This window comes from Neoarius graeffei, chromosome 13 (assembly GCF_027579695.1).
Source record: "Neoarius graeffei isolate fNeoGra1 chromosome 13, fNeoGra1.pri, whole genome shotgun sequence".
NCBI lineage: Eukaryota > Metazoa > Chordata > Actinopteri > Siluriformes > Ariidae > Neoarius > Neoarius graeffei.
This window is the reverse complement of record NC_083581.1, coordinates 64,612,422-64,684,510: the sequence shown is the minus strand read 5'-3', so window position 1 is coordinate 64,684,510 and position 72,089 is coordinate 64,612,422. Positions and strand designations below refer to the sequence as shown.

Below are 72,089 nucleotides of genomic sequence, written 5' to 3'. Positions count from 1 at the left end.
GCCAGGAGGAAACTTCAATCATTCGTAATGATGTGGATAATATAGTAGTAGTAGTTTTTCTAAGCATCTTGGAGAACCTGCCACAAACCTTCCAGAGACTATGGACTCATAATTGCTTCTGTTTTAGCAGGTAATCCCTCATTCAGTTATTATCTCATCCGGTTGACAGGCGATGAGCTTATGCCATCATGTGTTGTCCATTGTCCGTCCGGTGTCGTCCTCATTTCATGAAATTTGCTTCTTTTCTCTCAATTCTTCTCAGATTTTGATTCTTTCTAGCATGAAGGTAGGGGTACCTAGGGTGCATATAAATTCTCCCCAGATTTGCTTAATTACAATTATTAATGACGTTATGGACTAATTAAGCTTTAATGAGCAGTTCAACAAAAATTGCTTCTTCTCTGTCGATTCCTCGCTGTTTTGGATTCTTTCTGGCAAATAGGTCGGTATTCCTAGGGTGTATATAGCTTCGATATATACGGTAGCTTGTATGTAGTGTATATAGCTTGCAAGATTTATTGCACAAGGTGGCCCACTTTAGATCGTTCCTTCTGGACTAGACGGGGCCGGAGTGAGCTACGCCCTCATTGATGGTCTCATTCGTTGTTTTTGTCTGAAAATTGATAGGTAATATGTCTTTACTGACATACAAACATTTTCCTGTAGCATTGAATTTTTGTGGGAAAAGTAATTTTTGGAAATCTAAAATGTTGAAACTGACCCAGTAATGCAGAATAAATAATAAAATAAACATGTAAGATGTATTTTGTATAGAATTTTGCACAGTACTATATCTGAAAAATTACAAATAAAGCTATGCTATTGTTTGGTGATTATGATCTAAAATGATTCTGCTTAATTAACAGACTCGGGGGAAGCGGAACTCGGAGTCACACTTTACTCAGAAATAATAGAAAATTAAATCAATAAGCTCATTAATAAGCTTTAAGGCTAAAAGCTGCTCCTTTGTTTTTAATTTACAAAGTGTGCAAACAGGAGCAGAATGAGAAGTAGGGGCAAAAGATAGATTCCTGCATTTTCTTTCTTTCTTTTTTTTTTGCATAAAAAATTGTTAGGCTCTGAGAGTTTGCCAGAGCACTATGCTGTAACTCATGTTGATATACTGAGAGCATGGCCCCTTGACAAAAAAGTCCTGTCTTTATTTATATTTCTCTTAATGGTTTGGTTAAACAAAGCATACGCAAAGCCTGCAAGCCATTTTGGCTTTTAAAGTCATAAATTGACTTTTTTTTTCCACAATATCTTTCTCCAGCTTAGTTTCGATCTGGTTTTGGTTTTCTCATCCCTTAGAGTCTGTGACAGTCTTTTCAAACTTTATCACTTCTCTTCTGGCAATCTGCAGTGGTTCCCATTCTTTCTTTCTTTCTTTCTTTCTTTCTTTCTTGCTGTCTACATGTGTTTCGGAGGCCATTAATCGCTCCTGCCTTTGCAACGTGAACCCCAGCAGATAATTACGGTAATTAAACCAATTAGGCAGCATATGGAAAGAGAGTTTTGTCTGCCCCTGAGGCTACTGAGGTCTGCTATTCATCCTGTGTATGGGTTGCAGCTGAGGTGGTCCCATCTCTGGTACTGCTTTAAGAAAGGACCAGGGAAGTCGCTGTTTCAGATTATTGCAATTTCCTTTTAGTTGAGCCTTGAATAACTATGCATCCTGCAGGCAACAAATAGCAGTCGAAGTGGTGTGGACAGCGATAATATGTGGTGCTCATGTCATCATATGGTGCTGGATGGCCAGAGGGTGTTCAGCCTAGTGAACAAATAACCAAAAAAAAAGAGGAAATGAAATGAATGAAGGGGGAAAGGGTGTAAAACACATGCAGACATGAACCACTGCACAAGGTTTTGTTTTGGGTTTTTTTTTAAACTATTTTTAACTATTACATTTACAGACTATAACATTTACCTCATGCTGTGTCCACAAAAGTGCGGATGACATTCAGCGGCCCCTTATTATTATCACTTTAAAGGTTTTCGAGCACTTTAAGTTTTATAGTCTTAAATGTATTGAAAACACTGAAAAAAATATGTGGATGGTACAGAAAAACAATACTGTAGTGAAAATTTGGCATGTAGCTTGCTAAATAATTACTTTAAAAGTGAAAAGTGAAAATTAAACATGTACTAAAGGAAATTAACAGTAAAAAGTAAATTATTTAAACTGAACATGAGAAGCTTTACACCATCACATGATCCCCATAGCAACGGTAACTACGTCACCATAACAGGAGGCAAGCTTGTATTGCTTCATGCAGATGAGTTAGTTATTACTTATCAGTATGGGAAGGTTTTGCTGTGGTTTTGGATGTGCAAATCATTCTGAATGAAACAAAGACATCAGATTTTTTTCATTTACCAAAAGTGATTCATCATCGGGGGAAAAAACTAGAGAGATTTCTCAACGTAGAAGATGAAAATGGCTCACAAACATACAAAGTGCAGCAAGATGCTCATCCTTATACAGAGACATGAATATGAGCGTAAGATACAAAGTGCAGTGATGTGCTCATTGTTATACAGTGAATGCTCAAGCTCATGTTCATTTCACTGTATAACAATGAGCACCTCGCTGCACTTTGTCTCTTACACTCATGTTCACTTCACTGGATAAGAATGAGCACCTTGCTGCAGTTCCGAAATTAAAATTTTTTTGAATTCTTACCTTCGTGGAAGGCGGCATGGTGGTGTAGTGGTTAGCGCTGTCGCCTCACAGCAAGAAGGTCCGGGTTCGAGCCCCGTGACCGGTGAGGGCCTTTCTGTGCGGAGTTTGCATGTTCTCCCTGTGTCCGCGTGGGTTTCCTCCGGGTGCTCCGGTTTCCCCCACAGTCCAAAGACATGCAGGTTAGGTTAACTGGTGACTCTAAATTGACCGTAGGTGTGAATGTGAGTGTGAATGGTTATCTGTGTCTATGTGTCAGCCCTGTGATGACCTGGCGACTTGTCCAGGGTGTACCCCGCCTTTCGCCCGTAGTCAGCTGGGATAGGCTCCAGCTTGCCTGCGACCCTGTAGAACAGGATAAAGCAGCTAGAGATAATGAGATTAGATGAGACCTTCATGGAAATGAAGTGAGCATACTATAGGGTTTTCGACCTCTCTGTTCGACACCGAGTCCTGCTGAATGTTTGCGAGCCATTTTTCCCTTCTACATTTAGAAATCTCTTGAGTTTTTTCCACCTGATGATGAATTACTTTTGGTAAATTTACAACCCCGATTCCAAAAAAGTTGGGACAAAGTACAAATTGTAAATAAAAACGGAATGCAATGATGTGGAAGTTTCAAAATTCCATAGTTTATTCAGAATAGAACATAGATGACATATCAAATGTTTAAACTGAGAAAATGTATCATTTAAAGAGAAAAATTAGGTGAGTTTAAATTTCATGACAACAACACATCTCAAAAAAGTTGGGACAAGGCCATGTTTACCACTGTGAGACATCCCCTTTTCTCTTTACAACAGTCTGTAAACGTCTGGGGACTGAGGAGACAAGTTTCTTAAGCTTAGGGATAGGAATGTTAACCCATTCTTGTCTAATGTAGGATTCTAGTTGCTCAACTGTCTTAGGTCTTTTTTGTCGTATCTTCCGTTTTATGATGCACCAAATATTTTCTATGGGTGAAAGATCTGGATTGCAGGCTGGTCAGTTCAGTACCCGGACCCTTCTTCTACGCAGCCATGATGCTGTAATTGATGCAGTATGTGGTTTGGCATTATCATATTGGAAAATGCAAGGTCTTCCCTGAAAGAGACGTCATCTGGATGGGAGCATATGTTGCTCTTGAACCTGGATATACCTTTCAGCATTGATGGTGTCTTTCCAGATGTGTAAGCTGCCCATGCCACACACACTAATGCAACCCCATACCATCAGAGATGCAGGCTTCTGAACTGAGCGCTGATAACAACTTGGGTCGTCCTTTTCCTCTTTAGTCCGAATGACACGGTGTCCCTGATTTCCATAAAGAACTTCAAATTTTGATTTGTCTCACCACAGAACAGTTTTCCACTTTGCCACAGTCCATTTTAAATGAGCCTTGGCCCAGAGAAGACGTCTGCGCTTCTGGATCATGTTTAGATACGGCTTCTTCTTTGAACTATAGAGTTTTAGCTGGCAACGGCGGATGGCACGGTGAATTGTGTTCACAGATAATGTTCTCTGGAAATATTCCTGAGCCCATTTTGTGATTTCCAATACAGAAGCATGCCTGTATGTGATGCAGTGCCGTCTAAGGGCCCGAAGATCACGGGCACCCAGTATGGTTTTCCGGCCTTGACCCTTACGCACAGAGATTCTTCCAGATTCTCTGAATCTTTTGATGATATTATGCACTGTAGATGATGATATGTTCAAACTCTTTGCAATTTTACACTGTCGAACTCCTTTCTGATATTGCTCCACTATTTGTCGGCGCAGAATTAGGGGGATTGGTGATCCTCTTCCCAGCTTTACTTCTGAGAGCCGCTGCCACTCCAAGATGCTCTTTTTATACCCAGTCATGTTAATGACCTATTGCCAATTGACCTAATGAGTTGCAATTTGGTCCTCCAGCCGTTCCTTTTTTTGTACCATTAACTTTTCCAGCCTCTTATTGCCCCTGTCCCAACTTTTTTGAGATGTGTTGCTGTCATGAAATTTCAAATGAGCCAATATTTGGCATGAAATTTCAAAATGTCTCACTTTCGACATTTGATATGTTGTCTATGTTCTATTGTGAATACAATATCAGTTTTTGAGATTTGTAAATTATTGCATTCCATTTTTATTTACAATTTGTACTTTGTCCCAACTTTTTTGGAATCGGGGTTGTAAAAAAAAAAAATCTGATGTCTTTGTTTTGTTCAAAACAATTCGCACATCCAAAACCACAGCAAAACCTTTCCATATCGATCAGTAACAACTAACTGGTCTGAATGAAGCACTATAAGCTGTCTTCTGTCATGGCGGCATAGCTACCATTGCTGTGGGGGTCAGGTGACAGTGCAAAGCCTCTATTCATGAAGTTGCAATAGTTGAGGTAGGGGTTGGATTGCAGACCTATTCTTACAACTTTATTCACATGAAATTGGAAGAAAGTTAAGCACATTCATGCTTGTTTGCTTGCTTAAATTTGTAACAAGCTCAGATTTTCGGATTCTTTTCCCCCCCTGATTAAAGTAACTTCAGTTTAAAAAGAACAACTGAGACTAATAGAAAAATCATCCTTTCTCAAAGATAACTGGTTGTGGCATCATTGTTGATAAGTATAAACTAGATTGGATGAGTCTAAAACCTACTATTCAACAGTCTGAGCTTTACTGTTTTAAAAAGACAATAGAGAACATTGAATAATAACATTAGTCAGTAATAACATTTAAATATTCAGAGGTTCAAGAGCCACGATGATCATTTTCACCTCTAAAAATCATCATCATATAGTTTTCACATCCTCAGGGCCAGAAGTAAGAAATTTCACATATTGCATTTGAAGTTCTGATTTTACAGGATACACAGGATAGAAATGCTGAAAGTACTGCAACAACAAGTATAAGTTTAAATTTATTTGATTTGTCACATAGTTCTCAGAGGTTTGGACAGTGGAGGGATACAGGGAAAAGCCCCAACTGATTTTCAACTCCTCTGATTTGGCATAGATTTTTTTTTTTACACCGGATGCCCTTCCTAACACAACCCTCCCTAATGTATCCAGGCTTGGGACCGGCACTAAGTATGTACTGACTTGTGCAACCCCAGTGGCTGGATATTTTACGTAATCTGCACGTACTGTTGGCTCTAGGAATAATGTATGATTATTAAATCAGTTAAAAAAAAAAAACCTGTTCCCATGACAGTTTCTGAAAAACTCATCTCATTATCTCTAGCCGCTTTATCCTGTTCTACAGGGTCATAGGCAAGCTGGAGCCCATCCTAGCTGACTACAGGCAAAAGGCGGGGTACACCCTGGACAAGTCGCCAGGTCATCACAGGGCTGACATAGGTGGTGTTTACATTAGACCGTATCCGTATCGTTGTCGTTGCGGATGCACTGTCCGTGCACATTAAAACGCCGGGAAACGACTCCACAGGCGGAACAGTTTGAATCCGCCAGGGCCCACGTATTCAACCCAGTATGGATCTGATCCGGTGCTGTGTAAACATTGAGGAACGAGGATACGCAGTGCTGAGCTCTAGCTGACGTCGTCATTGGACAACGTCACTGTGACATCCACCTTCCTGATTCGCTGGCGTTGGTCATGCCACGTTGGTCATGTGACGCGACTGCTGAAAAACCTTCTCCTCTTTAGTCCCAATGACACGGCGTCCCTGATTTCCCTAAAGAACTTCAAATTTTGATTCTTATGCTCTCTCACTCTCTCTCGCTCGCTTGCTCTCTCTTTCTCTGTCTCTCCTCTCTCTCACACTCTCTTGCTCACTCTCTCTCTCACTCGCTCACTCAATCTCTCACACACTTTATGTGCTTGCAAGTGGTGAGTGACTTGCGCATGCCCGATATGCACTGGGATCATGTGACGTGCCGTCTAATTAGTCATGTGATTAGCGTATCCGTGTATTGGCGTTGCTGTGTGCACGGGGAACGGTTTTGTTGCGGGCACAGAAATTTTGTGTGTGTACGCGAATCGTTTTAAAAACGTTAATCTGATGATCCGCTGATTCAAAATAATGTAAACAGGGCCATAGACACAGACAACCATTCACACTCGCATTCACACCTACAGTCAATTTAGAGTCACCAGTTAACCTAACCTGCATGTCTTTGGACTGTGGGGGAAACCGGAGCACCCGGAGGAAACCCACGCGGACACCATGCAAACTCTGTTAGGGTTTTGCTGGGATTCGAACCTGGTTCGTTGGTGTGATAATCCAGCAAACCCCCACTAGGCCACCAGGGGGATGACTCAAATGCAGAGGCGTGAGGCGGAAGTAGAAAAAGAATCAAAAGGTTTATTTAAACTATATACACTATATACAGGGCAAAACAAAAGACAAAAAAAACCAAAGAGTATAATCCAAAAGAAAAGCAAAGTGCAAAAATTCAAAAGCTAAGAAGATCAAAAAACACAGTACAAAGGAAACTGGAGATAAACATAACAGCACAAAGACTCCGTGACAAGAGGACTGAACTCAGGGGTATAAATAGACAAACTAATTAAGGACACAGGTGAAGATAATTAGGCAATTAACACAAACACAAAACACAGGAACAATGGCGGCCTCTAGAGGCCAAAATAAACACGACATGAAAAGGAAATAACAGCGGCCTCTAGAGGCCAAAACAGTCCTAGTCCTAACAGGACCCCCCCCTCTAGGAGCGTCTCCTGACGTTCCCAGGGCGATCCGGATGGGCCGAATGGAAGTCCCGACATAGTTCTTTATCAAGGACATCCCGAGCAGGAACCCAGCAGCGCTCCTCAGGACCATAGCCCTCCCAGTCCACCAGATATTGCAACCCGCCGCGGACCCGGCGGGAGTCAAGCAGGCGATTCACAGTGAACACAGTCTGCCCCTGGAAGATGCGGGGGGGTGGGGGGTTCCTAGGGGCAGGGGCATACGTAGACGTCAGTATGGGCCGTAACAGGGAAACATGGAAAGTGGGGTTGATCCTCAGAGTCCGGGGCAACTGGAGCCGGTAGGAGACAGGGTTCACCCTGCGCACCACCTTGAAGGGGCCAATGTAGCGAGGAGCAAGCTTGCGGTTCTCCACCCGCAGTGGAAGGTCCTTAGTGGACAGCCAAACACGCTGCCCAGGGCGGAAAGCGTGTGCAGGTCTTCTATGGCGGTTGGCCTGAGTCTGGTTGGTTCTGGAGGTCTGTATGAGGGTCTTCCTGACCTTGCTCCAGGTCTTGCGACACCGTCTCACATATTGGTTGACCGAGGGCACCCCCGCGTCCTCCTCCTGGTCCGGGAACAGAGGTGGCTGGAACCCGAATTGGCACTGGAATGGCGACAGCTTGGTGGCCGATGACTGCAGGGTGTTGTGGGCGTACTCCGCCCATGGCAGCCAGGTGCTCCACGATGTCGGGTTATCCATAGCCAGGCCTCGCAGGGTGGTTTCCAGGTCCTGGTTGAGCCTCTCCGTCTGACCATTGGACTGTGGGTGAAACCCAGAGGAGAGGCTGGCAGTGGCTCCGATGACCTTGCAGAACCCGTGCCACACTCGGGAGGAGAACTGGGGCCCTCGGTCTGAGACGATGTCCTGTGGAAGACCAAAGACTCGGAAGACATGATTAAACAAAAGTTTCGCAGTTTCAAGAGCAGAGGGGAGTTTGCACAGTGGTATGAAGCGGCAGGCCTTGGAGAATCTGTCAACTAAGACCAAAATGACCGTGTTACCTTGTGACTCAGGGAGACCCGTGATAAAGTCGACTGCCACGTGGGACCAGGGACGCCGGGGAATGGTCAGAGGATGCAGGAGACCCTGGGGACGCTGTCGTGGGTTCTTGGTTCTGGTGCAAACCTCACAGGACAGGACAAATGACCTTACTTCCTTCTCCATGTTAGGCCACCAGAAGCGTCTTTTCAGGAAGTCCAGGGTCCTCCGAGCTCCCGGGTGGGCGGTGAGAGGGGAAGAGTGACCCCACTGGAGAACCTTGGCCCGGGCTTGATGTGGGACGTACAAGAGGCCTGGTGGCCCCGTCCCAGGACCGGGGTCCTGGCGTTGGGCTCGTCGGACAGCCTCCTCAATACCCCAGCGGACAGGGGCCACAATCCGGGACACAGGGATAATAGGCCCGACTTCATTCTCCCTGTTAGTGGCAGAGAACAGTCTGGACAGTGCGTCAGGTTTGGTGTTCTTGGAGCCGGGGCGGTATGAGAGGGTGAAGTCAAACCGACTGAAAAACAGGGCCCACCTAGCCTGTCGAGGGTTCAGTCTCTTGGCTTGCTGGAGGTACTCCAGGTTCTTGTGGTCAGTCCAAACCAGGAATGGATGTTGTGCTCCCTCCAGCCAGTGCCTCCACTCCTCAAGGGCCAGTTTGACCGCTAGCAGTTCTCGATCCCCCACATCGTACCGGGACTCAGCAGGACTCAGGCGGTGGGAGAAGTAAGCGCAGGGGTGCAGCTTTCCTTCCGAACGTTGAGAGAGCACCGCGCCGACACCACTGTCCGAGGCGTCCACCTCCACGATGAATGGTTGGGAGGTGTCCGGGAGAACCAGAATAGGTGCCGTGCAGAAGCGGTCCTTGAGGTCTTTGAACGCCTTTTCTGCCTGAGGAGACCAGCCATAAGATCCACCTGTCCCTTTGGTGAGGTCTGACATGGGTAAGGAACTCTCGGCACTCACTGTGCTTGCCGTCATACCTCTGTGGTGCAGGAAGGCTGGGTTCGCGAGGTGAAGAAGGCAGCATTGCAGGAGGCACTGGAGCAGGAGTGGGAGCTGGATCAGGAGCAGGAGATGCAGGCAGAGATGTCAGCTGTGCCAGGGTTTTCCCAATTTGCTGAAGCAGTTCCTCGTGGCGAGCGAGGGCCTCACGTTGGCTGGTGAGCGTACGTCCATGAGCGTCCATGGTCGCTCCGAAGCGTGTCAAAGCTGCCATAATTCCCTGAAGGTTGGCCGGGTAGACAGTTGAAGCAGCCTCTGCTGAGTCGGTCATGACGGAGTCTTTCTGTTAGGGTTTTGCTGGGATTCGAACCTGGTTCGTTGGTGTGATAATCCAGCAAACCCCCACTAGGCCACCAGGGGGATGACTCAAATGCAGAGGCGTGAGGCGGAAGTAGAAAAAGAATCAAAAGGTTTATTTAAACTATATACACTATATACAGGGCAAAACAAAAGACAAAAAAAAACCAAAGAGTATAATCCAAAAGAAAAGCAAAGTGCAAAAATTCAAAAGCTAAGAAGATCAAAAAACACAGTACAAAGGAAACTGGAGATAAACATAACAGCACAAAGACTCCGTGACAAGAGGACTGAACTCAGGGGTATAAATAGACAAACTAATTAAGGACACAGGTGAAGATAATTAGGCAATTAACACAAACACAAAACACAGGAACAATGGCGGCCTCTAGAGGCCAAAATAAACACGACATGAAAAGGAAATAACAGCGGCCTCTAGAGGCCAAAACAGTCCTAGTCCTAACAAACTCCACACAGAAAGGCCCTCGCCGGCAAAAAAATGAATGAATGAATGAATGAATGAGCTTTTTGATCATGTATTATTTGCAAGCACATTGTCCTAATTCCAAATTACAGTCTAATTCCTTTCTGTGTCATGTAATTATCAGGTGATATAATGACTTTATCTGAATAGGTGTGGCTTCAAGTATTCAGGTGTGTACAAATTTTTTACTGGTAAAATTGGCCAAAATAGAGATTTATCTGATACAGAACAGACAAAATTGTTAAATGCTTATTGAAATTTAAATAACTGAAAAATGACTGAAATTGCCAAGTTATTAAGGTATGATCACAGCACAGTCAAAGCCTTTGTTAATAATCATCAGAAAAACATTTTCAGAAGAAACGGTGTAAATTAACAGCTTTGTGCTGAATTAGGAACCCTTTAGCCTTCAGTCCCAGCATGTCCTGTAATTACAGTATTTCTAGATTCTCCTGAAGTACAAGATGTACATGCTGAAACACGATGTCCACAATCATGGGAGTCAAGATTGGGTAAAGAAATATCTTAAAGCTGATTTTTTGAAGGTCTTATGAACAAATGAGATAAGACCATTCTTGATGGAGCAAACGGCTGAGCTCATGGCTGAATCACTGATGGACACTTTGAGTGAGGAGCCTGGAAGGTGGAGGAGGGGTAATAGGGTGAGCTGCCATCATTAACAGTGAGCTAGCTCGACCTATTCAGGTTGCAGAGGGACTGAAAATCAACTCTTCAAACAGTGGTATGAGAAGAGGTCAGCAACATTCAAGTGGATCATTATATTTATGCAAGACAGTGCCCCATTGCATGCATCGAAGTGCTCCACTGCCTGGCGAGCCAGAAAGGTTTCACTGATGACTGATTAAAGAACTGGGCCTGTTCCTCATCTGATTTAAACCTGATTGAGAACTGCTATCAAGCATGAGGTTTACACACATGCGTGTGCACACACACACACACACACACACACACACACACACACCCATGTCTTTATGGAGGCTTCACCAAAAATTGGTCATGTAAAAATCAAACTCACAGATTCTCTAATTGGAGACTCATGAAAGTTATTGGAGGGTGATTACATAAGCACTATTGAACACCCTATATATATATATATATATATATATATATATATATATATATATATATATATATATATATATATATATATGAGTGATTCCATGCTTATGGGTACTGAAATGGGGACATGAACTTATTTTTAAAAATTCACCTAAAACCATTTCTTTTTTTTACCATCAGGTCACAAAACATGTAATCTTTAATGAATGATATGTTAAAAGATAACTTTAATTTTCTGAGATGTAATAAAAACATATTTATATGCCAAAGTCAGAACGTAACAGAAGTGTTGTGGACATATATATTCTCAATTTTAACAATGTAGAATTACTTTTTGAAACATAGGAAGGTGATGTTTTAGCAAATATAATTAATAAACATGTGTAGTAGAATAAACATACACATTCTTTCAATAAGATTAACATGGTATATAGCTAGATTGTAATTAATTTGTAACAGACGCGAGATGGACAATCGTAACAGAAGTAATGTAACAGACATCATTTTGGAAGTCATAGGCTTGACTTTGGCATATAAATATGCCTTGACCTTCTCTGGGATCTTCTCTGAGGGTGTCTAAGAATAAAAGATGAAGTAACAATTCTGGAAAATTATTGAGTTTGGTTCTGAGGAACCTGAGTTTGTGGTGAGTCTGTGTGTGAGTAAGCTGGGACAATAAAGGCACATCTCACATGCGTCATCAGTGAACCAGATCAGGCAGCTCTGAAAGGAAATGCATTTAACAGTTGAATAAACGAAGTTATGACAGATAAGGAGGCAGGAATATGAAGGAATAAATGTACAGTGAATCAATGATCATGAGTAATCTATTGTCTTTTGTTGGGGGAAGTGCATTAGCAGCCAATTTGCCAGTTGAAAAATCTCTGCAGAACTGGAGATGGATTGGGTGTGATGTAAGAGACATGTGGGAATATGCTCATGGCGTGAATAAAATGGAGTTGACATAAACGTGATTTCTCAGTAGATTAGTATAGCCCATGTCAATAACCTCTCTCTCTCTCTCTCTCTCTCTCTCTCTCTCTCTCTCTGGCATGACCACAAACCACAATTTTCTTCTTCTGAATCATACAGCAGAAGCGAACTAAACATATCACAATGCACAAAACCTGCAGTTATTAATTCGTCACCTGTTTCCCATTTTACAAGCTTATGGCTTTGGTTTTCTTTCCCACCAGTTCTAATTTGTCCCAGCTAGGTTAACTAATTTCACCAGAACCTTTGAAGTTTGATCCATTCTTCATGCATTCTTTCAGAAATATACATTGCTCCATCACCTCTAATCTTCTAAGACAGAAATGCAGCCATGAAACAGTAAAAGACTTTTCCAATGCTTAAAGACAAAGAATTATTTTGACAGGGAACCATTACTTAAACAAAAAGTTCACTGTACAGATTTCATCTTATGCTGTGAGGGAGTTAACCTTCTGCCTTTCACATGGCTCTTGGCTGCCGAGTTGTGTATATAACAGCCTCTCCGGAGTAATAACCACTGACACAGCCTTTAAAATGGATTATTGCTTCAGTTGTGTTATTTTTGGTGTCAGAAGTATGTAAACCAAGCGGAGACACAGAGGAAAGGGACTCTCCAATCCAGACGTGTCCAACGTGACTACTGAGCATACCCTCAAACGCAATCCCATTTTAGCTGTGTGGAAATGTTGATTAGGTATTGCGGGTTAGAAACCCAGCTGTGAAGCTTGATGGCTTCATGTCAGAAGGAGAAGTTATTTCTATAGAGCTATTTATTTGTTCTAATGATCCACAAACCAGGGAAAACGACCGAATATATGCTTGCAGGAACATGTGCGGAATAGTTGTTTCTGTATAGTTGCCTATAATAACAATCACGACTGGTCAGATGCTCATATTCCTTCACAAAAGCAGTGTTTCTTGGTCTCAGTGCTGAGCACAGCTGAGATGTATAATTGAAGAGTTTATCTGAATTAGTTGTTTACACCAGAAAAACCCAAAACTATGGATTGCAGGTGGAGTGAACATGTTCAGACTAATGCCTGTGCACAGTCGCAATTTAGGCAATATTTACTACACCATAGATTTAGTTACATATCCCCCAGTTATGTGAAGTCATCTGCAGGAAATAGAAAATCTGCTTTATCCGGCAAATGAATACCTTGGTGGGTTTTATGTGGCGCTCATTTGTAAGCCGAACCCTCATGGTTGCCCACTTTTTTTTTTTAAACGGCTCCCGAAAGAACAGCTATGTATATAATGTGGGTTTCTCATGTTCAGACCTCTGGAACAGAATTAACCACTTAATATGCTGCTACTAAAGTTAAACAATAAGGAATGCACCACGTATTAATCATTTTACCCATGGTATACTGCTGTAAGCTAAAAAAAAGAAGACATAGGATTACTCAGTCACTATATTCAAATGTAAATCTATTGCAAAAAAAAAGTAAATGGAAAATTAGGGTTTCTTTTATTATTTGAGTATCAATGATCGTTTCTAAATGTTATACCATATTTCAGCACATATTATGCCAAAATGTTCACGCAAACATTACTTTACAAAACTGTATCTTGTTATTTATTATATTTTCTAGTTATTACATTGCTGCATCAAGTGACAGACGATGAGTGAGATAAAGGTAGCATCCTTTCAAGCTTCTGTGCAATCATGCAAACACCATTTCCCTTTCATCTCTATTTATCTATATTTTATGCCAGCATGCCTTGTGTAGGAGGGTTTTTCTTTTTTAATGGTAGATGATTACATGTATTCCGTGCCTGCTTGTGATTTCTTGCATTGCCCTGGGGATTACTACTCATACTGATACTGACTTTCAAAGCCAGAAATTTTTGTGGTGTTACTGTATCTGTTGAGGTGGATTACTTTTAATTTCTGTTTTGGCTCTGCTTTTTTAAAGTTAGGTCTTTTCTGGGTGGAAAGCTCCAATGTGTCATCCTGACAGATTCAGAAGACTTCTTCTAACTACAATGTTTAAATTGGTTCCTGATGTTCCAGATGCCTTTCTTAAAGTTATTTCTTTAGTATTTTATCTTCGACACATTCTGTTATGGATAAATGGATGGATAAATTATGTGAGATGGGAACAATAAGAGAGTGCATTAGCAGAATCAAAGGCATATCCAAAAAAAAAAAGAGAGAGACGATATTAAGAACGTCTTCTAAATTGCAGGGAGTACTTGCTTATTTTGCCCACAATTTATCCTGCTTTCTTCCAGATATAATAACCTTCTCTCACCTCACTCATATGAATAGATTCTAAATCTAGATGTCGCTTATAGCTAAGTTTGATGCATCTGTGGTGCTGCTTTCCAGAGGTGGACAAAGTACCCAACTTCATTACTTAAGTCAAAGTACAGATCCCACTGGTCAAGTGTTACCCCAATAGAAGTGAAAGTTGTACAGTCAAATTTTTACTTAAGTTAAAGTATTGAAGTAAATTTTAAAAATACTTAAGTATTAAAAGTACATTTTCTGTCAACGCATTGTTGTATTATTGACTCAACCCTTATAATACCTCATGCCTCTGAAGCAACCAACTGGATTCATTGACTAACTTGTAGAACCTGTAGAATAAACACCTGGTAGAACAAAATGAAACACAACTGATTTTTAAATTAAAAAAAAAAAATTGTAACACTCACCCTGTGATTACCTGGCGACTTGTCCAGGGTGTACCCCACCTTTCGCCCATAGTCAGCTGGGATAGGCTCCAGCTTGCCTGCAACCCTGTAGAACAGGATAAAGCGGCTAGAGATAATGAGATGAGATGAGAATTGTAACATTCCTCCCCACCCCCACAAAGCAGCATGGTAGTGTTCTGACCCAGCTATGGCAGTGTGTGTACACATGCATGTGTATATTAATCAGAAAGTGGAATAGCTGTAAATGCAGCTTGCTCAGAAAATAAAAATAACAATCCAACCTGCTTAAAACCCAGGTCCACACCTCGAGCTTAATAACTGCCCAACAGCAACACTACTTTAAGCGAGATAAAAAAAATGCAAGACCATCATCTGACATTAAAACAAAAAATTCCAACAATTTGTTGTGACTGACTAGTACAATACTGTCCATCTCACAGGTCTCGTGTGTGTGTGTGTGGGGTGGGGGGGTGGGGGGGGGGGTTGGGGTGTGTGTGTGCATGGTCGTAGCGGACGCGAGGTACGCGGGGGACATGTCCCCCGCACTTCCCGTATTTGTGCTCTCTGTCCCCCGCACTTTTTATAGCCATTACAACCATTCAATTCATTTTTAGCATGTGGAAACGCGTTTTTCCAAGCTGCCTTTAAACGCATCATGAGCAGGCGGAGCTAAGGTGGCAAACAAACAAACACCGCTGTTGTGTGTGATCAGAGACGCTTTAGAAAATATTGTATGAGTATCTTTGGTGTGATTCAGATCTGGGCAGTGCTTCTGTATGTTCAGCAAACCAGCCAAGAGGCTAAAGACTTTAGACAGTTTTTTTCCAAACAAACCGTGTAAGTTGAGTAATACTGTTGAATGTAGATAATGTTTAGCTAAAAGATGACAAATAGATGTTAATTTAGTTAGTTAAGCTAGCTAGCTAACCTAGAGGCGGTAGTAACTAGTTACATTTACTCCGTTACATTTACTTGAGTAACTTTTTGGATAAATTGTACTCTTAAGAGTTGTTTTGTTGCAAAATACATTTTAGTTTTACTTGAGTAATATTATTCTAAAGTAACAATACTCTTACTTGAGTAACGTTACTATTTTGGCTACTCTAAGATTGCTCACTTCTGGGTAGAAAATGAGAATATAAGTGTATTTGTGTTCCTTTGACTGTTATTTTTGTAAAGATTTAATTTATTTTTGTGGTAGTTAAAGTTTAAAGTACATGAATTTGCTGATTATTATTACTGTATTCCTAATTCTATTTCAAAATGTTGCTTTCCACATATTTTTTAATCTTTATTGCCACAATAGAAAGAGCAGGGTGAGAGAGGAGACAGTGGACCAGAGGCCAACAGGGATGATTATGCAGGGTCACAGGTGAGAAGAGAATATAAGCTATGTCACTACTACTATTCTTAATTCTATTTATAAATTTTACTTTATAGATTTTGACTTTAGATTTTGATAGTATATCATTTTAAAGAACCAAAGTCGGTTCCCTGGTGCTGTGCTGTTTGTGGTTATGTGGTTCTTTAGCTGCTAAGGAGAGGTGCAATTGAATGTGAGAGGATGATAAATCACTCAATAGACCTCTGAACAATTTGTACCCCTCACTTCTAAAATGATGGCTACGCCCCTGGGTGTGTGCACGCGTAAGTGTATGCATTCATGCACATATGAATCTGCCTGTGCCATCATGGTGGTTAAATGTTAAGTTAGCTAGTCAGTGAAGCTCCACCTTACATACTAGCAAAATCTTTTCAAACTCAAAATCATACTGGGTAGCTAATGTTACTAGAAAAGAAAAATTTTTACATTTTGTTTATTTGGCAAGATTATGCTAAAACATTTCTGAAAGGACTTCAGATAAGTTAATGTTATTCATGTGAGCGTAGCTCCGTTTTTACATGCTACCTAACAGTGTCCAAGTTAACTAGCTATGTGTTAATGTTAGCCGTGGACAAGGCGATGGCAACTTGGTGGGCAAATCCATATATAGAAAGTCATTTGGCTAACCAGACTGCATAGCTATTGCAATGTTATCGCTAGCTCTAAAAGCACAGACAACTTCATTGCAGGCTTTCTCTTGGAATAAAACATTTACAGACCTCAATATGCTTCCACGGGTTGGACGGCGATTTTTTGTAGGCTGTGATGTGCTCCATTTTAAGCAAACAAAGCAAACATTTAAAACAAAACGAATCTTTATTCCTTTCAGAAAATTGAAACATGGGTTCGAGGTATGGCCAGAAGAACCGCCTCCTTCCATTCTGCCATCAACTGATCGTGTTAAATAACGTTGCTGAGAAATCACTGAACTTGATTTTATACAGTCTATGGATGTGACGTGACCCTAGTGATTACTGATCGGCTGTCTCAGTGTCACCTGAAAAAAAACCAATCACGTTTTAGAAAAGAAAAGAAAAAACATCCACTTTCAAAGCTGCTTCATAGTAGCGAGTGCCGAGGACCTTGATAGAAATGTAGTGGAGTGAAAAGTATGATATTTGCCTTTCAAATGTAGTGAAATTAAAGTCATAAGTTGCCAAAAAAATAATACTCAAGTAAAGTACAGATACTCAGAAAGTGTACTTGAGTACAATACTTCGTTACTGTCCACCTCTGCTGCTTTCTTTGTGAGAGCAACATTTTAGATTGCCCCTGCTGACTGAGTTGAACTGATTTCAGAGCATTCATAATGAATTTTTTGGAAGAAAAAAAAAAGTAGCATTTGGACAGAAGAATCATTAGCAATTCAAAACAAAATAATAAGGAATTACTTTAAACAGGAGAAAGTTGTTACTGTTTAATTCCAGTTAGCTTCTCTTTATCTCATCTCTTTGTTAATGTCCTTATTTATTATTTTTTTTATTTTTCTTAAATACTTGGTTTGTGAGTTTGTATTGTTGACTTAATTTGTCAGTTAGGCTGTGTTTAACTTTTTTTCTCATTAGATTTAGGTGGGGTTTTCTCACATTTAGTTTTTTGCTGATTTTTTTAATTTAAATAAACGATAACGCTATGTTTTATATATCTAACCTGATTTACTATTATTAGCTACTTACTATAATAGTAGATTTAAAGTATCAGTAAAGGTTTCTCATAAAACAAGGTTACAGCTTGAGCGTACTTCCATACTTTCACTGTTGTAAAAAAAAAAAGTAAATGTACAGTATTGATGTTACAGCAAAAACACTGTTTAATTATTTTACAGGATTGATTGGAACAGAGCAATAGTTTACCTTAAAATACCAGAAAATGTAATGCATAGGCAGATAACTTTTTTTAAAGCAGGGGTGAGAATGGCAAAAAAAAAAAGTCTTTGTGTCTATAGCTACAAATTAGTGGAGCAGTTTTGTGCCCAGTATTTCAGTGATTACAGTGGATATAAAAAGTGTACACACCCCGTTAAAATGATAGGGTTTTCTGATGTAAAAAAAATGAGACCACGATAAATAATTTAAAAACTTTCCCCACCTTTAATGTGACCTATAACCTGTACAATTCAATTGAAAAACAAACAAATCTGTTAGGGGGAAAAACATAAAAAAATAAACGTACAATAAGCTGGTTGCATAAGTGTGCACACCCTTAAACTAATACTTTGTTGAAGCACCTTTTGATTTAATCACAGCGTTCAGTCTTTTTGGGTCGGAGTCTATCAGCCTGCCACATCTAGACTTGGCAATATTTGCTCACTCTTCCTTGCAAAAGCGCTCCAAATCTGTCAGATTGCGAGGGCATCTCTTGTGCACAGCCCTCTTCAGGTCACCCCACAGATTTTCAATTGGATTTAGGTCTGGGCTCTGGCTGGGCCATTCCAAAACTTTTTTGGGGTCATTGTCATGCTGAAAGATGAAATTCCTCTTCAGCTTCAGCTTTCTAGCAGACACCTGAATTTTTTGGGACAAAATTGACTGGTATTTAGAGCTGTTCATAATTCCCTCCACCTTGACTAAAGCCCCTGTTCCAGCTGAAGAAAAACAACCCCAAAACATGATGCTGCCACCACCATGCTTCACCGTGGGTATGGGGTTCTTTTGGTGATGCGCAGTGGTGTTTTTGCGCCAAACATACCTTTTGGAATTGTGGCCAAAAAGTTCAACCTTGGTTTCATCAGACCATAACACATTTTCCCACACGCTTTTGGGAGAGTTGATGTATTTTTTTTTCCCAAAATTTAGCTGGGCCTGGATGTTTTTCTTTGACCCTACCTCATAGTCCAGACATATGGAGAATACGGGAGATTGTTGTCACATGTAGTACACAACCAATACTTGCCAGAAATTCCTGCAGCTCCTTCAGTGTTGCTGTCGGCCTCTTGGCAGTCTCCCCGACCAGTTTTCGTCTTGTCTTTTCATCAGTTTTGGAGGGACGTCCAGTTCTCGGTAATGTCACTGTTGTCCCAAATCTTCTCCACTTCTTGATGACTGTCTTCACTGTGCTCCATGGTATATCTAATGCCGTGGAGATGTTTTTGCACCCTTCTCCTGACTGATACCTTTCAACACTGAGATCCCTTTGACGCTTTGTAAGCTCTCTGTGAACCCTGGCTTTTGCTGGAGGATGCAACTGAGTAAATGTCTGAACTTTATTTGGGGTTAATCAGTCATTTTAATTGAAGGCAGGTGTGAACCTAAAAAGACTGAATGCTGTAATTAAATCAAAAGGTGCTTCAACAAAGTATTAGTTTAAAGGTGTGCACACTTATGCAACCAGCTTATTATATGTTTTTTTTTTAATTTTTCATGTTTTTTCCCCTAACAGATTTGTTTGTTTTCCAGTTGAATTGCACAGGTTATAGGTCACATTAAAGGTGGGGAAAGTTTTGAAATTATTTATCGTGGTCTCATTTTTTTTTTTACATCAGAAAAACCTATCATTTTGACGGGGTGTGTTCACTTTTTATATCCACTGTATTTTACGTGACTACAAATCCTGTTTGGGTTTAACTTTATATAGTAGTAGAACATTTGGCTATGTAAAGCACTGAAATTCATATTTTAGTGTGCATTAATTCAGTGGTGGAGGTGAATTAATCAATATATCAATGAATTAAATAATGAGCTACAGATCAGAAGGTCATGTGTTCGCAGCACTGCTAAGCTGCCATGGCTGGGTCCTTGAGCAAGACCCTTAACCTTCTGTTTCATTGTATGGTATTGTGCCTCAATTGTTAGTTGTCTTTTTTTAAAAGCATCTGCCACATAATCAAATGTAATCAAATGAAAGCTCTGCTACCAGAAAGTTACAGGAAATGTATTAGAGTGTTGACAAAATAAGGATCTAAAATATCTAACACAATTTATAACACAAGCAGCATTGTTAGCATTGTTAGCACTGCAACAAGGGGCATTATTTACAATGTGCTTTTATATGGTGCACTTACAGGAAAACTGAACTAACTGCGAAGCTAATGTCAGCTTAATGAGCTAGCTAACCACGAGCTAATCACCACCAGTGCTGCTGGGTTAGGCTCTAGATCCACCAAGACTCTGACCAGGACAAAGTGGTTTCTGATGAATTAATGCATTATAGCATGTGTTTTATAGATGATATCTAAGCGATCCTATATTATCTCCCCCCAAGGCTAATGTTAATCATCAGGACATTTCCACCCCTTCTTCATCATTCTGATAAATTTAAAATTTATCATTTACTCATAACTCAGTCCAACATTGGACTTCTGCTCAACAGAGAATTTTTTATAAACACTTCATGATTGTACATTAATCAGTATATTCTCTCTCACACACACTCTTGCTCCTCTCCCTCCTCACAAATCAAGAAGAAGAATAGCCATAAGTCGCAGGGTGGTTGCTATGACAACGTAAGCGGTTAAGCCCTGTCTGTGTTATGCCAAAAGGACTGTACAGTCTTCTTTTTCATCTTTCTTTCCTTTCCTGTTATTGTTACTGTTATATTCTGTAGAATAACATTAATAATGGTTAATTATTAATGCAAATTATTGCTTCATACAGTCAATCGTTAGGCTTGAGTTAGCAAGAGGAAATGTGACAATGTCATTTTGAAATCTCAAGTTCAAGCAAGTGGTCAGGAATTTACACCGCTACTGAGCCTTTCCTCTCAGCACGACAGTCAGCTGTAAATAAACAGCTGCTCTTCTTTTCTTTTCTATCATGTTTCTAATTTTTGTGCTGTTTCCTGTTTCTTTTGCTGTATAAAGCTTCCCGATGATCATAAACTTCAGCTCAGCGTACTTCTCCACTTCTTCAGATGTACAACCCCAGTTCCAAAAATGTTGGGATGCTGTGTAAACTGTAAATAAAAACATCCATCCATCCATCCATCCATCCATCCATCCATCCATTATCTGTAGCTGCTTTATCCTGTTCTACAGGGTCGCAGGCAAGCTAGAGCAGGCTATGGGCGAGAGGCGGGGTACACCCTGGACAAGTCAGCCAGGTCATCACAGGGCCGACACATAGAGACAAACAACCATTCACACGTAAATAAAAACAGAATGTGATAATTTGCAAATCATGGAAACCCTATATTTCATTGAAAATGGTACAAAGACAACATATTAAATGTTGAAACTGAGAAATGTTATTGTTTTTTGAAAAATGTATTTTGAATTTGATGTCAGCAACACGTTTCAGAAAAGTTGGGACAGGTGCATGTTTACCACTGTGTTGCATCACCGCTACTTTTAACAACATTCTGTAAAGACTTGGGAACCGAGGAGACCAACTGCTGTAGTTTTGAAAGAGAAATGTTGTCCCATTCTTGCCTAATATACGACTTCAGTTGCTCAACAGTTCAGGGTTTCCTTTGTCGTATTTTGTGCTTCATAATGTGGCAAAGGTTTTAAATGGGAGACAGCTCTGGACTGCAGGCAGGCCAGTTTAGCACCCGGACTATTTTACTACAGAGCCAAAGTTTTACAGTTTTAATATGTGCAAAAAGTAGTCTGGTATTGTCTTGCTGAAAGAAGGAAGGCCTTCCCTGAAAAAGATTTTGTCTGGATGGCAGCATATTGCTGTGAAACGTGTACATATCATTCAGCATTAATGATGCCGTCCCAGATGTACAAGCTACCCATGTCATGTGCACTAATGCACCCGCATACCATCACAGATGCTGGCTTTTAAACTGTGTACTGATAACAAGCCGGATAGTCCCTCTCCTCTTTAGCCTGGAGGACGTGGTGTCCATGATTTCTAAAATGAATTTCTACTTTTGAGTCGTCAGACTTCTGGACAATTTTCCACTTCGCCTCAGTCCATCGTAAAAGAGCTCGGGCCCAGAGAAGGTGGCGGTGTTTCCGGATATTGTTTATATCTGGTTTTAACTTGCATTTGTGGATGCAGTAATGAACTGTTTTCACAGACGAAGGTTTTCTGAGGTATTCCTGAGCCCATACAGTGATTTCCACTACAGACACGTGTCTGCTTTTAATGCAGTATCTCCTGAGGGCCTGAAGATCACAGGCATCCAATGTCAGTTTTCAGCCTTGTCTCTTGCATACAGAGATTTCTCCAGATTCTCTGAATCTTTTAATGATGTTATGTACCATAGATGATGTGATCTTCAGATTCTTTGCAGTTTTACATTCAGGAACATTATTCTTAAATTGTTGCACTTTTTGCCCACACAGTCTTTCACAGAGTGGTGAGTCCCGCCCCATCTTTACTTCTGAGAGACTCCGCCTCTCTGGGATGCTTTTCTTATACCCGATCATGTTACTGACCTGTTAACTGAATTAGGTTTTGTTGTTGTTGTTGTTGTTGTTTTAGCATTACACAACTTTTTCAGTCTTTTGTTGCCCTGTCTCAAATTTTCTGAAACTTGTTGCTGACATCAAATTGAAAATAAGGATATATTTTTCAAAAAACAATAAAAATTCTCAGTTTCAACATGTTGTATTTGTACTATTTTCAATGAAATGTAGGGTTTCCATGATTTGCAGATCGTCACATTCTGTTTTTATTTATGTTTTACACAGTGTGCCAACTTTTTTTTGGAATTAGGGTTGTACACTCATTGGTCATTTTCTCACTCATTTGATCATTTTATCATTTTATTGGTCATTTTATCAATGACGCATTGATTATATTATTGATCATTTTATCCACCTATCATTGGAGCCTATATAGTGCTCTTTGTCGTACAGTTAATACTAATACTACACACACAGCTGTGGTAGCATCTTTGCTGCACAATCAATGATCCACTAACCAAATCACATGCGCTCAGTGGTCCAGTGGTGTTTCTGTCCCACTGATGGACAGGGAAGTGGGGAATTAAGAGACTGTGCCTAGCAGCAAACTACAGTGTGCAGCCAGTATCAGGACCTTTTAACCAGAACTGGAAGTATACAGATGTATGCAGGGTCAAATGATTTCTGGTAAACCTTACCACCACATTCACTTGCAGTGAAAATACTTCCACTTCATCTTTGTCCATACTACTGAGAATAAACTTGTCTAGAATTGTTGAACACTTAGCAATGAAGGCTTCCAGACTGAATAAAGAATATAAAATCTTTTGTGAAGGATTCCCAGCTATCAGGACAAGACGTCATTTCATATTTGTCATATTTCGGTTCATTTGTCGGAGGCCTCATTTTTCAACATTGCACAGAAAAGGTTCTCAAAAGGTAATAAAGTGTTTTAAAACATTTTTAAAAGGTAAGAATTGTGCAAAGTGACCTTGTGAATGCATGCTATTGCTTACTTAGATTCAAATTCACTCATAATTGACCAAATATGGTATATAAGCATAGGGTCAAAAGTTACCCCAAAAAGGACATTTTTTGATAGTGACAAACGCACAACCAAAAACTTCTTTTCTTAAGGAGATAATATTTGAATCACAGAAATTGAGAGTCATCAAGCTGTGCTGTCTAATATGTTTGTGTATATGTGGAATTTCTAATGTAATGCTTTAATGTTTAACAAATGCGCATTGAAAATCAGCTGCACATGCATGAAATGGAAACTCCGTACAATTTACATAATTCATTTCCTGACCAGGGCGGCACGGTGGTGTAGTGGTTAGTGCTGTCACCTCACAGCAAGAAGGTCCGGGTTCGAGCCCCGTGGCCAGCGAGGGCCTTTCTGTGTGGAGTTTGCATGTTCTCCCCGTGTCCGCGTGGGTTTCCTCCGGGTGCTCCGGTTTCCCCCACAGTCCAAAGACATGCAGGTTAGGTTAACTGGTGACTCTAAATTGACCGTAGGTGTGAATGTGAGTGTGAATGGTTGTCTGTGTCTATGTGTTGGCCCTGTGATGACCTGGCGACTTGTCCAGGGTGTACCCTGCCTTTCGCCCATAGTCAGCTGGGACAGGCTCCAGCTTGCCTGCGACCCTGTAGAACAGGATAAAGTGGCTAGAGATAATGAGATGAGATGAGATTTCCTGACCGAGCTTTAATTACAGCTTTAGTGTAATCAGTGTCTCCACTGATTGCATAGAAATCCTGTTTCACATGTAGTGCCTGTTGCTCATTGCTGGAGGGGATCTGGACATGTTGGGCCAAGAAAAAAGTTGAAAATCCTTTCAATGATTATCCTGAATTTCGGGCGGCACGGTGGTGTAGTGGTTAGCGCTGTCGCCTCACAGCAAGAAGGTCCGGGTTTGAGCCCCGTGGCCGGTGAGGGCCTTTCTGTGCAGAGTTTGCATGTTCTCCCCGTGTCCGCGTGGGTTTCCTCTGGGTGCTCCGGTTTCCCCCACAGTCCAAAGACATGCAGGTTAGGTTAACTGGTGACTCTAAATTGACCGTAGGTGTGAATGTGAGTGTGAATGGTTGTCTGTGTCTATGTGTCAGCCCTGTGATGACCTGGTGACTTGTCCAGGGTGTACCCCGCCTTTCGCCCGTAGTCAGCTGGGATAGGCTCCAGCTTGCCTGCGACCCTGTAGAACAGGATAAAGCAGCTAGAGATAATGAGATGAGATGAGGTGTTGAAAGGGTGGAACATGCACACAGGTATTATACAGGTATTACATTTGTGCTCCTCACCGTGTTGTAGTCAAGTCACTAAACCTCAAGTCCAAGTCCAGTCTCGAGTCCCCAGTGTTCAAGTCCCAGTCAAGTCCAAGTCATTAAAGAAAATTTCGAGTCGAGTCCGAGTTGAGTCCACTACTGATCTGAGTCGAGTCTGAAAACAAGACTCCAAGTGCACCATTTGATGATGGCTGTTTCAGCGCCATTAACATTAGTTTGTTCCTGAACATGACGTATGAACAGGTGAATGTGCTTCTCTTTGTCAGGGAGTGCGAAGTATTCTGTCAGAGATGGTTGAGAGACAGATGTAAGTGCAGAAGGTGTGTTTATTAATACAAGTGAAGACAAGTAAACAATCCAGAACTGCAGGCAAAATCGTAAAACAATGAAACAGGCCGAGCGAGGCACAAAAAGGCTATCGTAGACTTGGCAGAATCAAAGACAAGGAACAGGAACTCAGCGATCAGGAAACCAAACAAGGAAATAAGGCTCAGTAATGTGTCAGCAATGCAACTCAATACTTTGCAAAGTAAGCGTGTTTTCACAGTTTTTATATAGATGCCCCGATTGCACCTTAATCCTGTGCATGTGCGAGTCATTTACGGCGCACACATGAGAGTCCGCTTGGCGCGCGCGCTGTCCGGAGCGCACCCAAGAGTCTATCTGATGCACGCACCAAGGCGCACAGGTGTGACACTCTTGAACGAAATTAGTACAAAAATTAATGTAGATATAAATATCTCATGCCAAATTATTATGGCATGTTACAAAAAATAAAGAAAAAATCCAAGTCCTCGTCTCCAATTTACGAGTCCGAATGCAGTTAACGCATGAGTCTGAGTCCAAGTCCGAGTCATCAGTGCTCAAGTCCAAGTCACATCACGAGTCTTTAAAATTAGGCCATGAGCCGGACTCGAGTACTACAAGTCTGGCTCCTCATTTCACTTTCCAACATAGACCCTTGGCGGCACGGTGGTGTAGTGGTTAGCGCTGTCGCCTCACAGCAAGAAGGTCCGGGTTCGAGCCCTGTGGCCGGCGAGGGCCTTTCTGTGCGGAGTTTGCATGTTCTCCCCGTGTCCGCATGGGTTTCCTCCGGGTGCTCCGGTTTCCCCCACAGTCCAAAGACACGCAGGTTAGGTTAACTGGTGACTCTAAATTGACCGTAGGTGTGAATGTGAGTGTGAATGGTTGTCTGTGTCTATGTGTCAGCCCTGTGATGACCTGGCGACTTGTCCAGGGTGTACCCCGCCTCTCGCCCGTAGTCAGCTGGGATAGGCTCCAGCTCGCCTGCGACCCTGTAGAACAGGATAAAGCGGCTACAGATAATGAGATGAGATGAGACAGACCCTTGTCCAAACATCTGAACAGCCAAAGATCCTTGCTGGCACTAGAGAGCAGCAGAGAGCTATTGATCAGTTCACCAAGGTTTTTAATCATAAGCATGTTTAGTGTTCAGAGTGTTCATTTTTAAAAATCTATTAATCTCAGAAATCTTTTATTTGTCTTGTTTATATTATAATGTTATTGGTCCAAGTCAAGTTTTAGGAGTATGCAGTATCTGACTGTACTCGACATGCTTTCTTTTCCAAGAGAATCTGCTCTGTCTTCATCTTTTTTGGTTTAGTAAATGTGTGTGGATTGTAATTTTCAGCATGGAAAGGGTGAAAGTGAGAGTGAGAGTACAGACAGGGTGGGAGGAGAGGGGACGCTGAACAAGCAGGCAGGTTTTTCCTCTTTTACTCTCTCTCTCTCTCTCTCTCTCTCTCTCTCTCTGGTCCCCCTGGTTTTTCAGCTCCACAGATGGCAGGAAGTGCTTTCCTCTATCGGACTGACATCAAGTTCTTTTTTGACCTTTTCATATCTCAATCTGTGAAGCTTTCTGTCTTGGCCCTAATCTTTCCCTAGTCATCCTTCCTTCATTCAGCATGGTGAACAGATAATTACCTGACTGAGGGTCACCATGGGCGCCTGCCTTTGCAAAGGTCATCAAGGTCAGTTTTGGTCTATATGTATGTTTATCTGTTTGCTGTGGTTTTGTTATGTTTATTATTTATTAATCTATTCATTTTTTGCATTATCTCAAAGGTATAGATCATACAGCGGATGTGCGTCTACTTGTTGTTTTGATGAGTTGGTCTCACGGTCCTGTGTGTATCCTGAGAACCACAGACGATCACTATGGACACTTTCTTACTGCTTCTTTTTTCATATTTTAGAATTAGGATTAATTATCTATCCAAAAATCTTTGAAATTATATCTCCAGTAGCCTATATATCATTGTAAGATATGAAGCTTTACAAAAACCACCACTGCAGCTGGCATCATTTATGTCATCCTGAGCGAAAGTGACTGGAAAAGAGAAACAGCAGGGCAGGAGTGAAGATGTTGCCTCATGTTAATGAGGAATGTTGCAGCACTGTTACTCTCCGACACTACAGTGTAAGACAAGTGTGTATGTGCTTGTCTGATGAAGGATTATTGCCTGTAATTAAACTTGCAGAGCTGATCACCTTGTTTTGTATGGATAACAGCAGTGTGTGTTGTGTTAACAGAGCTCCCAGGGCAGCTACTCACTGGCTGAGATAAAGGTGAAATCTCTTACGGCTTTCGACTCTATCAGGATCATCAGAGGATGGAAGCCTTCTCTGTTCATCCGTCTCTGTGCACTAGATGGAAATCCTTTGAAAAAAAAAAGAAGGGAGGTTCAAAATGGCAATGCATCTATTAGCATTTGCATATGCAGTGTGACACGGTCAGCTGTCCTGTTGTTAAGTATCTTCAGAGTAAATGGTACAGAGCTAAATTTCTGTTCATTTGACTCTCAAAAGGTCTGCCTTGTGAATGTTTTTATGTATCTGCTTATGTTATGGTTGAAACAGAGTGCAGCATGTTAAATGCCAGGGTCACCAGTGATGCATAATGCATGAAAAAGGTGGTCAGAGTGTCACACTGACTTCACAGGCCACACATTGTGTCTATCAAGGCACGCCAGGTAGCACCAGGAGTCCGGGGAGACCCACGGGACTGAAATAAGATGTCCTCGATAAGGTCGTAAGTGAATGAAGTAGGGCTAGTGATTAGAATCAACCCTGCACACCAGGGGATCCCCGGGGTGGGTTGTCAAGACACTTGCCTGTTACTATGGCAACATGGAAGCAACAGGAACGGGTCCTATCCATCCGCTTCAGTTTGAACTCAAACAGGCGATGAGTTGTGCACACGATCAGTGCATACAAACAGATTAGCGGGAACTAACAACAACATGTTTGCTCTTTTGCAGAGATTCAAAATAGCCAGCAGCAGCATCCCATAGGAGAGCTCCAGCCTTGGACAGAAGGGCAACCCATTGTCAAGGTCCGTCCATGTTTCAGCGTCAAAACCAGTCTCAATTGGTTAGGACACAAATTCAGAGGATCACATAATATATATTTTACAGTTATATCTTCAATGTGCAGCTTGGCTCATCTTATTTAAATTTCTCCTTTAGATTTAATACAATTTCCTCGCATCCAAATACTTTCATTTGCACTCTAGAAAGAGTGTCTCATTATCACCTGTGATATGCTGCTTGAGTGGGTCTGTTGTTTTGTGCACTTTTGGCTTGATACCACTTTAGTATCTGTGTTTATGGCTGTGTGGTTTAGAGGGACGTGTGCACTCATTTCCAGAATTAGTGACACTAAAAGAATGACTGAAATATAGCCAAAATAAAATATCAAAAATATTTGAGGTGCAAAATAAAAAAATAATGCATAATATATTTCCTCAAGCAAACATTTTTAAAGAACATACTTTTATTATTATTATTATTAATAATAATAATAATAATAATAATAATAATAATAATAATAGCTTTAATATTTATAACATGCATATTCCATACACATACGCTTACATGCATGGAAAAGGTACTTTTCTTAAATAACAGTGTTTTTTTTTGTTTTTTTTTTTGTTTTTTTGCCAAAGCATATGACAAAATTATTGACGCCCCTAAAGATTTCTATGTAAATGTCATGAGAGCAGCAAATATTTATTTATTTATTTATTTATTTACACGGAGTGCAGAATTATTAGGCAAGTTGTATTTTTGAGGATTAGTTTTATTACTGAACAACAACTATGTTCTCAATCAAACAAAAAGACTCATAAATATCAAAGCTGAATATGTATGGAAGTTAGAGTGGGGTGTTTTTAGTTTTGGCCATTTTAGGAGAATATGTATGTGTTCAGGTAACTTTCACTGTGCAGAATTATTAGGCAACTTAATAAAAACCAAATATATAGCCATTTCACTTATTTATTTTCACCAGGTACACTGATATGACAACTCCAGATTTGCAAATAAACATATCTGACATTCAAACACAAAACAAAAACAAATCAGTGACCAATATAGCCACCCTTCTTCATGAGGACGCTCAAAAGCCTTCCATCCATAGATTCCGTCAATTTCTTTATCTGTTCACGACCAACATTGTGTGCAGCAGCAACCACGGCCTCCCAGACGCTGTTCAGAGAGGTGTACTGTTTTCCCTCTTTGTAGACCTCACGTTTTATAATGGACCACAGGTTCTCTATGGGGTTTAGGTCAGGTGAACAAGGGGGCCATGTCATTATTTTTTTCACCTTTCAGACCTTTACTGGCTAGCCACGCAGTGGAGTATTTGGACGCATGAGATGGAGCATTATCCTGCATGAAAATCATGTTCTTCTTGAAAGATGCTGACTTTTTCCTATACCACTGCTTGAAGGTTTCTTCCAGGAACTGGCAGTAGGTCTGGGAGTTGAGTTTGAGTCCATCCTCAACTCGAAAAGGTCCAACAAGCTCGTCTTTGATGATACCAGCCCATAGCAGTACTCCACCTCCACCTTGCTGGCGTCCGAGTCGGAGTGGAGCTCTGTGCCCATTACTGATCCAGCCACAGGCCCATCAAGAGTCACTCTCATCTCATCAGACCACAGCACCTTAGAAAAATCAGTCTTAAGATATTTCTTGGCCCAGTCTTGACGTTTTATCTTGTGTGCCTTACTCAGTGGTGGTCGTTTTTCAGCCTTCCTTACCTTGGCCATGTCCCTCAGTATTGCACACCTTGTACTCTTTGACACTCCAGGAATGTTGCAACTCTGGAATATGGCAGAACTGGATGCTAATGGCTGCTTGTTAGCTTCACGCTTGATTTTCCGCAGATCATGTGCAGTTATTTTGCGCCTTTTTTTCCCCCACACGCTTCTTTCGACCCTGTTGACTATTTGCAATGAAACGCTTGATTGTTCGGTGATCACGTTTCAACATCTTCACAATTTCAAGAGTGCTGCATCCGTCTGCAAGACATCTCACAATTTTAGACTTTTCAAAGTCTGTCAGATCTCTCTTCTGACCCATTTTGCCAGAGGAAAAGAGGTTGCCTAATAATTATGCACACCTGATATAGGGTGTTGATGTCATTAGACCACACCCCCTCTCATTACACAGATGCACAGCACCTGATATACTTAATTGGTAGTAGGCTTTCAAGCCTAAACAGCTTGGAGTGGGACAACATGCATTAAAAGGATGTTGTGGTCAAAATACTCACTTGCCTAATAATTCTGCACTCAGTGTATATGTTACTCTTAATATCCAGGAACTGTTGCTGCCCTTGACCAAATGCAGTGTTCGGCACTGTTCATCTCAATCTCTGGATTTATTAATTAACCTTGTTAAAACCCTGCAGTCTGAATTGAAGAGGGAAGCTCACATGCACTAATCTAAGAATATAAAGGTGCTTCATGTCTTCTGCATGAAGGAGTGTCTGAGATCTCTCGACAAGGTATTATCAAAAAAAGAGGAAGAGACTTACTCCTAATGTTTGAAGAAGCACGGCGTTAAACTAAAATAAAATTGCAGCATCCCAACATGTTTATGTTACTCATTACTTTTTGTACATGTGATTGATTTTCTTTCTTCTTTTTATGCTTTCATTTTCATGAAGAATAATGCCAGTAATTCCAGACTTGATTGAATGATGTGTAATGAACAATATACACTACTGTGCGGGTTTTTTTTTAAATCGATTTAGGGGAATCATCAGCCGTACAATGGCTCAGTGACAGATAAGAAGAATGGCAATGGCTATAACATTGGGGAGCTAGCTACATCTTCGCTGATGGGTGAGAAACACATGATGCACAGAGATTGAATCTGCTCATGGCACAGCTTCCCTCTTTCATCTCTTCATCCTTCCTTCATTTCATTCATATACAGACGTGGACAAATTTGTTGGTACCCTTCCACGACCCCCCCCCCCCCCCCCCCCCAAAAAAAAAAAACAACTCACAACTATCTTTGAAATAACTTGAAACTGACAAACATTAATGACATCCCATTATTGTTTATTTCATGTTGAACACCAATCAGAGTTTGATTTTGATTTTTGATTCAACTGAATATTTTACATAAAACAAATGAAAATGGCATGGACAAAAATGATGGTACCTTTAATTTAATATTTTGTTGCACAACCTTTAGCAGCAATCACTGCTAACAAGCGATCTCTGTAGCATCACTGAGACTTCTGCATCTGCCAACAGGTAGTCTGGCCCACTCTTCCTGAGCAAACTGCTCTATCTGTTTCAGGTTTGAAGGATGCTTTCTCCACACTGCATGCTTCAGCTCTTCCAGAGATGTTCGATCAGATCAGGATTCAGATCAGGGCTTATAGAAGGCCACTTCAGAACAACCCAATGTTTTGTTCTTTGCCATTCTTGGGTGCTTTTAGCTGTGTGTTTTGGGTCTTTATCCTGTTGGTAGACCCATGACTGAAACAGAGCTTTCTGACATTGGGTAGTACGTTTTGCTCCAGAAAGCCTTGATAGTCTTGAGATTTCATTGTGCCCTGCACAGATTCAAGGCACCCCATGCCAGATGCAGCAAAGCAGCCCCAAATCATAACCAAGCCTCCTCCATGTTTCATAGTAGGTACGGTGTTCTTTTCTTTGAAAGCTTCATTTTTTCTTCTGTGGATATAGTAACATGCTAGTAAGCTTGAATTTTGTCTCATCCATCCAAAGGACATGCTCCCAGAAGCACTGTGGCTTGTCAATGTTCATTTTAGGAAATTCCAGTCTGGCTTTTTGAAAAACTTTTCCTTCAAAAATGGAGTCCTCCTGGGTCTTCTTCCATTGAGTCTACTGTCACTCAAAAAATGATGAATGGTACAAACTAGTGTTGTAGTCGAGTCACTAAACCTCAAGTCTGAGTCCAGTCTCAAGTCCCCAGTGTTCAAGTCCGAGTCAAGTCCAAGTCATAAAGAAAATTTCAAGTCGAGTCAAGTCCACTATTGATCCGAGTCGAGTCAGAGAACAAGACTCCAACCGCACCATTTGACAGCAAAGGCTGTTGCTGCCTTTATGTGAAACCGTCTCTGCTGCTGTGTTGGACTAATGTTACTGCTTGACTGCCCTATTTTAGTTAATAGGCTACAGATACTGTAAAAAGCTTGTTCATTGCTCAGCAAGCCCCGCCCACTATCAACAGGGTAAATAAAATGAGAGAGGGTTAACACTAGCTAGTTCAGTGGCCAGCAAGCAAGCCCCGCTATCAACAGAGCAATGAACATAGCACATCACTTACTTCTCTGGGTGGAGTCTTGCCAAATGACGATTGAAATTCGAGGTTGTCCCCGTCATCTCCTCGATAGTTCTTCTACATATGGAACACATAGCAGTGCATTTTTCCCACTGCACGAGAAGTGTGTATAAGCAAAGCGGACAATCCTAAGGGCGTTCTCTCCAGGCATTTTAGGGTGATTAACGTTAGCTTGTTCCTGAACATGACGTATGAACAGGTGAATGTGCATTCTCTTCCTCAAAATTAGTATAAAATTAATGTAGGTATAAATATCTTATCTGTGATGATCTGGCAACTTGTCCAGGGTGTACCCTGCTTCTCGCCCATAGTCAGCTGGGATAGGCTCCAGCTTACCCATGACCCTGCACAGGATAAGCAGTTACAGATAATGGATGGCTGCATGGATAAATATCTTATGCCAAATTATTATGGCATGTTACAAAAAAATAAAGAAAAAATCAGAGTCCTCGTCTCCAATTTACGAGTCCGAATGTGGTTAAGGCACGAGTCCAAGTCCGAGTATGAGTCATCAGTGCTCAAGTCCAAGCCAAGTCACGAGTCTTTAAAATTAGGGCACGAGTCAGACTCAAGTACTACAAGCCTGGTACAAAGAGACATTAATGTACAGTACCTTGACCTTGGAGTTCAACTTTTATGCCTTTGGAAGTTGTCCTTTGCTCTTTTTCTACCATTGGCACTATCCTTCTGTTCAATCTGGGGTTGATTTTCCTCTAGCAGTCACATCCAGGAAGGTTGGTTACAGTCCTATGGAGCTAAACCTTCTTTATAACATTTGCAACTGTAGTCACAGGAACATCACGCTGCTTGGAGATGGACTTATAGCCTTTGCCTTTAGCATGCTTGTCTATAATTTTCATTCTGATCTCCTCAAACAGCTCTCTCCTTTGATTTCTCTGGTCCATGTTCAATGTGGTGCACACGACGATACCAAACAGCAGAATGATGACTTTTCTCCATTTAAATAGACTGAATGACTGATTACAATATTAAAGACACCTGTGATACTAATTAAGGTTGAACAATTAGTTCGAAATATCACGATAATCCAATTATTTATAATCTTTTCTAGGGGTATCAACAAATCTGTCCAGGCTATTTTAGAATATCTTTGTAAAATAAATAATAAATCATTTCTTTTCTTTTTCTTTTTTTGCTTTACTCCATGATGTACCAAAGGCATGCAAGTATGCATGAGAAAATTGATTTTAATTTCAGTACTTTTCAGGAGGAATAAAGCCTTGTTTCAATGAGCTGTAAGGGTACAAACAAATTTGTCCATGTCTGTAAATTGGAAAACCAGTCAGTCTTGACCACAGGCTCTGAATATAACCTTCCCAACAATGGCACATCTTATTCATGAGCACAAACTAGCTGTTTTATTTTTTTAATCTTTCTCTTTGACTACTGTTTTGCTTGGATTTTCTCTCCTGGCAGTGAATTACTTCCAGAATGTCTTGTGAGTTTTTGAATGTTTTACCATTAAAGGCTCTTTTAATTCTGTTTAATTATTGAGTTGAAGTCAATCAATATTTCAGAGGAAAGGGCAGTAAATGAGAAATATGCTGTCTGAATTATGGTGGAATAAATTACTCATAAGAATTAACTGGATTTCTAAATAAGTTTATTTAGAAAGTGGCACTTAAATAAAAGGAATCCGGAACAGTGAATTGAAAGGGCTGATAAAGACTTGTTTTCATTTTCCACACTCCTTCTTCACATTTCCTTTCGCAATTCTCCATTTATTTTATTTGGTCTTTGTCTCCATCCCATTTCCTTCTACTCTGCTAAGGTCTGGTTGCTACAATAAAGGAGCACATAACCAAGCCAACAGCAATGGCACAGGGACGGGTCGCCCACCTGATCGAGTGGAAAGGTTGGGGTGGGGAGACAACGACTGGAGGAGGCTGGTGTGGCTGGAGCAGGGATGGTGGAGGCTGGGGAGGAGCAGGGGCCTCACTGCAGGAGGACGAGCAGCTCTACTCCCATCTGACCGACGAGCTCAAGGAGGCACGCTTTGCTGCAGGTTAGCACATTATACAACCCCGATTCCAAAAAAGTTGGGACAAAGTACAAATTGTAAATAAAAATGGAATGCAATGATGTGGAAGTTTCAAAATTCCATATTTTATTCAGAATAGAACATAGATTGAATGAATGAATGAATGAATGAATTTTATTTGAATGAATGAATTTATTTATTTCGAACATGTATAAAAATGTATGTAACTATTTGTACATACAAAAGAAAGAAAATGAAAAAAGTGGCAAAAAAAGAATAAATAAAATAACATAAAAAGCTAAGACATTACAGTACACCGCACATTGTTCGAAAAAGGAGTGGGAAGAAGTACAATACTTTTTTTTTATTTCCCACCCTGTTTTAACTACCCCGAAATCCAAACTACATTAATACACCTATAAAAATATATACCATATATACACTTCATGATTATCCATATAAATATATAATTACAAAAATAAATATATACTACATACCATATATATATATATATATATATATATATATACACACACACATATATATACACAAATATACATTTACACACATACACATACACATATACATACACTTCATAAATATCTATATAAATATTTAGTTACAAAATTAAATATATACTTCATTCCATATATACACTTCATAAATATCTATATAAATATATAATTACAAAAATAAATATCTACTACATACCTATCCCTGTAAATATGAAGATATCTATCCCATAAATAAATATATACCATATACTAAGTTAGTTCTAATATAACAATCAACCCTATTCTATTTATCCCTCATCATCCTCCATTAACATACTTCCTCTTCAATATACTTATTTAAAAATATTTTTTTGTACCTTTTTTTAAACAGATTTATATTTGCACTTTGTTTTATTTCTGTCTCCAGTCTGTTCCATAAAGTCACCCCACAGCTCGATACGCACATGCTTTTCATATTTGTTCTAACCTTTGGTTTTTTAAAATTTAGGTCTCCCCTTAGATTATATCCCCCCTCTCTCTCACTAAACATTCCTTGTATATTTTTCGGCAATAGATTATTTCTTGCTTTGTACATTATTTGTGCTGTTCTGAATTTGACCAGATCCATAAATTTCAACATGTGTGATTTTATGAATTGTGAGTTTGTATGTTCTCTGTATCCTGTTTTGTTTATTGTCCTTATTGCTCTTTTCTGTATTGTACATATCGGCTGCAGAGTGGTTTTGTAGGTGTTTCCCCAGACTTCGACACAATAAGTCAGATATGGCAAAAATAATGAGTAATATAGAGTATGCAAAGATTTACAATCAAGAATATATTTTGTTTTCCACAGAATTGCCGAGCACTTTGCCAGTTTTGCTCGTACATATCCTACATGAGATTTCCAGCAGACTTTAGGATCCAAAATCACACCAAGAAATTTAATTTCCTGTACCATTTCTATCTTAGTATTGTCTATTATCAATTCTACATTACAATCTATTTTGTGTCTCCCAAACAACATAATCTTTGTTTTGCTTAGATTTAATGATAATTTATTTTTGTCAAACCATAGTTTTAGTTTATTTATTTCAGTTGTGATTATCTCTAAAGTCTGCTGCAAATTCTCACCGGAACAAAAAATATTGGTGTCATCTGCAAACAAAACAAATTTCAGTACTTGCGAAATTGTACATATGTCATTGATATATACACTGTGTGCACAATTATTAGGCAAGTGAGTACTCTGACCCTACCATTATTTCTATGCATGTTTTCCAACCGCAAGCTAGATACACTTGAATGCTAATTGGATTTAAGCATTCTCAGGTGGTATTTATTTGTGTAATGAGGGAGGGTGTGACCTAAAGTCATTAATACCCTATAATAATTATGCACACCTTAGTGTGCATAATTATTAGGCAGCTTCTTTATCTCAGGCAAAATGGGCCAAAAAAGAGATTTAACAGACACTGAAAAGACAAAAATTGTAAAATGCCTATCAGAGGGATGCAGCACTCTTGAAATAGCTAAGCTATAGAAATGTGAGCACAGAACAATCAAACGTTTTGTTGCAAATAGTCAACAGGCTCGCAAAAAATGTGTGGAGAAGAAAAGACACAAATTAACCGCAAAAGACTTGAGAAGGATTAAACATGAAGCTACCAGGAACCCATTATCCTCCAGTGCCACAATATTCTAGAACTGCAACCGACCTGGAGTGTCCAGAAGGACGAGGTGTTCGGTGCTCAGAGACATGGCCAAGGTAAGGAAGGCCGAAACACGACCACCACTAAACATGACTCACAAGTTGAAATGTCAAGATTGGGCCAAGAAATATCTGAAGACAGATTTTCCAAAGGTTTTATGGACGGATGAAATGAGAGTGACTCTGGATAGACCAGATGGATGGGCCCATAGCTGGATAACTAATGGACACAGGGCACTTTGACTCAGACACCAGCAAGGTGGTGGAGGGGTAATGGCATGGGCTGCTATTATTAAGGATGAGCTAGTTTGACCATTTCAGGTTGAAGATGGACTTAACATCAACTTCCAAATCTAAAAGATACATTCTTCAAGCAGTGGTATGGGAAGAAGTCTGCATCATTCAAGAAGGCCATGATTGTTATGCAGAACAATGCACCATCACATGCACCCAAGTACTCCACTGCTTGGCGAGCCCACAAAGGCCTTAAAGATGACAAAGTAATGACATGGCCCCCTTCCTCACCTGACTTAAACCCTATTGAGTACTTGTGGCCCCTTCTTAAGCATGAGATTTACAGCGAGGGAAGACAATACACCACTCTGAATAGCATTTGGGAGGCCGTGGTTGCTCCTGCACAAAAAGTTGATCGTCAACAAATAAAAAAACTAACAGACTGGATGGAAGGCTCATGGCAGTTATTGAAAAGAAGGGTGGCTATATTGGTCACTGAATATTTTTGAAATGCTAGAAGTGTTTATTTGTTAATTCTGAGTTGTTTATTTGTTACACTGAAAATTAAAATAAACAAGTGAGATGGGAAACTTTAAGCTTTTCATTTAGTTGCATAATAATTCTGCACACTAAATGTTGCCTAATAATTCTGCACACTTATATATTCCCCTGAGAAGGCCTAAACTCCCCTTTCCTTTGTTAATCATTCTGGTTTTAGGTTTATTAACAATTTGGATTGACTGAGAGCACTGTATTTGTTCAACGATAAAATTAATCATCAGGAATACAACTTGCCTAATAATTGTGCACACAGTGTATTATGAATAATTTCGGACCTAATATTGACCCCTGTGGTACCCCGCATGTAATGTTCATGAAATCAGATTTATGGTCACCTATCTGCACAAACTGTTGCCTGTTTCTTAGATAGCTCGACAGCCAACTCCACCCAACTCCCCTAACACCACACTTTTCTAGTTTACTTAATAATATACTATGATCAGGGCGGCACGGTGGTGTAGTGGTTAGCGCTGTCGCCTCACAGCAAGAAGGTCCTGGGTTCGAGCCCCATGGCCGGCGAGGGCCTTTCTGTGCGGAGTTTGCATGTTCTCCCCGTGTCCGCGTGGGTTTCCTCCGGGTGCTCCGGTTTCCCCCACAGTCCAAAGACATGCAGGTTAGGTTAACTGGTGACTCTAAATTGACCGTAGGTGTGAGTGTGAATGGTTGTCTGTGTCTATGTGTCAGCCCTGTGATGACCTGGCGACTTGTCCAGGGTGTACCCCGCCTTTCGCCCGTAGTCAGCTGGGATAGGCTCCAGCTTGCCTGCGACCCTGTAGAAGGATAAAGCGGCTAGAGATAATGAGATGAGATGAGATATACTATGATCAATAGTATCAAATGCTTTTTTTAGGTCCACAAATACTCCAATTGCTATTTTTTTATTGTCTATACATTTTGTGATTTCCTCTATTAATTCCATTAGTGCCATCGATGTTGATCTGTTCGTTCTGAATCCATATTGACTGTCTGTAAGGAGGTTGTGTTTTTCAATGAATTTGTCCAATCTTTCTGAAAAAAGTTTTTCGAGTATTTTGGAGAATTGGGGGAGTAAAGAAACAGGCCTGTAGTTTGTGAAATGGTGTCTATCTCCATTTTTAAACAATGGTATCACTTTTGCAATTTTCATTTTGTCTGGAAATGTACCTGATTGAAAAGATAAATTGCAGATGTGGGTGAGTGGTTTCACAATTCCCTCAATAACTGTCTTTACTGTTAACATGTCTATATCATTCCAGTCTGCAGAAGTTTTGTTTTTACATTTTCTTACAATTTGGATAATTTCTTCCTCATCAGTTGCAGTTAGAAAAATTGTACTTGGATTTCTGTCCCCCATATCTTCTATGTCCCCACATTGTGTTGTCTCGGGTTCCTTTATTTTTGCCGCTAAATCTGGTCCCACATTTACAAAGAATTGATTAAAACCATTCACCACATCCTCCATATTATTTATGGTCTTATCATTTTCAGTGTAATACTCCGGGTAATTTGTAGTTTTGGATCCATTTCTCACAATACCATTTAGTACAGTCCATATACCTTTAATATTGTTTTTATTTTTCTCCACTAATTTATTATAATAGTCTTTCTTACATATCCTTATAATATTAGTTAATTTATTTTTATATTTTTTTATATTTTTCCTCTGCCTCTATAGTTCGATGCTTTAAGAATTGTCTGTATAATATATTTTTCTTTTTGCAGGCATTTTGTAGCCCCTTGGTGACCCACGGACTATTTGTATATTTATGTATATTACTGTATTTCTTTATAGGACAATTTTTATTATATAGTTCATTGAATATTATTAAAAATTCCTCATATGCTTTATCAACATCTTTTTCTTTATAAACTACATTCCAGTCCTGTATTATTAAATCATTTTTTAGTGCAATCATGGTTTCTTCAGTGTTCACTCTTATATATTTATAATTTTTAGTATCCTTTTTCTTGCTATAATTACAGTAATATACATTAAAAATAGGTAGGTGGTCACTGATGTCTATTAATAGTAGTCCACTCTCTATATTATTTTCCAGGATATTAGTAAATATATTATCTATTAAAGTGGTGCTGTGAGAAGTGATCCTGCTTGGTCTGGTAATAGTTGGGTACAGTCCCATACTGAACACTGAGTTAATGAACTCTTCTGTCATTTTGTGTTTCTTATGATTTAAGAGGTCGATGTTAAAATCACCACAGATGTACATGACCTTCTGAGTTGATTTTATAAACATACTTTCCATCCAATCTATAAAAACTTCTATGCTTGATCCAGGAGATCTGTATATACAGCTCACCATTATATTTTTCATTTTTTCACAGCATATTTCTATTGTAATACACTCCATCCAATCATCAACAGCTACCGTCATTTTATTATTAATTTTATATTCCAAACTATTATCAACATATATTGCCACTCCCCCTCCTCTTTTGTTCTTTCTATTGATATAATTTAATTCATACCCGTTCAGCTCAAAATCTACTCCCATCTCATCGTTGATCCAAGTTTCTGATATGGCTATTATATTGAATGGAGTATTGAACTGACTGAGATATTCCTTCATTTTATGGAAATTGGCATACAGACTTCTGGTATTGAAATGAATAATTGATATCTTATTTCCGTCTCTGATCTTTGCATTGTATTGATATTCAGTGTAATACCGGCAGCTGATATTGATGTTGCTGAAAAGATTATTTTCCGGATCAATATTATTTTCCATATCTTGTATTTTGTGCTCAGTATAATGGAAAGTGTCCAGTTGTTGTGTCCAGTGTCCAATCCTTGTGTCATGATTGTAAATTGCTTTGATTGGCTCCCTCAGAATTTGTCCAGTTCCCCAATATCTCAGATGACCAAGATCTTGGCCTCTTCTGGAGATCCCTTCAGCTTGATGAAAATCTTGCAGTTTTGTGTCCAAGTGTTCTGGATTTTCCCCTGTTTCCTTAGTAGTCTCGCCTTTTTTGCAATGTCTGCATTTTTTTTTGTTAAGTGCTCATTTAAAAACACATCTGAGCCTTTCAGTTTCTTCCCTTGTTTTAACAGTTGCATCTTATGCTTTCTGTTGGCAAATCGCATTATTACCACCGGTTTGCCTGTGTTGCTTCTCCGTGGGAGAGGGTGACATGCTTCGATGTTATTGCTTTTTACCTCAATCCCCTTGGAGTGCAGGAATGCTAACACCTGTTTCTCCACAGAGTTAGCATCCTCCTCGTTCAGTTCCTCTCCATCTCTTCTCGCCACTGCTCCAGCATATGAGCAGGGTTGAATTTGCAGTCCGGTCACAATGATGTCATTTATCCGGGTGTACTGCTCCAGCTCCTCCACTCGGTTCTCGAGAATGGCGATCCTCTTTTCCTTCTCCTTGTTCTGCAGCCTCAGAGCTTTGACCTCTTCTACCAGGTCCAAGATGGTCTTCTGCTGCATCCTGACAGCAGAGATTTCTTCACCCAGAAAGTCGAGGGATTTTTTAATATCATCTATCTCCTCGACCGTAGGAGCTTTCTTCGGGGGCATTGCGTTGGTTGTTGTTACGTGGCCCGTTCCCGCGCTACCTCTCGGCCTGCTCCCGCGCAGCCTCACTCCCGCGCAACCTCTCGGTCCGCTCTCGCGCAGCCTCGCTCCTGCGCAACCTCTTGGCCCGCTCTCGCGCAGCCTCACTCCCGCGCAACCTCTCGGTCCGCTCTCGCGCAGCCTCGCTCCCGCGCAACCTCTCGGTCCGCTCTCGCGCAGCCTCGCTCCCGCGCAACCTCTCGGTCCGCTCTCGCGCAGCCTCCCATGACATATCAAATGTTTAAACTGAGAAAATGTATCATTTAAAGAGAAAAATTAGGTGATTTTAAATTTCATGACAACACCACATCTCAAGAAAGTTGGGACAAGGCCATGTTTACCACTGTGAGACATCCCCTTTTCTCTTTACAACAGTCTGTAAACGTCTGGGGACTGAGGAGACAAGTTGCTCAAGTTTAGGGATAGGAATGTTAACCCATTCTTGTCTAATGTAGGATTCTAGTTGCTCAACTGTTTTAGGTCTTTTTTGTCGTATCTTCCGTTTTATGATGCACCAAATGTTTTCTATGGGTGAAAGATCTGGACTGCAGGCAGGCCAGTTCAGTACCCGGACCCTTCTTCTACGCAGCCATGATGCTGTAATTGATGCAGTATGTGGTTTGGCATTGTCATGTTGGAAAATGCAAGGTCTTCCCTGAAAGAGACGTCATCTGGATGGGAGCATATGTTGCTCTAGAACAGGGGTGCCCACAATATTTTGATTCGCGAGCTACTTTTAAAATGACCATGTTAATATGATCTACTCGGACTAGGTTGTTACCACTACTAGGCCGACTATGACTACTAGTACTGCTACTACTACTACTACTAATAATAATAATAATAATGACACTTGTTTTGATTTATAAACATTCATATGCAATTTGTTTAATAATATGCAAACATGCATACAAAAAGGTGACTGAAATTTACATTCAAATTATGTTAAATGCATAAGCTTTGTACTCCTAAACGTATTTTTGTTCAAATCACTGTTAACTTTTATAAACCGCAAACTACTAATATGTAAACATGAAACAAGCCCACTGTAAAAAAAAAATGGGCTATGTTTAGAAAAAAAAGTTAAATGCATCCAGACAGGCATTGTAAACCCCAAAACATTTTTGTTCACATCAATTGACTTTTGTATAGCCTGCTAGACAGAGATTTGACATTTACAACAATTTTATATAAAAACATTTTTCCTTCTTTTATATTTTTTCCTTCTTTCTTTTATTTTTTTATTTTTTATTTTTTAACCGTGGAACTTAGCAACAGCACAACATTAATACATAGCATACTGATGTAGGTCCTAAATCAGATCTTAATCCGATGATGATCGGCACTGGAGGGAGTCAGAGAGGGCTGCATAGTCCGGACAGTAGCTGCTGGTAGCGAGCCTCAAGCAGGCCTCGAGATGATCGTCGGACATACTGGAGCGGTATTTGGCCTTAATGATCTTCATATGCGAAAAGGCTGACTCGCACAAATAAGTGGAGCCGAACAATGCGGTTAAGGAGGTGCCATTGCCGCATGTTCGGGTACTTCGCCTCCGTGAGTAAATTCCAAAACGGCCCATGCGCCCTGGACTTCAACTCGATGTCAGACTGCAGCATCAGCATCTCGTCTTGCACGGCAGACGTGTTCAGCTGAAACAGTGCCGCAACTTTTGAGGCGAGGGAATCCACCTCAGTATCTTCCCCGAATGGGTGGCACATGAATGTAGCTAGTGGCTCGAGCAAAGCAAAGCCTTGAAATCGCTTCTCAAACTCTGACTGGAGAATTTCAATCTGCTCAGTGTAGCGCGCACTGTTAAGTTGCGCAAACGCCCTCCCTTGCATCTCCAGCTCCGAGGTGAGGTTTCGGAAGTTTCCTAAATCACGGCGCTGCATCTTTGAAACCAGCAGTTTCATTTTGCTGGTTGTCATGGTAACCTAATGTAACATTTTTTTTGACGCAGCGCTTGGCTGACATTTCGCTTCAGGGAAAAAGCGAATTTGTTTACATGTAAAAATAACCACGACGTTTTTTTTTTTTTATTTCATAACAAATATATTAATATTTACATATCAATCATGAGATCTACCATCCCTGCCTTCGAGATCGACCAGTCGATCGCGATCGACGTAGTGGGCACCCAGGCTCTAGAACCTGGATATACCTTTCAGTATTGATGGTGTCTGCCCAGATGTGTAAGCTGCCCATGCCACACGCACTAATGCAACCCCATACCATCAGAGATGCAGGCTTCTGAACTGAGTGCTGATAACAACTTGGGTCGTCCTTCTCCTCTTTAGTCTGAATGACACGGCGTCCCTAATTTTCATAAAGAACTTCAAATTTTGATTCGTCTGACCACAGAACAGTTTTCCACTTTGCCACAGTCCATTTTAAATGAGCCTTGGCCCAGAGAAGACGTCTGCGCTTCTGGATCATGTTTAGATGCGGCTTCTTCTTTGAACTATAGAGTTTTAGCTGGCAACGGTGGATGGCACGGTGAATTGTGTTCACAGATGATGTTCTCTGGAAATATTCCTGAGCCCATTTTGTGATTTCCATAACAGAAGCATGCCTGTATGTGATGCAGTGCCGTGTAAGGGCCCGAAGATCACGGGCACCCAGTATGGTTTTCCGGCCTTGACCCTTACGCACAGAGATTCTTCCAGATTCTCTGAATCTTTTGATGATATTATGCACTGTAGATGATGATATGTTCAAACTCTTTGCAATTTTACACTGTCGAACTCCTTTCTGATATTGCTCCACCATTTGTCGGCGCAGGATTAGGGGAATTGGTGATTATCTTCCCATCTTTACTTCTGAGAGCCGCTGCCACTCCAAGATGCTCTTTTTATACCCAGTCATGTTAATGACCTATTGCCAATTGACCTAATGAGTTGCAATTTGGTCCTCCAGCTGTTCCTTTTTTGTACCTTTAACTTTTCCAGCCTCTTATTGCCCCGTCCCAACTTTTTTGAGATGTGTTGCTGTCATGAAATTTCAAATGAGCCAATATTTGGCATGAAATTTCAAAATGTCTCACTTTCGACATTTGATATGTTGTCTATATTCTATTGTGAATACAATATCAGTTTTTGAGATTTGTAAATTATTGCATTCCGTTTTTATTTACAATTTGTACTTTGTCCCAACTTTTTTGGAATTGGGGTTGTACATCATACATCTCTATTTATTTTGGAGAGCTCATCTTGTCTACCTTATTATCAATGTTATTTTCTTGGCATATAAGAAAAGCACTTCTACTGCAGGCTTCAATTTTACTTGATATGTTTCATTTTCTTTAACTAAATGTATTGTAGTTTATGATGTTTATGGATACTTGCAATGCATTTTATTTATTTATTTATTTGTTTATTTATTTATTGCCTTCATTGCCACTTTTCCTTATGCCATCTATTAAAATTATCCAGTGGCATAGGTCATAGTTTGACTTTGGAAAGACACCCTGCATATGACATCTCTCCCATCATATTTTTTTTAAAATAAATATTTTCAATAAGATTAGTTTTGGGGCGGCATGGTGGTGTAGTGGTTAGCGCTGTCGCCTCACAGCAAGAAGGTCCGGGTTCAAGCCCCGTGGCTGGCGAGGGCCTTTCTGTGCGGAGTTTGCATGTTCTCCCCGTGTCCGCGTGGGTTTCCTCCGGGTGCTCCGGTTTCCCCCACAGTCCAAAGACATGCAGGTTAGGTTAACTGGTGACTCTAAATTGACCGTAGGTGTGAGTGTGAATGGTTGTCTGTGTCTATGTGTCAGCCCTGTGATGACCTGGCGACTTGTCCAGGGTGTACCCCACCTTTTGCCCGTAGTCAGCTGGGATAGGCTCCAGCTTGCCTGCGACCCTGTAGAACAGGATAAAGCGGCTAGAGATAATGAGATGAGATGAGAAGATTAGTTTTGTTCAGGTTGTATTAAACACTTTATATTATTGTTCCTTTAATTAACATTACTTACTGTGTTGGTTAAAGTGAACAAACCACAAACTTCAGCATTAATAAATCAGTTTAGCCAAAACCAGAACTAAATAACAAAGTAAGGTAACACATATTAAATGAAATTTGCTTAAATGTTAATGAAATACAACTGCATTCACTGATGTTTATTAAATCCAAAAATAAGTCCATATACAGTAAATTAGCAAAGATGTTGTCATATATAACTTATAAATATGTATTTATATCTCACTTCTGGACCGTGGTTTTTGTGTGTAAATATATTAACTTATTTTTTCAGTTTATAGTTTTGTCAACAAAATGTTGATTAAAGTGCTGGTTAGTTATAGTGTGCTTAATTTTTTTAAGCATGTCCTCATCACATATACATAGAGCATAGTGAAATGCTTTCTCTGCATTTAACCCATCTGAAGCAGTGAACACACACACATACCCAGAGCAATTATGGGTTAAGTGCCTTGCTCAAGAGCACTTCAGCCATTGGGGAAAGTTATTTATCTTTCCATCCACACATTTTCCTGCTGGTCCAGAGAATCAAACCAGTGACTTTTTGATCCTAAAGCTGGTTCTTTAACCATTAGGTCATGGCTGCCGCAATTTTATTTTACTTTATTTACAATTTTACTTTACAGTTATTACAAGTGTTAATTACGAGTAATAATGCTGATATTCATGGTTTGTTAAATAATGTCAGTTAAAAGAACCTTAATGTAAAGCATTACCTGTTAAACTAAAAATGTCCACAAATATTATTACTTTGAACAGTACATATTACTATCATTACTATCAGTCTTGGAACTGACATCTTAACTTGATCAACTTATTAATATTATATTTTGTATTTTGTATTTTAAAACATGTATTTACCTCAGCAGTGGAACTCTATGAATCATTGCACCACTGTTACAAAGCCTTGTGGTTAGGCCAAGCAGCCAAGCAGCATTTATTTATCGCATGTACACTCAAGCACAGACTTAACCACATCTTAAAATGTGTACTAAATTCAGGATAGATAAAGTGGTGCTTGAAAGTTTGTGAACCCTTTAGAATTTTCTATATTTCTGCATAACTATGACCTAAAACATCATCAGATTTTCACACAAGTCCTAAAAGTAGATAAAAAGAACCCAGTTAAACAAATGAGACAAAAATATTATTCTTGGTCATTTATTTATTGAGGAAAATGATCCAATATTACATATCTGTGAGTGGCAAAAGTATGTGAACCTTTGCGTTCAGTATCTGGTGTGACCCCCTTGTGCAGCAATAACTGCAACTAAACGTTTCTGGTAACTGTTGATCAGTCCTGCACACCAGCTTTGGAGGAATTTTAGCCTGTTCCTCCATACAGAACAGCTTCAACTCTGGGATGTTGGTGGGTTGTCTCACATGAACTGCTCGCTTCAGGTCCTTCCACAACATTTCGATTGGATTAAGGTCAGGACTTTGACTTGGCCATTCCAAAACATTAACTTTATTCTTCTTTAACCATTCTTTGGTAGAACGACTTGTGTGCTTAGGGTCATTGTCTTGCTGCATGACCCACCTTCTCTTGAGATTCGGTTCATGGACAAATGTCCTGACATTTTCCTTTAGAATTCACTGGTACCATTCAGAATTCATTGTTCCATCAATGATGGCAAGCTGTCCTGGCCCAGATGAAGCAAAACAGGCCCAAACCATGATACTACCACCACCATGTTTCACAGATGGGATAAGGTTCTTATGCTGGAATGCAGTGTTTTCCTTTCTCCAAACATAACGCTTCTCACTTAAACCAAAAAGTTCTATTTTGGTCTCATCCATCCACAAAACATTTTTCCAATAGCTTTCTGGCTTGTCCACGTGATCTTTAGCAAACTGCAGATGAGCAGCAATGTTCTTTTTGGAGAGCAGTGACTTTCTCCTTGCAACCCTGCCATGCACACCATTGTTGTTCAGTGTTCTCCTGATGGTGGACTCATGAACATTAACATTAGCCAATGTGAGAGAGGCCTTCAGTTGCTTAGAAGTTTGGGGTCCTTTGTGACTTCACTGACTATTACACACCTTGCTCTTGGAGTGATCTTTGTTGGTCGAGCATTCCTGGGGAGGGTAACAATGGTCTTGAATTTCTTCCATTTGTACACAATCTGTCTGACTGTGGATTGGTGGAGTCCAAACTCTTTAGACATGGTTTTGTAACCTTTTCCAGCCTGATAAGCATCAACAAAGCTTTTTCTGAGGTCCTCAGAAATCTACTTTGTTCATGCCATGATACACTTCCACAAACATGTGTTGTGAAGATCAGACTTTAATAGATCCCTGTTCTTTAAATAAAACAGGGTGCCCACTCACACCTGATTGTCATCCCATTGATTGAAAACAGCTGACTCTAATTTCACCTTCAAATTAACTGCTAATCCTAGAGGTTCACATACTTTTGCCACTCACAGATATGTAATATTGGATCATTTTCCTCAGTAAATAAATTATCAAATATAATATTTTTGTCTCATTTGTTTAACTGGGTTCTCTTTATCTACTTTTAGGACTTGTGAAAATCTGTTGATGTTTTCGGTCATATTTATGCAGAAATATAGAAAATTCTAAAGGGTTCACAAATTTTCAAGCACCACTGTATCTATCCTGAATTTAGTACACATCTTAAGGCCAGGTGTTTTTGTCTGCCATACGTGAAACAAAAATGGAATGGAGGTAGATATAATGTTCTGACCCAGTATTTGCCCCTGGTTTTGGTCTGTTTCCTTCTTGTAGGGGTAGCTGAGCAGTTTGCCTTGGCTGAAGCATCAATGAATGCATGGCCTTCACCTGAGGTCACAAATCGAGCCACAACAAGCACAGTCCAATTACAAGGTACAAATATACTCCCTACACCCTGTCATTTTTCCTGTACTTTAGACTGCACAGAGTTCATCTTCACAGCAGGGTAATACTGCAAAAGCTGTCGGCACAAGAATTAGTCTGCACTCAGCTCTCAGCATAAAAGTGACCTAATTTGTGCCGTTTCTGTAATTAAACATACACAGCAAATTCATATTACAATTCATAATTAAAATGCATAGAAACTGTTTTCTCTAGGTACATCTCAATATTTCATGGCTGTGTGATGGATTTGTGTTCTGTTCCTGGCTGAGACTATAATACAATCATCCCATGATTATAATGATGGTCTGTGTGGGGTATTTTGATGTGTAATGATGAAATATGTCTTGTTGAAGCACATAGGAACAGGTACATCATAACATCCTTTCCTGTTACTCATTAATCCATCGCCTGAAAGAAAGGAAGGCTAGATGAGTAAAATCTCCCTGAAAAGCACATGCATCCTCAAGAAGGGTTGATGATTCACAGATGTAGCAGTCTAATGAGTTTGAGTGCAATTAGCTTCTTTATTCATACTTCCGCCTTTCCTTCTTCCTGAAAAGAAGTGCTTTCGATGTGTATTATTCGCCATATTTTCAATTATCTGATTTATAGTGTGCTATTTCTCATCTCTTGCAATTAAGTGCCACATATGTGAAAGAGTGAAGGCTGAAGGCTTTTAAAATAACATTTGGCAAATGCATTTAGAACGACTTACATGCTTTCTAGTCGGCTTTTAAAAAATTTTTCTTATATGAATGCAAATCAGCCTGGGTCTGAAGATATCAATAAAGGCAATGCCAGAAAGATTTAGTGCTGTATAAATGTAAGTAGCACATAATATTCTTTATTCTATCCACATTCACTGGATATGAGCAATCGCATGCTTTGATTGGCTACTCTACTACTAGGCTATCAGCTCATATACTATGAGTAGAGAAAAACAAAATGGTGGCGCATGTTGCTGAGTCAACCGAGGACGAAATAAAAATTCTACTCGAAAACAAAATCCAAAAAAGCAACAAAATATGGAATGAAAGTATTTGATGGTAAGAATGTAGCTTTTTTGGGCGGCATGGTGGTGTAGTGGTTAGCACGGTCGCCTCACAGCACGAAGGTTCTGGGTTCGAACCCAGCGGCCGGCGAGGGCCTTTCTGTGTGGAGTTTGCATGTTCTCCCCGTATCTGCGTGGGTTTCCTGCGGGTGCTCTGGTTTCCCCCACAGTCCAAAGACATGCGGTTAGGTTAATATGGGATGGCCTTGGGCTGAGGTGCCCTTGAGCGAGGCACCCAACTGCTCCCTGGGCACTGTAGTATGGCTGCCCACTGCTCTGGGTATGTGTGTGTTCACTGCTTCAGATGGGTTAAATGCAGAGAGGAAATTTCACAAGTGTGTGATGAATAAAGTTGTTCTTTCTTTCTTTTTTATTTTTCAAGAATTATTATTATCGCATTTTTCACAAATTGCTACTGTCATTTCGCTAGTTTGTTTACGTTCTAAGCGGAAATTATTTTGTCGGACGTTTTGTATAAAGGTTTTATTTATCAAATTTGCAAAAAAAGAAAATAAAAATGCTCTGTTTCTCAAAATCCAGTGAATATGGATAGAATAAACCAGTTATTCCACTCAATCTCGTTATACATGGCTTATATCCAACTTGATGCTGCACGCCTCATCAGCTATCAGCTCATGTACGACTCGATTTCGTGGAATAATTGTTAATTATACCACTGCCCTGTTAAATGCTTGAATCTGACTGGTCAGAAGGTGTTGATTATTATTTTCTTTAATAACACTGCTCTGACAGTAGTTTATACTTGTTCTATTACTTTTATCATTTTTGGAGTAACACCTGACACAGGGACTTGTATGGCAGATGTTCCACATAAATGAATTGAAAAAATGCCTAAAAAGTAACTAAGTAGATTTATTTAGCATTATAAAAGGAGTTTATAAAAGGAGTTTCCAGAGTCACCACTTTGTAACAGTCAAATGTAAAATGTAACTTTACGTTTTCAGAGAGCTGTTTGGTTTCTTGGTAACATGACAAGCTGCGTTTTTTTTTTCTTTTAAATGTATAGAAAGTGAAAAACTGAGGGGCTGGTGAAAGAATGACCATAGCTGTTATGACCTAAGAAACGTGTTTTGCAGATGGTCCACCATATTACATTACATCACAGGAATATACACTACCGTTCAAAAGTTTGGGGTCACCCAGACAATTTTGTGTTTTCCACAAAAAGTCACACTTTTATTTACCACCATAAGTTGTAAAATGAATAGAAAATATATTCAAGATATTTTTCTGGCCATTTTGAGCATTTAATCGACCCCACAAATGTGATGCTCCAGAAACTCAATCTGCTCAAAGGAAGGTCAGTTTTATAGCTTCTCTAAAGAGCTCAACTGTTTTCAGCTGTGCTAACATGATTGTACAAGGGTTTTCTAATCATCCATTAGCCTTCTGAGGCAATGAGCAAACACATTGTACCATTAGAACACTGGAGTGAGAGTTGCTGGAAATGGGCCTCTATACACCTATGGAGATATTGCACCAAAAACCAGACATTTGCAGCTAGAATAGTCATTTACCACATTAGCAATGTATAGAGTGTATTTCTGATTAGTTTAAAGTGATCTTCATTGAAAAGAACAGTGCTTTTCTTTCAAAAATAAGGACATTTCAAAGTGACCCCAAACTTTTGAACGGTAGTGTAGCATTCACTCTTATCCAGAGCAACGTACAGCATACCCAGAACAGCCTGGGGAGCAGTTGGGGGTTAGGTGCCTTGCTCAAAAGCACTTCAGCCATTCCTACTGGTCCAGGGATTCAAACTAATAACCTTTTGGTCTCAAAGCTGCTTCTCTAACCATTAGGTCATGGCTTCCCCAATATTAAATGGAACTATAAATATATATTGCTGTTCACCATCAGTGTTCACTGTTGTCACATTTGTATGGGATAAGATGAATAAAACGCTTTGGACATTAGCTTGCTTCTTTGTGGACAGTCAGGGGAAGCTCAGTCTATCACGTAGGCATCAGTACGTTAAAGAGTCTTGACGCTTGTTTTCTGTGTGTCTTGATAATCTTTTGGTAGTGTTTTTCTTCCTTTCATGACCATTTGCTTCTCTAACCTTAGGTCTATTTAAACGTGCAGTTTCATTCTCTTCATACATTTCATTTCTTTGTTAAAAGTGAATTGGATATTGATATAACCGTTTTTTCATGGCTCTATTCCTATTCATTGCAAAATCATATCGGAAGCTAAGCCAGTTTCCTTGAACTGTAACTCATAATACATAAAGCTCGTATAGTGTGATATAGTTTTGAAATCTCATCATGCACTTATGTACTGTATGATGATCTTTCCATAGGCTGCGAGGGCCTGTATCTCTCTCAGTATCTCATGGATGGAGGAAGTTTGGGCGTCCCACACCACCTGTACAGCATACACACAGAGGCCAATGCCCAAACCAGCTCTCTGAATACTACACAGCCACCTCAACCCTTCTTCTGTAGCTCTGTATCTCAGCCAGAATCACAGCACTTCATTCAGGAGCAGAGGACTTCACTGGCTGATGGCCCTGTACGACATGCAGACAGCAGTTCTGAGGATGAGGTCTTTTTTGACTAAAAAACCCCCTGAATACCAGCTGACACAGGATATATGACTCTGAAAGCTGGAATAAAGTGGACATTTGTCTTACCTCATGTGACCGAGTCAAGGTATATATGATGGAATAAGTCGTAATGTGTTTGTCTGTGTGGCAGCACCAGTGTTGATCTACCTCTAAAGAGGTCATTGCCTTACCCAGCTGTACATAGATCATATAAGTCTCCTTGCCATATCTTCAAGTGATATTTTTGATGCAAGCGCCAGTTCATAAAGCTATAACATGGTGTCTTTTACCAGGACAAAATGCTATTAACAGTCTGTACAGACAGATGTTTTAAAGGAACTGAATCACCTCACTTCAATGCCAGAAGAAAAAAAAATACAGAACAAATACACATCTCCATAACCTACTAATGCATTTGAAAATTGCAGCTGTTGAGACGCAGAGGTCTGTGATATGCTCTCAGTTTGAAAGCAGCACCTGTAAATACCTGCTTAAAAACCCTTTTCTGATGCTTTTCCATCTCGTCTAAAAGCAGAAATCTCACAGGGCTTTGCAGCTGGAGATAATGTGGACATAAAAAGACGTGTTCTCTTTAAGCCAGGCTTGGAGAAACCCAGTAAAGAATGGCTCATGGAGAGTAAGGCACAAAAGGGGTTTGTGTGAGAGTGGTGATTGAAGGATGAATATGATTTATGCCTTGATGCAAAGATGAAAACCAGGGTTTTAAAGGTTTTTGAGAACTCCAAGGCCTGTTTCATCCCCCCCCCCCCCACACACACACAAGAAAGCTTATCTGTTGAAAGCCTTGTTCATGCATAGTCCTTTCTATATTGTGATGTATATACAGATTTCTTTATGTAAGTTATGGTTTATTCTTTAAAAAAAAAGAGAAAAGAGAGAAACTCTTCTCAGATATCCAAAAGAAAAAAAGACATGCATTCTATGTTCTGCCAATGCAGAGAGAGAGAGAGAGAGAGAGAGAGAGAGAGAGAGAGAGGCCTGGAATAACAATGATCTGCTTCCTCTGGTTGCCTAGTTGTTATTCACTCAACCGATAAAAGAGGCAGAGGAAAGTAAGCAAGGAAGGGAGGGGTGTAGAGAGAAAAGTGAGAGATATACACAGAAAGAGTGAAAGAGAGGAAACAGGTGGGAGTGAGAAAGGTGATGGGGAGGTGTGTGCATGTGAGAAGACAGATAGCAAGAGAGAAAGAGAGAGCGATAGCTGGAGAGATAAATGGCGAGAGAGGTGATAGAATAATAGCGTTTTAGTGTTATCTGGTTCCACCGTCTTTTAATAGAAGTTTATGTAGCGTAAACTGATGCATTGTGTTGTGGTGGCTTCTTTTGTGCCACAGACAGGCTTCTGAATAGGGTTTAATCAAGCTGCAGACGTCAACTTAATTGAAATCATGATGGCAAAAGGGCTCTCATTTCATCCACCAACACGTTTTTTGGGAACAAAGCCCAGAGATATAATGAATCCCTAATAAGGTAGTAGACATTTGAACTATAAGAAATTATGGGCAAGAAAGAAGGTGTAAGGTCAGAAAGGAAAAATAGCAGTGTTACATTATTATATGTCATGTTTAGATTGCGGGAGGCACGGTGGTGTAGTGGTTAGCGCTGTCGCCTCACAGCAAGAAGGTCTGGGTTCGAGCCCCGTGGCTGGCGAGGGCCTTTCTGTGCGGAGTTTGCATGTTCTCCCCGTGTCCGCGTGGGTTTCCTCCAGGTGCTCCGGTTTCCCCCACAGTCCAAAGACATGCAGGTTAGGTTAACTGGTGACTCTAAATTGACCGTAGGTGTGAATGGTTGTCTATGTGTCAGCCCTGTGATGACTTGTCCAGGGTGTACCCCGCCTTTCACCCGTAGTCAGCTGGGATAGGCTCCAGCTCGCCTGCGACCCTGTAGAACAGGATAAAGCGGCTAAAGATAATGAGATGAGATGTTTAGATTGCATCATTTTCACCATGCTCATGGAAATAAACAAGTTCTGCAACGTTGTTGTGATATTCACCACCTTTTATAGCTACAAGCTCACAAGTCATGACACGATGCTAACAGGTATTAAAATGATAGAAAGTATAAGATACTTCACACTGCAGTCAGTGCTAAATGTTATTCCAGCTGTATGACGTCTCTTTGAGTAACTGACCAACAGATCTAAGGGAAATGTTTCTGGTTTGGTCTGTCTATTAAAAAAAATATCAGCAGATAAGTATTATCTGGTTAAGTCACTTCAAGTCATTATATACATAGCTTTGGCATCCATATTTCCCAGCTGCCCAGGAAATGACTTCAAACTGGGTCATGTTCATGAAGTTTATGAGAAGACTGCAAATGAACAGCACGTTGTGGTGTTCATCACTTCAGAAATCAAAATTCACAGAGTTGTAAATATTGGCACATCTGAGCAAAAGTCCTGATAGTTTTGTCATGTGTCCACTGTATAATGTCCTGTATAAACACTTACCGGTTTTGTGAAAGTGAGCTAAATTCACTTGGCCCAGAAATTACATAACTTATTTGAGTTGTTCATATTTCCCAGGTTTCTAGCAAGTGTTGAATTTACAGTGTCTTGCAAAAGTATTGATCCCCCTTGGTGTTTGTCACGTTTTGTCACATTACAAGCTGGAATTAAAATGGATTTGGGGGGGGGGGGGGGGGGTTAGCACCATTTGATTTACACAACATACCTACCACTTTAAAGGTGGAAATTGTTGTTTTATTGTGACACAAGCAATAATTAAGATGAAAAAACAGGCAGAAATCTGGAGTGTGCATAGGTATTCAATCCCCCCAAGTCAATACTTTGTAGAGCCACCTTTTGCTGCAATTACAGCTTCAAGTCTCTTGGGGTATGTCTCTATTAGCTTAGCACATCTAGCCACTGGGATTTTTGCCCATTCCTCAAGGCAAAACTGCTCTAACTCCTTCAAGTTAGATGGGTTGCGTTTGTGTACAGCAATCTTCAAGTTATGCCACAGATTCTCAATTGGATTGAGGTCTGGGCTTTGACTAGGCCATTCCAAGACATTTAAATGTTTCCCTTTAGACCACTCCAGTGTAGCTTTAGCAGTATGTTTAGGGTCATTGTCCTGCTGGAATGTGAACCTTTGTCCCAGTCTCAAACCTCTGGCCGACTCAAACAGGTTTTCCTCCAGAATTGCCCTGTATTTAGTGCCATCCATCTTTCCTTCAGTCCTGACCAGCTTTCCTGTCCCTGCAGATGAAAAAAATACCCACAGCATGATGCTGCCACCACCATGTTTCATTGTAAGAATGGTGTTCTCAGGGTGTTGGGTTTGTGCCACACATGGCATTTCCCATGATGGCCAAAAAGATCAATTTTAATCTAATTTGACCAGGGAATCTTCTTCCATGTGTTTGAGGAGTCTGCCACATGCTTTTGGGCAAATTCCAAACGTGTTTTCTTAAAGGACCCATGGCATGGTGGTTTGTTGATGCTTTAAATGGGCTCGTGGAGGTTTCTGGATGTTATATCCGCAGCCTTTCTCAAAATGAACCCTCAGCACGTAGATATAGCCTCCTGGGAGAAAGCCCCATTTCAGCCCTTTTCCCAGTGTGTCGTTTTGCTAATGAGAAGCATGGAGGCGGGGAAGGGTAGAGGGTGGGGGCGTTCTCCCTCGGACTCCTTTCGTAAACTCAATGTGACACAGAGAACAGAGAGTGAGAGTGTTCAGAGTGGTAGTTTACGAACGTATAATACCCTAGGCTTGAACACGCACTCCATAACCAAAGAGGATAGAAGCAGCAACTACAGCAACATATTGCTTATCCAACAGAAGACATGCATTGCAGAGCAATAGTCAAACATAAGCTCATAAGTTACAGTCAATTTCCAGACTAAACTCAGTTTAACAGAGCATGCTGCATGCTTTTTGGTTTTGTAGCGCAGAGTACAAAGTACTGCAGGAAGCGGTTAGCTGCACAGCTAATGTAGCCATTGCAAGGCTAACGCACCGATTTTAAAACACGGCAAAACGACTTAACAGTTATACACTTACTTGTTCGGTGTTTGTGGCTAATGCGGTAGGGATGCTTGGTACGGACCCAGGCTTCAGTGACAGTTGATGTGCAAAACCTGCCCTGTACTGTCCCAAGTTGTGGAAACATTCATCAGGAAAATGCTTCCAACAAACATACACCGTCTTAGGTAGACTCGACGGCGTATTATTGGAGTAAATAAAATTAAGCCAGTGCGTCTTCAGGGGCTGTCCCGTCGGCAGTAAAAACAGACTCCTTTCTGTGTTGTCACATCCATGTACAGCGCAATTTCCATGTTTCGCTCGCTTAGGTGGTGCCATGTTGTTGTGTCCTCTATGGTCTCCTCACTACAAAATTGAAGTGTCGTATCTATGGTGGCAACTTTTGAGCTGGGCGGGCAATCCATACAGTGGGTGGGAATCCAGAGGGGGGGCGTGGGGATCATCTCCCTTGCTGATGTAGTAAAGGGAAGAGCCTATCAACGCACCATTTTGACGCGCCATTCTCAAATGTTGACAAAGGGTGGGCATAGTTTGGTTTACACATTATGACATTTCTAGCCACTGGGGTGACTTAAGAAGGTCAGAGGAACCCATTTTAACGTTAAAAAACCTCAGAAAGTGAAAATTTCATGCCATGGGACCTTTAAGCAATGGCTTTTTTCTGGCCACTTTTTTCATCTTAATTAGTGTTTGTGTCACAACAAAACAACAATTTTCACCTTTAACATGGTAGGTACAGTATGTTGTGTAAATCAAATGGTGCTAACCCACCAAAAATCCACTTTAATTCCAGCATGTAATGCAACAAACCAGGACAAACATCAAGGGGGATGAATACTTTTGCAAGACACTGTAAGTGGAGTTGTGTCCACTGTGAGAAGATTCTGGTATATTGATGGCCTAATCTTGTGATGTTTTGGACTTTCACAAATTATGACACAATGTTTTGTGATGATATTTCCCAATATGATGAAACCTATGACAGCTCGGTTGGAGGGCTATGTTAATTGTAAGGCTATTTCTACAGAATCTCTTGTTAGTGACTGAGGTACTGAGAGATAAATGGTGATATTCCTGACAGAATATTGTTGTTTTATGTCTGCTGAATTGTCTTTATAAAAACTTAAGTGCTAGTTAAAGACTTTAGTCATTAACTACATCTCTTATGGTTGGTGTCCATGTTTCATATGCATCAACACTGCATGAGCAATTTACATCCTCCTGTCATTAATGAATATAAACTCGGAGCAGCATTAAGCTGGGTAGCACATAACTGACTACAGTCAACAACTGAATCATTATTCCAGATTATTATTCCAGAAAAAGCCAAATACTGAGAATATTTATTTAACAGTTATTCCACGAAATCAAGTCATACATGAGCTGATAGCCGATGAGGCGTGTAGCGTCGAGTTGGATATAAGCCAAGTACGACGAGATTGAGTGGAATAACTGGTTTATTCTATCCACATTCGCTGGATTTTGAGAAACAGGGCATTTTTATTTTTATTCTTTGCAAATTCAGTAAATAAAAATTTTATACAAAATGTCCGGCAAAATCATTTCTGCTTAGAATGTAAACAAATCAGCGAAATGACAGGAGCAATTTGTGAAAAATGCTACAATCATAATATCTTGAAAAATTTTTAAAAAGATACGTTCTTACCATAAAATACTTTTATTTCATAGTTTGTTGCTTTTTTTGTATTTTGGGGGGTTTTGTTTTTGAGTAGAATTTTTATTTCCTCCTCGGTTGGTTGAGCAACACGCTCTGCCATTTTGTTTTTCTCTACTCACGGTACATGGGCTGATATCCTAGTAGTAGAGTAGCCAATCAGAGCGCGCGATTGCTCATATCCAGTGAATGTGGATAGAATAATAACTATTATCCAAAACATGTCATCCCAATTAGCAAACAAGCTACATGTGATGCCACTGATATGTAATTTGTGCATGCCGTGCTGCTGTTGGCTAGATGTGTGTGCTGTGTGGGGGTGATCTGATAACTTTAACCAGTGAGCATATCATGCTTTCTCTTCCCAAAAGTGAAAGCACAAATTCTTGAATTTCATTTAAGTGCATCAGAAGCTGATATGAATTTTTTTTTCTTTTGCAACACAAGGTGTAGATTGAGCTATGATCTATCTGTATTGTATTCTTTGTAAATGTGTTGCCTACATTCTATCTTCATTTTAGCGTCCCTTGAAGGGCACGCTTATTTAGCCATAAACAAAATCAGTGTTATCATTTTGTTTGTTCGGTTAGCCAAGAGTGCTCATCCTATTACAGTGATAGGTCGAATGGTGCTCAGTGGCTGCTTCATTTAATTACACCTCCCTCATCTCCTCCATTAGAACTGGGTACACATGGCTGATTTTAATAAATCTTTATCACTTGGCCTGCCCTCAGGCCCTATAAACAGAACACAAGAATGAGACTCCTTAGTCATGGCACCGAATAAAGAGCTCCGACTGTCTCAGTTCCAGGAAGCGGCCTGCTGGCTAACAGCAATCTTGACAGATAAAGTCATTTGCATATGAGTAATTAGAGCTGTACATGAACATGATCATCACAGCAAATCACTGCTTGATGAAATATTTTGAAGTTGTGATTAGAAAAAAAAAAGATCTATTGAGTTATGAAGCGTGAGTGTGTGATGACCAAGTAGTGCTCGTTTTCCGACTAGACATCAGATTTCCTTGGCCAGCTCTTCAATCATGTTCTTCATCTAAAAGAAATACATAACAAGCATTACTCACAGACTTGTTTTCTCAATAAACTGTGGGGGGGGGGGGGGGTTTGTGTCGTCAAGTATGACCAGTGTAATTAGGTACTGTTTGTTCATGATGTCGCCTATTTCGTACTGTTTGTTCATAATGTAGCCTGTGTGTGTGTGTATGCATGTGTGCGTGCATGTGGTTATCAGGTTAAACTCGTCACCTCTTTCCATGTAATGACACCACACAGCTTTCCCTTCTCCGTGACAAACACACACTGCTCTCTCAAAACACTCATGATGCAGTGAACCTGGCAAAACACATTCACAAATGCATGATTATTGAACAGGAAAAAGACAGTCATGATTACATCATTGAACACTGTGTAGGCTATTAAATAATTATGCCTGATAAAAATAAATACCTGCTTTACTGTAGCATCAGTAGAAAGCTGCAGCTTAATAGGTTGAATATCACACTCATCCTCCAGGCTTTTGCACAAATCCTATTAGATGGGTTAGAAATATGAGAAATTCTTATTATTTATGGCTATGTCAGCATTTTACGGTATTGAAGCTTTTTGAGAGTCTTGCTCAGTTGACCACGGAGCCCATGGCAATTTATAGTGTTTTGCAACCCTTACAAAAATCTACCATGGTTTACTATGGTTTTACCATGGTTTTTATGTAGTAACCATGGTTATACTATGGTTTTTATGTAGGAACCATGATTCTACCATGGTATCTCATGGTTATTCTAAGTACTATGACCCAACCATAGTATTACTATGGTTCATCCATGGTAGTAACCATGGTTCTACTATGGTATTTCATGGTGATTCTAAGTACTATGAACCAACCATAGTATTACTATGGTTCATCCATGGTAGTAACCATGGTTCTACTATGGTATTTCATGGTGATTCTAAGTACTATGAATCAACCATAGCATTACTGTGGTTTATCCATAGTACTGCAGTAGCTGTGGTAGCATCATAGTTGTATGTGTAATAGGTCATAGTAACTATGAAATTAGTTTAAAAAGGGATAGTATGGTTTTTAAAAGGATGCACTAACTGTAGTATTACCATGCTTTCGTCCAACAGTCAATGCTGTAGAGAAGGATCTCGATTAACAGCCCAGATACATTAACATTTACTTAGAACCTAAAAATTTAAGTGAACATTGAGGTAAAATGCATATAATACATCCTAAACAACAACAACAACAACAATAATACACTCTAAAAATACTGGGTCAAAAATAACTCAACTTTAACCCAACCACTGGGCTAATATTGCACAAACTCAACACTAGGTTATCTTGTTGTTCGCTGTATGAATTATTGTAGCCTAACAGTGGTGTAGTGGTTAGCGCTGTCGCCTCACAGCAAGAAGGTCCGGGTTCGAGCCCCGTGGCCGGCGAGGGCCTTTCTGTGTGGAGTTTGCATGTTCTCCCCGTGTCCGCGTGGGTGTGCTCCGGTTTCCCCCACAGTCCAAAGACATGCAGGTTAGGTTAACTGGTGACTCTAAATTGACCGTAGGTGTGAATGTGAGTGTGAATGGTTGTCTGTGTCTATGTGTCAGCCCTGTGATGACCTGGCGACTTGTCCAGGGTGTACCCCGCCTTTCGCCCGTAGTCAGCTGGGATAGGCTCCAGCTTGCCTGCGACCCTGTAGAAGGATAAAGTGGCTAGAGATAATGAGATGAGATGAGATTATTGTAGCCTACTTTTGAAACTTGAATAAGAAAACCATGGTTTAAAAAGCATGGTTTGGTTGAAAAAAAACCCCATGGTTTATGGCAAAGATTATACCATAGTGAAACCATGGGTAAATCATGGTTAAACCATAGTCATGAACCATGATTTTCATGGCTACCCAAAAAAACCATGAAAACCATGAATAACTATAAACCATGGTAAAACCATGGTTAGTTTTCATAGTAAAACCATGGTTAATTTTCGTAAGGGAAAAGTATTCATCCCCCTTGGTGTTTGTCCTGTTTTGTCGCATTACAAGCTGGAATTAAAATGGATTTTTGGAGGGTTAGCACAGTTTGATTTACACAACATGCTTACAACTTTAAAGGTGCAAATTGTTGTTGTTAATAATAATTAAGATGAAAAAACAGAAATCTGGAGTGTGCATAAGTATTCACCCCCTTTCGTATGAAACCCCTAAATAAGAGCCGGTCCAACCAATTCACTTCATAAGTCACATAATTAGTTGATTAAGATCCACCTGTGTGCAATCAAAGTGTCACATGATCTGTCACATGATGTCTGTATAAATCAACCTGTTCTGGAAGGACCCTGACTCTGCTACACTACTAAGCAAGCAACATGAAAACCAAGGAGCACTCCAAACAGGTCAGAGACAAAGTTGTGGAGAAGTATGGATCAGGGTTGGGTCATAAAAAATATCCCAAACTTTGAATGTCCCACAGAGCACCATTAAATCCATTATAGCAAAATGAAAAGAATATGTCACCACTACAAGCCTGACAAGAGAAGGCTGCCCACCAGAACTCACAGACCGGGCAAGGAGGGCATTAATCAGAGATGCAACAAAAACATCAAAGAGAACACTGAAGGAGCTGCAAAGATCCACAGCGGAGATGGGAGTATCTGTCCATAGGACCACTTTAAGCCATACACTCCACAGAGCGGGGCTTTATGGAAGAGTGGCCAGAAAAAAGCCATTGCTTAAGAAAACACATTTGGAGTTTGCCCGAAAGCATGTGGCAGACTCCCCAAACACATGGAAGAAGATTCTCTGGTCAAATGAGACTAAAATTGAACTTTTTGGCCATCATGGGAAACGCCATGTGTGGCGCAAACACAACACCCTGAGAACACCATTCCTACAGTGAAGCATGGTGGTGGCAGCATCATGCTGTGGGGATGTTTTTCATCTGCAGGGACAGGCTTGTCAGGACTGAAGGAAAGATGGATGGCACTAAATACAGGGCAATTCTGGAAGAAAACCTGTTTGAGTCAGCCAGAGGTTTGAGACTGGGATGAAGGTTCACATTCCAATGACCCTAAATATACTGCTAAAGCTACACTGGAGTGGTTTAAAGGGAAACATTTAAATGTCTTGGAATGGCCTAGTCAAAGCCCAGACCTCAATCCAATTGAGAATCTGTGGCATAACTTGAAGATTGCTGTACCGTACACCAACGCAACCCATCTAACTTGAAGGAGTTAGAGCAGTTTTGCCTTGAGGAATGGGCAAAAATCCCAGTGGCTAGATGTGCTAAGCTAATAGAGACATAAGAGACTTGCAGCTAAGCAAAAGGTGGCTCTACAAAGGACTGATTGGGGGAAGGGGGGGGATGTGAATACCTATGCACACTCCAGATTTCTGTTTTTCATCTTAATTATTGTCTGTGTCACAATAAAAAAAAAAAAACACTTGTCACCTTTAAATTTGTAGGCCTGGTATGTAAATCAAATGGTGCTAAAACCCCTAAAATCCATTTTAATTCCAGCTTGTAATGCAACAAAACAGGACAAACACCAAGGGGGATGAATACTTTTGTAAGACACTGTATTTGCAGGATTAGCTTCTGACTATGTGCAGCTTTTGTGGTGAATTTACAATCAACTGAAAAAAAAAATGATATGAAAAGAGAACAGAAATGTATTCATAAATACTTCACAAGAGCATTTGCACATGAAATATGGTATTCATGAAAACCAAGTTAGTTTGGAAAAACAGCTGGATTTAGAAGTTTCAAATTATATAAATGTCGTAATTTACTGCAACTATACAACAGACTATCTATTCTATTCAGACAAAAATAGTGGTGCTCTTTAAAAGGCGAAAGAGTGAATCTGTGCTACTGGTAGCCAATGCATTGAAATGTCTGAGCTGCATAACTGGAACATTGAGAATATGCTGTGCTTAGGAGGTGTTTTCAGGTGTTATTTTGTTGATTTCGGCTCTGTGGAAGCTTTGTCTTTCATGGACTTTGGTGGGAATCCTTAATGGAAATCAGGTGTGCCATGAACACACTTGGTAAGGTACAGATGATTGGCATTTATAAGCATATGCATGTGACTAGCACTGAAACTTTCTTCTTTAGAATAACGTTTGCCCTAGAAGTTTGCCCTAAAAAAACCTTTACAAACTTTAACTTTAAAAGATAAATAAATTAGGCCCATAAACTTGCTTTTCCCCTGATTATTTTCCTAAAATTTTGTCCAATCATGCAGTTTGGCTCACAACATCATGAGACCAACCAAAACAAAACTTTGATATCCGGAATGGTTCATCCAAATGAATTTGACAAACAGGAAGTGAGACCATATCTCAGCAATGGTTTGATGTTTTGTCTTCAACTTTAGTATATCTCCTTGGAAACAAGCACAGATGGTTCCAATAGCTTTGATATACACTAACGTTCAAAAGTTTGGGGTCACCCAGACAATTTTGTGTTTTCCATGAAAAGTCACACTTTTATTTACCACCATAAGTTGTAAAATGAATAGAAAATATAGTCAAGACATTTTTCTGGCCATTTTGAGCATTTAATTGACCCCACAAATGTGATGCTCCAGAAACTCAGGCCCTGTCCACACAGCAACGGATTCAGGTGAATCCGATAAAATTTTTTATCGTTTCGGCCTGGCATCCACACGGCACCGGCGTTTTGGGTGCCCCAAAACGATATTTTTTGAGAACGGTTTTCAGAGTGGAAAAATCTGGCAACGGCGCCGTTGCGAAGTCGTCTGGATGAGTAGAACGGATTTGTTCACGATGACGTCACAACCACATGACTAGAACAAACAGCACTCACTCATTCACGTCGGGTAGAAGAAGGGGTTTATGCGCATGCGTCCTACTTCTTCTATTGTTCTGGTGTCTCCGATGGGACCGTCTTACAGCGCACGTAGAGGTGTGGCATGTGTATTGCATCGTTTTCAGCAAGCGTTGCACTGCCATATGTACCTGATATTTTACTGATCCGTTGCCCATGTGGATGCGATAATTTTTTTACCTGCTAAAAAAAAATCTCGTTGCCGTTGTCGTGTGGATGTAGCCTCAATCTGCTCAAAGGAAGGTCAGTTTTATAGCTTCTCTAAAGAGCTAAACTGTTTTCAGCTGTGCTAACATGATTGTACAAGGGTTTTCTAATCATCCATTAGCCTTCTGAGGCAATGAGCAAACACATTGTACCATTAGAACACTGGAGTGATAGTTGCTGGAAATGGGCCTCTGTACACCTATGTAGATATTGCACCAAAAACCAGACATTTGCAGCTAGAATAGTCATTTACCACATTAGCAATGTATAGAGTGGATTTCTGATTAGTTTAAAGTGATCTTCATTGAAAAGAACAGTGCTTTTCTTTCAAAAATAAGGAAATTTCAAAGTGACCCCAAACTTTTGAACGGTAGTGTAGATATTTAAGCACTGTCTAAAAGTGGAGCTCCCGATGAGTTTATGAGCAAAATATTTGCAAGGGCACAAAATTGACCTGAATAGAATAATATTATAGCATATGAACCATTGAATTGTGTCATGCCGTGTATTTCATGTCAGTAAATTACTATATTGCCTTGTGACAGTGATACTAAAAATGAAATATGCATCACAGTTATGAATACATATTCATTCCTTTCTTTGACACTGCATACCATGTGCCAGAAACAACACCATGACATTTATTATGGTGTGACTCTGCTGGGTGCCTGGTGGGCAGCAGTGAACCAGCGCTTTCACTTTACATCATTACAATAGTAATAGTTACAATTGAATATCAAACTTGATGTGCCAAACAGTTGTTTGATTACATCTTTCATGTCCACGCACTTTAGAGCTCGGAGTGCGTGGTCACAGACTTCAAATCGCGCTCATACCATCAGGACTAATTGCCATGCACCTGTTCTTGATTAGAGCACAATCACAGCCCATATATATAAGGACTCTCAGTAACACACAGACTTTCTCAAAGCCTTGTATTTTGTATCGCTTTTCTGGTTTTGAGCCCATTTGTGTTTTTGGGCTGTGAGTATTGTATTCCCTCTGATATCCTGTCTGTGTCTCACTCGACCACTGCCTGTTATTTGACTCTGCCCTTGTCTACATTCTGGATCTGTTTGCGAGAATATTTTCAGTAAAATTCTTCCTGCACTTGCATCCGTTCTATCGCCCTTACATGACAGAATGTGTCAATTGCCCAACTAGCTAGTGGACTAATAAAACTGATTTAACTAACTTTATATGAAAGTGTCATGAATATTTTCCATGAAATGTGTTAGTAAATAATCCAATGTTATTTTTTAAAAGCAAATTAAAAATAACCACTGGATAAAGACCCATCTATCTTATGTAAATAAAGATACAACAATAAATAAAGATACAAATTTCATTGTCTGGTGGTCAAGTGTTTATGAAATAGATTGCTTTGCACTTACAGTCAGGTTCCCTAAGGTGGTACACATTCGTGTGTACAGTGGTGCTTGAAAGTTTGTGAACTCTTTAGAATTTTCTATATTTCTGCATACATGTGATACATACGCTCACAGAACACTTAATAGGAACACCTGTACTGTTGGTCATTCCTGCAATCACTAAATGTTTTTTGTTTTGGCACCATTTTGTGTAACCTCCAGTGACTGTTGTGTGAAAATCCCAGGAGAACAGCAAATCCTGAAATATCTGGACCAACCTGTCTGACACCAACATCCACACCATGGCCAAGGATCACATGTTTGATGTGAACATGAACTGAAGCTCTTGGCCTGCCTTATTTTGCTGCTACATACTGTAACTGACTGTTGAATAATTGCATGAATGAGCAGATGTATAGGCGTTTCCATTAAAGTGGATGATGAGGTTATAATATCTATAGTTTGTGTTAACGCCTCAAAATCTTTTTATTTATGTTGGTGCTTGAAAGTTTGCAAACCCTTTAGAATTTTCTGTATTTCTGCATAAATATGACCTAAAACATCATCAGATTTTCACACAAGTCCTAAAAGTAGATAAAGAGAACCCAGTTAAACAAATGAGACAAAAATTTTATACTTGGTCATTTATTTATTGAGGAAAATGATCCAATATTACATATCTGTGAGTGGCAAAAGTATGTGAACCTCTAAGATTAGCAGTTAATTTGAAGGTGAAATTAGAGTCAGGTGTTTTCAATCAATGGGATGACAATCAGGTGTGAGTGGGCACCCTGTTTTATTTAAAGAACAGGGATCTATCAAAGTCTGATCTTCACAACGCACGTTTGTGGAAGTGTATCATGGCACGAACAAAGGAGATTTCTGAGGAGCTCAGAAAAGCGTTGTTGATGCTCATCAGGCTGGAAAAGGTTACAAAACCATCTCTAAAGAGTTTGGACTCCACCAATCCACAGTAAGACAGATTGTGTACAATTTTTTTCATATCTTTTTAATATATTTGTATATGTAAATACTTAATTTATTTATCTAGAAGTTTTCTAAAGACTTAATTTACCTAGAAGTTCTCTCTTTTTTCTATTCTATTCTCTGTTTATCCTATAATGATGCTACTGGAATTTTAATTTCCCTGAAGGAACCCTCCCAAAGGGATCAATAAAGTTCTATCTAATCTAATCTAATCTAATCTAATCTAATCTAATCTAATCTAATCTAATCTAATCTAATCTATCTAAATGGAGGAAATTCAAGACCATTGTTACCCTCCCCAGGAGTGGCCAACCAACAAAGATCACTCCAAGAGCAAGGCGTGTAATAGTCGGCGAGGTCACAAAGGACCCCAGGGTAACTTCTAAGCAACTGAAGGCCTCTCTCACATTGGCTAATGTTAATGTTCATGAGTCCACCATCAGGAGAACACTGAACAACAATGGTGTGCATGGCAGGGTTGCAAGGAGAAAGCCACTGCTCTCCAAAAAGAACATTGCTGCTCATCTGCAGTTTGCTAAAGATCATGTGGACAAGCCAGAAGGCTATTGGAAAAATGTTTTGTGGACAGATGAGACCAAAATAGAATTTTTTGGTTGAAATGAGAAGCGATATGTTTGGAGAAAGGAAAACACTGCATTCCAGCATAAGAACCTTATCCCATCTGTGAAACATGGTGGTGGTAGTACAACCCCGACTCCAAAAAAGTTGGGACAAAGTACAAATTGTAAATAAAAATGGAATGCAATAATTTACAAATCTCAAAAACTGATATTGTATTCACAATAGAACATAGACAACATATCAAATGTCGAGAGTGAGACATTTTGAAATTTCATGCCAAATATTGGCTCATTTGAAATTTCATGACAGCAACACATCTCAAAAAAGTTGGGACAGGGGCAATAAGAGGCTGGAAAAGTTAAAGGTACAAAAAAGGAACAGCTGGAGGACCAAATTACAACTCATTAGGTCAATTGGCAATAGGTCATTAACATGACTGGGTATAAAAAGAGCATCTTGGAGTGGCAGCGGCTCTCAGAAGTAAAGATGGGAAGAGGATCACCAATCCCCCTAATTCTGCACCGACAAATAGTGGAGCAATATCAGAAAGGAGTTTGACAGTGTAAAATTGCAAAGAGTTTGAACATATCATCATCTACAGTGCATAATATCATCAAAAGATTCAGAGAATCTGGAAGAATCTCTGTGCGTAAGGGTCAAGGCCAGAAAACCATACTGGGTGCCCGTGATCTTCGGGCCCTTAGACGGCACTGCATCACATACAGGCATGCTTCTGTATTGGAAATCACAAAATGGGCTCAGGAATGTTTCCAGAGAACATTATCTGTGAACACAATTCACCATGCCATCCACCGTTGCCAACTAAAACTCTATAGTTCAAAGAAGAAGCCGTATCTAAACATGATCCAGAAGCGCAGACGTCTTCTCTGGGCCAAGGCTCATTTAAAATGGACTGTGGCAAAGTGGAAAACTGTTCTATGGTCAGATGAATCAAAATTTGAAGTTCTTTATGGAAATCAGGGACGTGGTGTCATTCAGACTAAAGAGGAGAAGGACAACCCAAGTTGTTATCAGCGCTCAGTTCAGAAGCCTGCATCTCGGATGGTATGGGGTTGCATTAGTGCGTTAGTGCGTGTGGCATGGGCAGCTTACACATCTGGAAAGAAACCATCAATGCTGAAAGGTATATCCAGGTTCTAGAGCAACATATGCTCCCATCCAGACGACGTCTCTTTCAGGGAAGACCTTGCATTTTCCAACATGACAAGGCCAAACCACATACTGCATCAATTACAGCATCATGGCTGTGTAGAAGAAGGGTCCGGGTACTGAACTGGCCAGCCTGCAGTCCAGATCTTTCATCCATAGAAAACATTTGGCGCATCATAAAACGGAAGATACGACAAAAAAGACCTAAAACAGTTGAGCAACTAGAATCCTACATTAGACAACAAGGGTTAACATTTCTTTGCCTAAACTTGAGCAACTTGTCTCCTCAGTCCCCAGGCGTTTACAGACTGTTGTAAAGAGAAAAGGGGATGTCTCACAGTGGTAAACATGGCCTTGTCCCAACTTTTTTGAGATGTGTTGTTGTCATGAAATTTAAAATCACCTAATTTTTCGCTTTAAATGATACATTTTCTCAGTTTAAACATTTGATATGTCATCTATGTTCTATTCTGAATAAAACATGGAATTTTGAAACTTCCACATCATTGCATTCCGTTTTTATTTACAATTTGTACTTTGTTCCAACTTTTTTGGAATTGAGGTTGTATCATGGTTTGGGCCTGTTTTGCTGCATCTGGGCCAGGATGGCTTGCCATCATTGATGGAACAATGAATTCTGAATTATATCAGTGAATTCTAAAGGAAAATGTCAGGACATCTATCCATGAACTGAATCTCAAGAGAAGGTGGGTCATGCAGCAAGACAACGACCCTAAGCACACAAGTCGTCCTACCAAAGAATGGTTAAAGAAGAATAAAGTTAATGTTTTCGAATAGCCGAGTCAAAGTCCTGACCTTAATCCAATCGAAATGTTGTGGAAGGACCTGAAGCGAGCAGTTCATGTGAGGAAACACACCAACATCCCAGAGTTAAAGCTGTTCTGTACGGAGGAATGGGCTAAAATTCCTCCAAGCCGGTGTGCAGGACTGATCAACAGTTAACGGAAACGTTTAGTTGCACTTATTGCTGCACAAGGGGGTCACACCAGATACTGAAAGCAAAGGTTCACATACTTTTGCCACTCACAGATATGTAATATTGGATCATTTTCCTCAATAAATAAATGACCAAGAATAATATTTTTGTCTCATTGGTTTAACTGAGTTCTCTTTGTCTACTTTTAGGACTTGTGTGAAAATCTGATGATGTTTTAGGTCATATTTATGCAGAAATATAGAAAATTCTAAAGGGTTCACAAACTTTCAAGCACCACTGGACACACGTCATACAGTCATGCCATCAAAAATCAGGTCAATGCATTACCATATTCTCTTAAGGATGGGGCTCCGATCTGCATGCACTTTGTGCGAGCGAGGACCTCCCCTGTCACTATGGGATGGGGATAGAAAATGCTTGGCTAACAGTTATATTACTTGAAGAAGAAGAAACTTTTATTTGTCACATGCATACTTGAGCACAGTGAAATTCATCCTCTGCATTTACCCCATATGAAGCAGTGAACACACACATGCACACACACAAGTGAGCACTGAGAACACACACATACCCAGAGCAGTGTGCAGCTATGCTACAGCGCCCAGGAAACAGTTGGGGGTTAGGTACCTTGCTCAAGGGTACTTCAGCCCAAGGCTGCCCCATGTTAACCTAACCACATGTCTTTGAACTATGGGGGAAACCAGAGCACCTGGAGGAATCCCACACAGACACGGGGAGAACATGCAAAATCCACACAGAAAGGCCCCTGTTGGCCACTGGGCTCAAACCCAGAACCTTCTTGTTGTGAGGCGACAGTGCTAACCACTACACCACTGTGCCACCCCAAGTTGCTGTTATCAGGTAATTTCATGTATAAATCATGATTAGGAATACACGTTTGCTGGCTACTTGATTTACCCCATCTACAAAAATATAAGTAACATTCCGCTCAACCTCTGTCGTGCAACCAACCATGATTCAAACTACGTCAATTGTTTTTAACATGTCTGCACAATTTTACTGCAGTCCTGGAGAGTATTTCTATCTTGTATTATTTACAAAAGCCACAAAAGCAACAGGAATTAGCAAAATGCCGAGCAGTGTAATTATGATGCAATAATAGCGGTTCTCAGCACCCTGTCTAGATATCTACACCTACTGCTGTAAAAGGTCAGCTTCTCCCTCATTAGCCTGTTGCTGTCACAATGTTGGCAGTATGTCAGTTGATAATTAAATAGGACGACATTGATGGTAATCAGTGCAGCATTTTAAACAAGCTGGACATGCGAAGCAGCAATCAAGAATGCAAAAAGAGCAATCTTACCCAACTTTTGTGAATATTTCTAGCACCAGGCTTCTCTATATATACTTATGAATTACAAATGCCCATGACCTTCTTGACTTGTGTATGGTATTGACATCTCTCCTTTTCATGCGCCTTGAATTGATTTCATTGCATGATATCACTTTGTGATAACTCTTAATATTTGGCTTAAAGCTAGACTGCCTTTCAGATTTTTCAAGTTTAGGTAACAAAAAGAATTTTCCCTGGCACTCAATTATTTTTGTTTAGTGGACCGAAAGCTACTGAATTCTAATCATAGGCTTCCAGTTTTATTAGTTTTTTCAAGTAGAACAATTAATGAATTTATGGTCCTAAATTCTCTGCTATTTTTTCTGCTTCACCATGAACCAATTCAAGATATTACATCATGCATGATGTGGTGGGCTTTCCCTGTTTGCGCAAGGCATTGTGGGATACAAATTTGAAACAGGAGAGAAAAATGGAGGACGTGAGTGTGCGAATGAAACGTGAAAGACCGACTCCAGTAACGGAAAGCGAGAAGAAAAGATGTTATGTTATATACGAAGGAAAGGAAACGCAGGACCAAACTAATAAATATCGGCGGTCGGCGAGCACCTCGGTGTGATCAGCTGTTCGTTTAGTGACAGAATGATGTAACTGTCAGTGCACGGTCAAAGGTAAACCTGTAGATGGCAGTAATGCAACACTGTGGATGCCAGCTGCTGTAAAACCCAAAAGAAGAAGAAGGAGATAAACCTGCACATGGGCACACGGACTTCCTCTGTCTGCTTGACTGTGCGAAGCGAGCGATTTCATGCACATTATTTTCTCGGGAATCCCCTCAAGTTAAATAACTTCCCAGCCACAGAATGGCTTGATATTTTTGTGAGATCTCATCTCATCTCATTATCTCTAGCCACTTTATCCTTCTACAGGGTCACAGGCAAGCTGGAGCCTATCCCAGCTGACTACGGGCGAAAGGCGGGGTACACCCTGGACAAGTCGCCAGGTCATCACAGGGCTGACACATAGACACAGACAACCATTCACACTCACATTCACACCTACGGTCAATTTAGAGTCACCAGTTAACCTAACCTGCATGTCTTTGGACTGTGGGGGAAACCAGAGCACCCGGAGGAAACCCACGCGGACACGGGGAGAACATGCAAACTCCGCACAGAAAGGCCCTCGCCGGCCCTGGGGCTCGAACCCAGGACCTTCTTGCTGTGAGGCGACAGCGCTAACCACTACACCACCGTGCCGCCATTTTTGTGAGATATTACAGAAATAAACATATATCACAATTTCCACATTTCAGAGGGAACTAAATTTCACTGATTTTATGAAATCGAAAGGCCGTCTAGCTTTAAATGTTTCTCTTTTATATTTTTAGAGATTGAATAGTGATTCTTGTTCAAGTTTCATTTTGGTATCAGACTTTCTCACAGAGGATTCTCCTAAAATTCCTTATGGGAAACAGACAAAAAAAAGACACAATATTTATTTTTGAAATTAAAAGAACCAAAATCTGAGAAAGGTCATGATTATTAATGGAGTTCATATATATATATATATATATATATATATATATATAGCCTGGCGGCACGGTGGTGTAGTGGTTAGCGCTGTCGCCTCACAGCAAGAAGGTCCTGGGTTCGAGCCCCAGGGCCGGCGAGGGCCTTTCTGTGCGGAGTTTGCATGTTCTCCCCGTGTCCGCGTGGGTTTCCTCCGGGTGCTCCGGTTTCCCCCACAGTCCAAAGACATGCAGGTTAGGTTAACTGGTGACTCTAAATTGACCGTAGGTGTGAATGTGAGTGTGAATGGTTGTCTGTGTCTATGTGTCAGCCCTGTGATGACCTGGCGACTTGTCCAGGGTGTACCCCGCCTTTCGCCCGTAGTCAGCTGGGATAGGCTCCAGCTTGCCTGCGACCCTGTAGAAGGATAAAGCGGCTAGAGATAATGAGATGAGATGAGATATATATAGCCTAGTCATGGTATACTGTCTGGCCAAAGTTTTGTGGACATCTCACCATCACATCCATTCAGTTTTGTAATTTTCAAGCTTCTTTGAGCTTTTGAACCATAAATTCAACAAATTTTAATGCTTAAAGATGAAGAATATAAACAAACCAGTGAAATGACAGCAGCAATTTGTGAAAAATGCTGTAATAATAATTCTTGAAAAATTAAAAAAAATACGTTCTTACCATCAAATAGTTTCATTCCATATTTTGTTGCTTTTTTGTATTTTGGGGGGTTTTGTTTTGAGTAAAGTTTTTATTTTGTCCTCTGTTGGTTCAACAACACGCTCTGCCATTTTGCTTTTCTCTACTCAGGGTATATGAGCTGATATCCTAGTAGTAGAATCACCCATCAGAGCGCATGATTGCTTTTTTCCAATGAATGTGGATAGAATAAATAAATAAATAAATATATATATATATATATATATATATATATATATATATATATATATATACTAGTATATTGCCTTTC

At 40.2% G+C, this 72,089-nt stretch overlaps 2 protein-coding genes across 3 annotated transcripts in view; one reads left to right on the top strand and one right to left on the bottom strand.

Moving 5' to 3' along the window:
• The first annotated feature begins 15,586 nt into the window (after positions 1-15,586).
• Positions 15,587-54,073, top strand: fam131c (family with sequence similarity 131 member C). Of its 2 annotated transcripts, XM_060938331.1 has the most exons (8): positions 15,587-15,696; positions 16,166-16,231; positions 26,727-26,812; positions 28,103-28,176; positions 30,882-30,972; positions 34,242-34,475; positions 47,731-47,829; positions 51,216-54,073. In XM_060938331.1, the coding sequence occupies exons 3-8, from the start codon at positions 26,782-26,784 to the stop codon at positions 51,473-51,475; spliced, it is 789 nt and encodes a 262-aa protein (XP_060794314.1). In that variant the 5' UTR covers positions 15,587-15,696; positions 16,166-16,231; positions 26,727-26,781; the 3' UTR covers positions 51,476-54,073. The 2 variants fall into 2 exon arrangements, with proteins under 2 accessions (XP_060794314.1, XP_060794315.1); XM_060938332.1 differs by lacking the exons at positions 15,587-15,696; positions 16,166-16,231 and having other exon boundaries at positions 26,071-26,812.
• Positions 54,074-57,024: 2,951 nt separating this feature from the next.
• The window catches only part of clcnk (chloride channel K), a 37,466-nt gene continuing 22,401 nt past the window's right edge, over positions 57,025-72,089 (bottom strand). The window contains exons 17-19 of the mRNA XM_060936682.1: positions 58,610-58,690; positions 58,409-58,495; positions 57,025-58,196 (exon numbers count right to left, since the gene is read on the bottom strand). Coding sequence (XP_060792665.1) covers positions 58,158-58,196; positions 58,409-58,495; positions 58,610-58,690 — 207 coding nt within the window. The 3' untranslated portion in view covers positions 57,025-58,157. The remainder of the gene's footprint in view (positions 58,197-58,408; positions 58,496-58,609; positions 58,691-72,089) is intronic.

What these genes read in the sequence shown, in the direction of transcription:
- fam131c (XM_060938331.1), top strand. Translation starts at nt 26,782, where the DNA reads ATGGGCGCCTGCCTTTGCAAAGGTCATCAAG. An exon ending in AAGGGCAACCCATTGTCAAG is followed by an intron (nt 28,177 to 30,881) that starts GTCCGTCCATGT and finishes AAATCGATTTAG; the next exon opens with GGGAATCATCAGCCGTACAA. An exon ending in AGCTACATCTTCGCTGATGG is followed by an intron (nt 30,973 to 34,241) that starts GTGAGAAACACA and finishes TACTCTGCTAAG; the next exon opens with GTCTGGTTGCTACAATAAAG.